The 72,089-nt window shown below is 37.5% G+C and overlaps 1 protein-coding gene across 2 annotated transcripts; it reads right to left on the bottom strand.

Annotated features, from left to right (window-relative positions):
- Positions 1-24,792: 24,792 nt before the first annotated feature.
- LOC121388924 (kinesin-like protein KIFC3) lies at positions 24,793-52,891 on the bottom strand. Of its 2 annotated transcripts, none has more exons than XM_041520470.1 (14): positions 52,632-52,891; positions 50,300-50,461; positions 48,641-48,844; positions 47,609-47,752; positions 45,720-45,998; positions 44,036-44,147; positions 39,369-39,550; positions 38,544-38,648; positions 37,365-37,495; positions 35,039-35,156; positions 34,593-34,722; positions 33,410-33,607; positions 30,824-30,975; positions 24,793-25,559 (listed from the first exon to the last, which is right to left on the bottom strand). In XM_041520470.1, exons 1-14 carry the CDS (start codon positions 52,755-52,757, stop codon positions 25,371-25,373), a joined length of 2,232 nt encoding a protein of 743 aa, XP_041376404.1. In that variant the 5' UTR covers positions 52,758-52,891; the 3' UTR covers positions 24,793-25,370. The 2 variants fall into 2 exon arrangements, with proteins under 2 accessions (XP_041376404.1, XP_041376405.1); XM_041520471.1 differs by having other exon boundaries at positions 25,422-25,559; positions 30,795-30,975.
- Between the last annotated feature and the right edge of the window lie 19,198 nt (positions 52,892-72,089).

Genomic DNA, 72,089 nt, shown 5'->3' with positions numbered 1-72,089 from the left:
CTGGGTGATATTATAATTCTACAAACTGGAGTTAGCAGATTAACGTAGTCTTTAATGATAACCAACATTAGCAATTAATGTACATAAACCTGCCAAAGTGTGAATGTAATTTTATGGTTTTAAAAGAACTCAATTAGATTTTACTGTTATATAAATTTTGGTTGTTAATTAAAAGTGTATTTGCCTATCAGTTTATAAACCCTCCAAAGTTCCCTTGGCATTCCGCCAAATGGATTTTCTGGATCCGCCACTGGCAATAACAATAGGGTTTATGGGTTCTTGACATAAAGCCACTGGACTGAGTTTCTGAGGTACATGTATATGTGGCATTATGTTTGGTCTTTTACATCAATTTTGAGCTAGTACGAACACCAAAGCATCACCAGAAATGTTGGCTTTCAATCAATTAAAAATTAAAAGTAAATTAATGTGTAAATTAAATTGTGACATTGCCTCATAACTGTCCTTAGCAGTTCCAGTTATTCCTGGTTTCAGTATTTTGACTCAAGAGAAGATAACCCTGTCTAATCCATCTTCAAATCTGCTTTGTTTCTTCAGTTTTATTTGAATTACAACTAGGACCATGTTTCCTGGTTATTGGCATACATGGTCAAGTGACCGGCCTCGGTGGCGTCGTGGCAGGCCATCGGTCTACAGGCTGGTAGGTACTGGGTTCGGATCCCAGTCGAGGCATGAGATTTTTAATCCAGATACCGACTCCAAACCCTGAGTGAGTGCTCCGCAAGGCTCAATGGGTAGGTGTAAACCACTTGCACAGACCAGTGATCCATAACTGGTTCAACAAAGGCCATGGTTTGTGCTATCCTGCCTGTGGGAAGCGCAAATAAAAGATCCCTTGCTGCCTGTCGTAAAAAGAGTAGCCTATGTGGCGACAGCAGGTTTCCTCTAAAAACAGTGTCAGAATGACCATATGTTTGACGTCCAATAGCCGATGATAAGATAAAAAATCAATGTGCTCTAGCGGCGTCGTTAAATAAAACAAACTTTACTTTACTTTACATGGTCAAGTATCAAATTTAAACATTTTTAGATGGAGACCTGAATATTTTTAATGTGTCCTATAGGTTATTGACGTTATAGTTATAATAATTGCTCATTTTTAAGAAATTCAGTTCTACATCAATAAAGTATAAATGTACAGTTTAACCCCTCTAAACCGGACACCCTTGGGACCAAGACAAATGTCCAGTTTTAAGAGGAATCTGGTTTAGAGAGGTTAAGTTTTGTCTTGGTTTTTAAAAAGGGACTGTAAAACGTCCGGTTTTGAAGGAATTCCAGTTTACAGAGGGTCCGGTCTTGAGAGGTTTCACTGTATATTAAACAGCTTGCTGTATTTTATGCTGTTTAAACTGTCATGAAGAATGTAATTTGTGTAAGAATGTGTAATTTGGTTTTGATAAAAAAAAAAAAAAATTTTAATTATGAATTGTACTAATCAATGCTGTAATGGATGCTTTTGAGATATTTATTGTACACAGATCTAGAGTATATTTTACGATGTTTATAACTGAAATAAAACATATGTTTTTACAAATCATTTATACAGTCATATTTAAATGTCATAATTGCTAATTGCTTAGTTGGATCACTGAATTTAATCACAAGTATGTAAACATTTTGTATACTGTGAAACATAGATTTGACAAGTAATAATGTCATCTTTGTAGTTACTTTGAAGTACATACATAAAGATTAACCAGGGCCAGTACTTATAAAACGTAAAGAGTCCAGACTCAATCTCTAATGACGTCACACACATACAATTTGTATGGTGTTGTCATGACGTTAGAGTCTCGAGTCTAGTCTAAGTTTTACAAGAGCCAGGTCAGGTGTTTGTTTTCACTTGTTAACTGTAAAACAAAAATGTCTCGAAAGTAACTATGTATTTCATACATTTCTTTTTTATACCATAATAATCCATAAAAATGTATTAAACGCATGTACATTGTACTCTGACATTTACTTTTTAAGTCTACAAATGTTTTAAGCTTGAATTCTTACAGTCGTGTTCTCACCATTTCACCATTGTTGTTGAGTGTTCATGTGTGTAGTATGTTTACACATGTTTCTTCATCAGTTCACCATTGTGACTCATTCTTTGACAGAACTTACTGTTTTAATGGACCAGGACCCATATTCACAAAATATCGTAAGCCTAGTTTTACACGTAAACTAAATCTACGACTGAAGAGCTATTCACTAAGTTTGTAAGTTGGACGTAAATATAAGAGTGCCTCAGGTTGCAACTAACGCTGCACGTAAGTTCATATAATAAATCAAGCACGATCGCCGTTATTTACTATTATTTACGGAAACTAGCAGCATTTCCAATAAATGAAGCAGTTTGCTATGGCGAACGCCCACGGATTGAACATATTTTTGTTCGTGATCGAACGGATGTTTTCGTTTGGCCAATTTCTCCTGAGTTATCTTTTCCTTTTAAAGAAATGTCCTCAAGTTCGTACCAAAACGCGGATCCCCACCAATACCAAAATGCCATGGTTCACTGTTCGCAATGTTATTGTTACGACAAACAAAATGCGTTTTTGTTATTTACCTGGTAGCCATCGTTTCTAATGTGTTTTTATTAATTACTCATGAGAATGTTAAATCGTAGATTTACGACTAAGTTACACATTTACGACCATCTTGAGAATAAGGTGCTTCTTGCACGTAAACTAAATCTACTAAGTTTTAACGTAAATTTACACTTTTTTGGACCAGGAATCTCCCACCCCCACCACCCCCACCCCCACCCCCTCCAAAAAATAAAAAGTGGTGTTTTCGATAACATATATGTCAAAAACAAAAACCCTGCCAATTAACTATGGCAGTTGGCAATGCTGCAGAGATTGTGGCAGTGTTTTCAATTTGCTGCAGCATTTATTTTGTCATGGAACTTTCAGTTTTTAGTGTGTTTTTCTTAAGTCTTTATTTTTGTAATTCTGACAAATTAAACTCCTAGTTTTTAAACATTAAGGTATATTTTTTACTATTATAGCCGTTTTTGATAACTGAAATCATACTTTACTTAGATTTTTATGGTTTAGATTATCAATACATTCGAAGTGTTTTTGGTCATCCTGGTGGTTTTAATATCACAAAATGCATTTGTCATATTTTTAAAAAGGCACATGCGTCTGAGAGATAACAGTTATGAAATTGAGTTTTAGTATATTTTTAGAGGGTATTTCACCATTTCAGAGTCACAAACTCATGTTTCACTCAATTGTAACTTTATCCAAATGTGTTACATGTTTGTAGATTAATAAACCTAGTGTTAATTTTCACGTGTTGAAACTAGGATCTGTCCCTCTAACCACAAAGAAGACTTTTATCCACAGCAGGTTTTATTTTTGCCATGGCTATTTTCTTTGTCATGTACAGTTCTGTTGGTCATGTGTTTATCCATCAGGTTAACATTTGGTGTTCTGTTGGTCATGTGTTTATCCATCAGTTTAACATTTGGTGTTCTGTTGGTCATGTGTTTATCCATCAGTTTAACATTTGGTGTTCTGTTGGTCATGTGTTTATCCATCAGTTTAACATTTGGTGTTCTGTTGGTCAGGTGTATGAATAGCCATCTGGTTATTGTGCTGACTTATTGGTCATGAGTATATGTCCATCAGGTTAATAATGTGTGTCATATGACTGGTCCGTTTGTGCTCTTCTAGTACGTAGTCATGCATATTATTAATTATTTACATTTTTAATTTTGTACTTGCTTGTGTATAAACCAAGACACAGTCGTGTGCTGTTAAAATGTTCATGTGTATCCGCATCAATATGCAGCCATGATGGATTTGTTTTTGGTTTTTTTGTTAAATCATCTGACCTAAAAGTTTAAAGCTAGATGTAACAGATGGATGAGAAATTAAAATGCCATGGTGATATTAATTTACCAGATATTGTTTTATTACCATGTGTTGTATTGAATTCAGAGTTTCTCGTTCATCGGTTTTGCTTCATTTGAAGACCTTTTTCACTTCCCTCCCATAAAAATCATATACATCATCCCTTGTCTGAAAATACTATGGTCTGATGTATACATATTCATACAGTAGTATTCTGTTCCAATGTTCATACGTATACATCATTATACATTGTTGTGCTAAATAGCCTTTAACATCTCATTATGGGCTATTCTAATGTGCATGTATTTCAACATACTTTTATAATGTGCACCTTATTATTGGCTATTCTAATGTGCATATATTTCAACATAATTTTATAATGTGCACCTTATTATTTGGCTATTCTAATGTGCATATATTTCAACATACTTTTATAATGTGCACCTTATTATTTTAACTATTCTAATGTGCATATATTTCAATATACTTTTATAATGTGCACCTTATTATTGGCTGTTCTGATGTGCATATATTTCAACATAATTTTATAATGTGCACCTTATTATTGGCTATTCTAATGTGCATATATTTCAACATACTTTGCACCTTATTATGGCTGCTGACCTTGCATATATTTCAACATTGTGCTTATTCTAATGTGCATATATTTCAACATACTTTTATAATGTGCACCTTATTATTGGCTATTCTAATGTGCATATATTTCAACATAATTTTATAATGTGCACCTTATTATTTGGCTATTCTAATGTGCATATATTTCAACATACTTTTATAATGTGCACCTTATTATTGGCTATTCTAATGTGCATATATTTCAACATACTATTATAATGTGCACCTTATTATTGGCTGTTCTAAAGTGCATCTATTTCAATATACTTTTATAACATGTACATTTTATATTGACATTAATGATATAATGTATGTGTATACATTTTAACAGATATTTAACAATGAGCACATTATTGAATATTCTGATGTGCATTTGAAATGCTGTTTTTGACTGTGTGTATATATATTATTATATATCATGTTGATATGTGCAGTTCTAATGTTCATGTGTATACTTGCTGTCTAAATGGGACAATCAAGACTAATTGCTGTATAGTATTTATTGTTCTGTTGTATGTGTACAAAAAGCACATTCTAAATGTTAATAAACACGTATGAATTTTAATTTTACTTGTTATTAATTTGCATTTCTGCATGGGAAGTTAGTTTGTTTTGTTTAACAAGACCATGAGGCGGGATGTAGCCAAGTGATAGAGTGCTCGCCTGATGCACTGTCCGTCTAGGATCGATCCTTATCCATGAACCCTTGGGATTTTTCTGGGATTGATCCCCATCGGTGAGCCCATTGAACTATTTCTTCTTCCAGCCAGTGCACCACAACTGGTATATCAAAGGCCGTGGTATGTACTACCCTGTCTGTGGGATAATGCATATAAAAGATCCCTTGCTGCTAATCGAAAAGAGTAGCTCATGAAGTGGCGACGGCGGGTTTCCTTTCTCAATATCTGTGTGGTCCTTAACCATATGTCTGACGCCATATAACCGTAATTAAAATGTGTTGAGTGCGTCGTTAAATAAAACATTTCTTTATTTCTTTTCCATTGGAATTTTTATTGTTCCAGGCAATGCTGCACAACTGGTATATCAAAGGATGTGGTATGTGCTATCCTGTGTGAGGATGGTGCATATAAAAGATCCCTTGCTACTAATGGAAAAATCTAAGACTGTCAGAATTACCAAATGTTTGACATCCAGAAGCCAATGATTAATAAATCATGTGCTCTAGTGGTGTTGTTAAACAAAACAAACATTAACTTTTCACCAACAAAAGAAAATAAAGATCAGGGACACACTGTTCAATAGAACTAAATTTGAGACCTACATACCACTGATTTCCTACAATACTGCAGTAGTTGTGTGGTCCATTAATAAATACATTGTACGAAGCATTTGATTACATTACAGAAACAATCTTGTAATAATCTTGGGAAACGTATCCAAAGGGAAAACAATTTTTAAAACCCAACTGACAGCACATCTGTGGCTTACAGTTGTTGTTTGTTCTTTGAAGACGTAATTTGGAAATACCGATCAGTAATCACCTCTTGGTGTTCCACACTACACAGAAAACTCTCAACATGTTTACTGGGTAGAGGTGATCTCATCGTTTACCACAGAACCAGGTAACTTGATCTACCTTGCAGTTCGGGTGAAGAATTCTGTCCGCTTTTCACAAGATATTCACATTAAAATGGAAGACCTAATGAAATGTTGATTTAACCTTTCTGCGATATGAGTGAAAACATGCATTTATTTTGACAATGCAATAATTTGGCAAAAACTCTATTGGTTTTTAGTATGTTACAACCAATTAGGAAAACCTCGGGGTCTTATGTGAACACAAGAACTATACTCCGGATATGGTTAGAATATAACGGGGAGGATTTCATCTCTTCCATGGGCGGGATCTATAGCTCAAATAGTAGAGTGTTTGATGGAGGATCAAACCCCGTCAGCGGAACCATTGTTGGACTTTTAAAATTTCTGGCTCCCATTCCAAAACTTATATTTATTTTTTTAATAAACAGTCCAATGCACTTTATTTTTGACGGCTCATCTGGATTGCTCAAATCACCAGAAACTTTTTTTTAAATAAACAGTCCAGTCTTAAGTTTATTTTTGGAACAAATTTTTTTCCAGACGTTCAGATTTATTCTCAGTTTTTGGTTTAGGTCTCTGACCTTCTAAAATCTATTGCAAATTTCGCCCAGCCCACCTCAAACTTACCTCCTCCTCCTGTCCCAGACTTGGTCACTTGCGATATCAGAGGCTAAGCCCGAGATAGGCGTGCTTAAAACCTTCATGGTAAATAAACCAGGTATATATAAGCACGTAAAATTGGTTTCAGATTCAGCAGACCCATTCCTTGAGGTTTTCCCATTCCAACCAGTGCTCCAGGTCTGGCATACCAAACGTCTGGTACATGTATGTACTGTCACATCTGGGAAAGTGCATATAAAAGACATGGACAATTTTTTGTTTGTTTAACAATACCACTAGAGCACACTGATTAATCAATCATCGGCTTTTGGATGTTAAACATTTGGTAATTCTGACTTGTAGTCATCAGAGGAAACCTGCTACATCTTTCCTAATGCAGCAAGGGATCTTTTATTTGCACTTTCCCCACAGCACATACCACAGCCTCTGATATACCAGTCGTGGTGCACTGGCTGGAATGACATGGACAAATGCATGGATAAGACCCACACAGATAATGATTAAGGGGACTTCTTCTGTCACCACTCCATGGGTTACTTATTTTTTTCAATTAGCTACAAGGGATTTTTAATATGCACCATCCCATAGACAGGATGGTATAAACCACAGCCTCTATTATACCAGTTGTGGAGCACTTTACCACTGGATAATGTTCCGCCCACCATGTTTTACGTAATTACAAATAACAGTTAAAAGTTTATTTTGTTTAATGACACCACTAGAGCACATTGATTTATTAATCATCGGTTATTGGATGTCAGACATTTGGTAATTCTGACATACAGTCTAAGAAAGGAAACCCGTTACATTTTTATTTTCCCACCCATTGGGCTATTTCTCGTTCCAGTCAGTGCTTCACAACTGGTGTAACAAAGGCCGTGGTATGTACTATCCTGTCTGTGGAATGGTGCATGTAAAAGATCCCTTGCTTGAAATATTATTAAACTTTCTTCTTTTTCCCCTGGGGCAAGACGTAGCCCAGTGGTAGTGTCCACGTGATGCGCAGTCAGTCTGGGATCAATCCCCATTGGTGGGCCCATTCCTCATTCCAGCCAGCCAGTGCACCACGACTGGTATATCAAAGGCCGTGGTATGTACTACCCTGTCTGTGGGACGGGGTATATAAAAGATCCCTTGCTGCTAAATGAAAAAGTGGCGACAGCGGTTTTCCTCTCTCAATATCTGTGTGGTCCTTAACCATATGTCCGACAATAAAATGTGTTCAGTGCGTTGTTAAATAAAACATTTCCTTCCTTCCTTCCTTTTATATGCACTATCCCATAGACAGAACAGCACATACCATACCCTTTGATATAGAAGCACACTGATAATGATCAAGAGGACACGAATGGGCCCAACATGGATCAATCCTAGACCAATTGCACATTAGGTAAATGTTTTACCACTGGATTAAGTCCTGCCCCCTACATGTTCCAGTAATAACATACCTTACTGGAAATTCAGTTCTGGAATTACTCTTTTATTTTTCGCAGTAAATGCTGCAAATTTTGATGTAATTACTAAAATGACAAGAACTGGAGAGATTGACTAACCGTTGTACATGTAATGATAATCATGACCACCATCTAGCGCAAACACACACACACACACACACACACACTTGCACTGCATCTCAATCAGCCCACAGGCAATACATCCCCCCCCCCCCCTCCCATCCCCCCAACCATTAACTAATGTCCATGAAGAGCGCCAGAGATGTCTCGACCACATCAAACCCACATTCAAACATTTATGATTCACAATTGTACTGCAGTCGTGTCAGACTCCATCAATTTCAGTGTTTGTTCACGGAGTGAATTCATCAACCTAATAAAGATTTGACAAGATTTTGCTCGGGCTACTCAAGCACGGCAGAGACAAGAGGAAGTCTGCCGATCGGTCATGCATGGCAAACATGTGTACAATGGGCTGTGTAACAATGACACTTGTTTGGCTTTCCGAGGTGTTGCAGATGCCAAATTACCGAATTTTGTTTCATAAAAGATATGCAAATGAAGCCGTGAGTCAGAGGATTTCTGAGAATTATTGTCAGGGATGTCATCATCACTGTCACTGGTTATAGATAACAAAAGATTAAGAAGTTCAGGGGAAAAACAGTAAAAATTAAAAAAAAATTAATGTATTTTATATCCCTTGTCTTAATTTAAATAATAATCACAACTGCAATATATTTTCTTTATGTTTTAGCGAACAAACTAATGCGGGGAAAAAGAGGAAAGTTTAATGATATTTCAACACAAAGTGTAATTAGCAGTGCCTATATTCTTCACTGGTGAAAAATGCAAACGAATAAAGATCACAAAGCCTTAAAGGGACATTCCCGAGTTTGCTGCATTGTAAAATGTTTCCGACTAATAAAATATTTCTACGATTAAACTTCCATATTAAATATATGTTCTTGTAGGGGCGGGACGTAGCCCAGTGGTTAAGCGCTCGCTCGATGCGCGGTCGGTGTGAGATCAATCCCTGTTGGTGGGCCCATTGGGCTATTTCTCGTTCCAGCCAGTGCACCACGACTGGTATATCAAAGGCTGTGGTATGTACTACCCTGTCTGTGGGATGGTGCATATAAAAGATCCCTTGCTGTTAATAAAAAAGACCATGAAGTGGCAACAGCGGTTTTCTCTCATTATATGTGTGGTCCTTCACCATATGTTTGACGCCATATAACCGTAAATAAAATGTGTTGAATGCGTCGTTAAATAAAACATTTCTTTCTTATATTTTCTTGTTTAGAATATCAGTGTCTGTATATTCAATGTGTTTCTGGTTGTCTTAATATTTGTAAGAAGCCCAACTGGATTTTGTCTTCAAATAATTTTGTACATATGAAAAAATAATATTTTAGAAAATAAAATGAAATTTAACTTAGTACAAATATTAGAATGATCCGAAACATATTTAATATAGAGCCACTAATATTTTATGCAAAAAAATATATTTGATATGTAATTACAATCATTAAAAAGTCTCCGTTGGTCGATAACATCTTAAAAATTGCAGCGAAGACTGTTCCTATAAGTAATGACATGGTGAGTTTGCTAATAATAAAAGAACTCCTTCGCATATACAACCCCAATCAGCACCAACCAAACCCCCCCCCCCCACTCCCCCACCCCCCAAAACAACATCATTGCATCTTTATTAGGTCACCGGCCTCGGTGGCGTCGTGGCAGGCCATCGGTCTACAGGCTGGTAGGTACTTGGTTCGGATCCCAGTCGAGGCATGGGATTTTTAATCCAGATACCGACTCCAAACCCTGAGTGAGTGCTCCGCAAGGCTCAATGGGTAGGTGTAAACCACTTGCACCGACCAGTGATCCATAACTGGTTCAACAAAGGCCTTGGTTTGTGCTATCCTGCCTGTGGGAAGTGCAAATAAAAGATCCCTTGCTGCCAATCGGAAGAGTAGCCCATGTAATGGCGACAGCGGGTTTCCTCTCAAAATCTGTGTGGTCCTTAACCATATGTCTGACGCCATATAACCGTAAATAAAATGTGTTGAGTGCGTCGTTAAATAAAACATTTCTTTCTTTCTTTCTTTATTAGGTCATTCTGTCAACAGAAACCCACACAAAAACAATTTGAATTCATCATATTAAAGTTATTGCTTTGTGATAACTAGTCAGCTGTACTGTTCTGGGGGCTTAGATCAAATGTTCAGATCAAAGCAAGCAAAACAATTTACCAGCCATTCAGAACTATTCCTTTGTTTTTTGACAATTATTGTCCAATACAGGAAACAATCTACCAGACAGGAATGGGTTTGATTACACTGATTCTCAAGTCAACAAGACAGTTTTTAAATGTCAGCATACCACTGGGTAAACTTTCTCTGTGTTAGCTATCCCTATTAATTGAAACCACACAAGTTACACACAGCTTATAAGTGTTCAAATGGTCTCGGTAGCGCAGTGGTTAAGCCACTGGACTACAGGCTGGTAGGTACAGGGTTCATAGCCCGGTACCGGCTCCCACCCAGAGCGAGTTCTTAAGGGCTCAATGGGTAGGTGTAAGGCCACTACACCCTCTTCTCTCTCACTAACCAACTAACGACTAACCCACTGTCCTGGACAGACAGCCCAGATAGCTGAGGTGTGTGTCCAAGACAGCGTGCCTGAACCTTAATTGGATATAAGCACGAAAATAAGTTGAAATGAAATGAAATGTAAGTGTTCAGTTAAAAAAATGCCAAAGTTTGTTTTCTTTAATCACACAACTAGAGCACATTGATTTATTAATCATTTTGACATATGTTTTGTTTTTAAAGACACCACTAGAGCACACTGATATACTTTTTAATCATATGCTATTGTATGTCAAGCATTTGGTAATTTTGATATATAGTCTTAGAAGGGGAAACATGCTACATTTTTCATTTGCACAATCTCACAGGATAGCACATGGTTAAAAGTTAATGTTTGTTTTGTTTAACAACACCACTAAAGCACATGATTTATTAATCATTGGCTTCTGGATGTCAAACATTTGGTAATTTTGACAGTCTTAGATTTTTCCATTAGTAGCAAGGGATCTTTTATATGCACCATCCTCACACAGGATAGCACATACCACATCCTTTGATATACCAGTTATGCAGCATTGCCTGGAACAATAAAAATTCCAATGGAAAAGAAATAAAGAAATGTTTTATTTAACAATGCACTCAACACATTTTATTTACGGTTATATGGCATCAGACATATGGTTAAGGACCACACAGATATTGAGAAAGGAAACCCGCCATCGCCACTTCATGAGCTACTCTTTTGGATTAGCAGCAAGGGATCTTTTATATGCACTATCCCACAGACAGGGTAGTACATACCACGGCCATTGATATACCAGTAGTGGTGAACTGGCTGGAATGAAAAATAGCCCAATGGGCCCACTGATGGGGATCGATCCTAGAATGACCACGCATCAGGCAAGCTAGCACTTCACCACTGGGCTGTGTCCCACCCTCGAAATAAATGAAGGTGTTTAGAAATAAATGAAGGTGTTTAGAAATAAATGAAGGTGTTTAGAAATAATGAGACATTTAATGACAAGGTTTTAATGAAATACACTGTAAGTAAAGATTCAGCACAAATGAATATTGGTGTAAACTGTTTTGTAACATAGATTGAAGGGTTTGTTTTTGTTCTGTTTTATGACACCACTAGAACACATTGATTTATTAATCATCGGATATTGGATGTCAAACATTTGGTAATTTTAACAGTCTTCACAATAGAGGAAACCTGCTACATTTTTCCATTAGTAGCAAGGGATCTTTTATATGCACCATCCTACAGACAGGACAGCACATACCACAGCCTTTGATATACCAGTTGTGGTGCACTGGCTTTGAAAGTTACGTCCCACCCCTAGATTGAAGAGCTTGATATTACCATATATGGAAGGAATGTGGTTGATTGGGGTTTTTTGGTCCATATTTGGGATGTTTGTTTTTACTAATGATAGCATAATAAACTACCGGTACTATTTAATTTTTTTGCTACCGTGCAAGAAAACAGAGTGAAACCAGTCTTTGGTAACCATAGGAATCAAAATACTGTATATACACAATACATGTAAATTTGCATACAGAAGGGGTACATTTGAGGTGGTTGTTATAAACAAAATGCCTTTGGTAAATTACGACAGGAATCACTGAACCAAATTGAATTGAGAAACTTGACATTTGCATACAGAAGGGACACATTTGACATTACCATTATAAACAGGTGGTTGTTATAAACAAAATGCCTTTGGTAAATTACCACAGGAATGGGTGAAACAAAATCTCACCTTGTTCGGAATTGAGAAAACTGACATTTGCATACATACAGAAGGGGCACACTTGACATAACCATTATAAACCGGTCGTTGTTATATAAAAAAATGCATATGGTAAATTACCACAGGAATGACTGAACCAAACTCTCAGCCCTGTTTGGACTCAGTCAAATGAAATATCCAGGATGAATCAGCATTTGGCGTTGTGACATTTGACAGTAATAAATTAATGGGAGGACATCTTGCCCATTATGCCAGCCATGTTTGACAGATCAGGTCTGTTAGTACAGTGCTTAGAAACATCTGTCGCGGTGGACATCATATTGCAGCCAGGCTCATATTCTTCATTAGATATTCTCAAATGATTCATGTTATCACTTACTCATCATTAACTGGAGCTCATGCTAAATAGTGTACACAAGCCATCCACTGTTTTTCTTTTTAACTTTCATTCTTGAATCTAAGAGTGGTTAATAAAATCAGCAATGGCAGAGGTGGATCGGGGGGGGGGGGGGGGGGGGGGGGCTCAGGGGACCGTACATTTTGCGACAGTTACAATTTTATTATATATTAATTTTCATTTCTTTTACGATAATCCTCCAAACCTCCCTTGGCATTTCGCCTTGTCATTGGGGCACCGGCCCATTGGGCTATTTTTCATTCAAGCCAGTGTACCATGACACCATTGATTTCTTAATCATTGGCTATTGGATGTCAAACATTTAGAAATTCCGACATTGTCCGACAGAAGAAACCCACTACAATTTTGTTTCATTAGCAGCCAAGGTTCCTTTGTATGAATTTTCCCCACAGACAGGACATCACATACCACAGCCTTTAATATACCAGTTGTAGGGCACTGGTTGTGCCATAAAGACCTAAAAGGTCCACAATAAAGGTTTCATTCTATGACCCAAGTACCCAGGTCAGTGTTAACCTACATTTACTACGGTATTTGTTTACACTGACACTGGATGTCAAACATTTGGTAATTCTGACATAGCCTGAGAGCACATTGATTTATTAATCATCTGCACTTTACCACTAGGATGTCAAACATTTGGTAATTCTGACATAGCCTGAGAGCACATCGGCAACATTTTTCTATTATGATCTTTTATATGCACTTTACCACACACTAGGCAGTACATACCATGGTCGTGGAGCAATGGTTGGGATGGTGGGGACGTGGCCAAGTGATAAAGGGCTCGGTTGATGCATGGTCATTGAGTAATGGTTGAAATGGTGGGGGGGGGGGGGGAGGGGGGGGTGTGGACTTGGCCCGATGATAAAGGGCTCGGTTGATGCATGGTCGTGGAGCAATGGTTGGGATGGTGGGGGGGTGGGGGGGGGGGGACGTGGCCCGGTGATAAAGGGCTCGGTTGATGCATGGTCGTGGAGCAATGGTTGGGATGGGAGCAATGGTTGGGGGGGGGGGGGGACGTGGCCCGGTGATAAAGGGCTCGGTTGATGCATGGTTGATGGGCCCATTTCTCTCGTTCCAGCCAGTGCAATACGACTGGTATATTAAAGGCTGTGGTATGTGCTGTCCGGTCTGTGGGACAGTGCATAAAAAGATCCCTTGCTACTAATACAAAAATGTAGCAGGTTCCTATTGAGACTATGTCAAAATGACCAAATGTTGACATCCAATAGCTGATAATTAATAAATCAATGTGCTCTAGTGGTGTCATTAAACAAAACAAACTTTATACCTTTTGGATGGGACGCAAAGCATAAGGAATGAATAGAACTGACAGGAAACATGGAGAACAGTCCTGTCAACCAGTCCCAAACTGAAATGTGGAGAACAGTCCTGTCAACTAGTCCCAAAATGAAATGTGGAGAACAGTCCCGTCGACTAGTCCCACACCGAAACATGGAGAACAGTCCTGTCACTAGTCCCACACCAAAACATGGAGAACAGTCCTGTCACTAGTCCCACACCGAAACATGGAGAACAGTCTTGTCGACTAGTCCCACACCGAAAAATGGAGAACAGTCCTGTCAACTAGTTCCACACCGAAACATGGAGAACAGTCCTGTCAACTAGTCCCACACCAAAACATGGAGAACAGTCCTGTCAACTAGTCCCAAACCGAAATTTGGAGAAGTCCCGTCGACCAGTCCCAAACCGAAATGGAAAACCTGCAGTTTCACCATTCGTCTCAACGTACTCTATAGATATTATGCTATAATTTTAAAAACATTTTCCAGTCTGCATATGGTCAACATTTTGGTTCAAGTGTTATACATGTATAACCTGCTCAAAACCTGAAGTAAAGTATTAACTAGACTTCTTAATTGTAAACATTATAACATTAAGAAAGGCTATTTTTACAATTTTGTGATCAACGTCAGTGAAATATATTTTATTTGTTAATGTGACATATGTGCGACGCCCAAAACCCTTAGAAGCAGTAAATTTACTTTTTTTAAATGTATTTTCTCCCCGAGGAAGGAAATGGTTTATTTAACAATGCACTCAACACATTTTATTTATGGTTATATGGCGTCAGACACAGATATTGAGAGAGGAAACACGCTGTCGCCATTTCATGGGCTACTCCCCCTTCCCCAAGGAGTTCGTGAATTGACCCCACCTAGAAAATTTACGAATCACATAAAAACTTAATTCAATTCAAAGTGTAAATAAAAGCATTGTCATCATTATTTAATGCATTTGAGTCAAAAATGAACCAACGAACTTGCATCTATCTTAATAGTGAATACTACTTAAATTAATTGTTACTAGTAATCGATATTCAGTATATCGCAAAATGTGATAAACGCCACTATACACACCCAATCCTAACAACGTTTTATTCCAAACCACCATAAACACTATGCCAGTTTCTCTGCAATCTGCGATATATCCTCAGACAATCGTATCGCGTTTTGCTTAAAACTGAATTTGAACTTATTTGTCTACGTGTGAAGAGTGTCTGAGTGGTGTTCACACAATGGTTTTTAATATGGCGTTTATTGCATTTTGCGATGAAACTCTTCATATGCAACCGGCCTCGGTGGCGTTGTGGTTAGGCCATCGGTCAACAGGCGGTAGGTACTGGGTTCGGATCCCAGTCGAGGCATTTTTAATCCAAATACCGACTTCAAACCCTGAGTGAGTGCTTCGCAAGGCTCAATGGGTAGGTGTAAAATACTTGCACCGACCAGTGATCCATAACTGGTTCAACAAAGGCCATGGTTTGTGCTATCCTGCCTGTGGGAAGCGCAAATAAAAGATCCCTTGCTGCTAATCAGAAAGAATAGCACATGAAGTAGTGACAGCGGGTTTCCTCTCAAAATCTGTGTGGTCCTCAACCATATAACCGTAAATAAAATGTGTTGAGTGCGTCGTTAAATAAAACATTTCTTTCTTCATATGCAGTTATTTTACCTTGAATATAACAGCAATTGCTTTCATCCCTTTACCAAAAAGGAGATTTAATATATGAAATTTGATAGTATTAATACTTGAATTTGTTATCAAATTTTCAATTTAATTTTAAATATTTATTTATTTGAATTTAAATTAAAACAAAAATTAAGCAACATGGTAAAGTTATATGCCATTTCATGTTTCCTTTAACCACAAATGGACTACAAGATATCTGGTCCATAGCTAGTGGGGGTGGGAGACAAGAAATTACTGGTTATTGATACTGAAGTTTTAAGTACGGTAAGTAACCTTCTTAAAATGTCTGCAAAATGGTATTTCAGAGCCTCTACATTTCAAAATTTCCTGGGGGGCATTCCCCCAGTCCCCCTAATATATGCACCCTCCCCCCCAAAAAGTCATAGCAACATCCCTGGATATATTGGTAAATAACAGCACTATGGCTAATGTTTCACTCAGTCTGAATAGAACTTTGTGTAACAGAGACGATAAGCACAAGTTTTAAAAATTCTATATTCTAAGACAGAATTCAACTCAAAGGCATGACTTATATTTAGGAAAGGCATTTACTACACACCTATTCAATCTTACTATAGTGATAAAGACATTTTCAAACAGTGTGATAAATTTATCTTGTATCACACACATATGCGATCTGGACCTGCACTTTTAAATTAGGAATTCCCTTTTTAATTTTTACTCGAGTTAGCACCGTTTTGTTACGATTTACAAATTACTTCACATTGTATTTGAAATATTACACAAGATTGCCGTAGAGCATAATAATTAACGTTAAGTAAATCCATGAAAGGAGGATTAATCATAGATTTAAGAAAGTGTATTTATGACGTTAAATTAAAATCCGATTTTGTAAAACATAAAAGAAGGTATGTAATAAATACAGAACTTCACATATGTTGTTTTCGCTTCCTATTTATTGCACTCGTTTATTTGCGCAAGAACATACCACTTGACCGCTACATGGTATCGTGGTACATGTGTATGTATATATTCTTGAGCAAAATAAACTTGTGCAAAAAAATAGGAAGTAAAAACAACGTATGTAAAGTTCTGTATATATATATATATATATATATATATATATATATATATATATATATATATATATATATATATATATATATTGCACCTGTGCATTGTTTATAGACCACGATGAATAGTGTATGAAACTGATAAAAAAAACCCAACACATCTCATAAACAACATCATTTTTAATGTACAATGTTAGTCTATAAAACACACATCTTGTATGGAAGTTTACAATATCTATATTATTGTTTGATATACACATGTACGTTATACCTGATAATGTATACAGTTATTCCAATAGTACAATAAATATTCGAAGCACGTATAAAATACAACTAATTCACATGAACACAACATTCAAATACAAAATTTATAAAAGAAACTGACCAAAGGGAAACAACTCTAAATAAGAGTGTTTTATAATCTAAATTACTGTTCTTGCATATATGTGGAAAAGAAAGAAGTGTTTTATTTAACGACGCACTCAACACATTTTATTTACGGTTATATGGCGTCAGACATATGGTTGCATATATGTGGAAGTGATATCACTGAGACATTTGGTTTGAGATTAAAATATAAATACAATTATTATGTCGAGACAGATACTGACAAAATGAGAATATTTTTTACACAGACAGGTAATGTATTATGAATAAACATAATTACAGTAATAAAACAATACTTACTTGAACTTCAAAAACAAAAGGTCATAAACTTTTACAGCTGATACATATAAATTTACCAAAAAATATATTATCAGTGAAAATCAGTTGACCAAACTCATAAAATGGTAAATGGAATATATTTGTAGTAAAGATTTGATATGCATTAAAGGCATATTGTCACAGTCCACTGACCTATTTAATGGTCTAACAAAGTATTACCTGAACAAAAATAATTTGATTTGTCCCTAAATGTACTTTATTCAACCACCTACATAATCACCATACTCCATTTATTAATGACCTTTTGTAAAAATAATTGAATTATGGCAATGGTCCATAAATTCAAAAACTAAAATTGCCTAGAGGGATGACATGGATTTCACTCCACCATGGTTCAGTTAAAGTGATGCGATAGCTAGATTTGATTTCCAACAATTAATGTAATTTTTATTTATTATCCATTTTTAGAGAAATAAGGTCTTTAAATCCGTGACAGTATGCCTTTAAAGTCACTTTGATTGAGTTTCAGTAAAAACAATTAAGAATCACAGATACGGTTTTTCATTTTGAACTGATTTAATAAAAAATTAATATTTTAAATTTATGTACATATATAATTTATCTAAAACCTCATTTGTATATCATGCTTTAGAATCACAGCCAAGAGGTTTCACAAAACTGAAACAAAAGATTCACATGAATGACCAGAATATGAAGATAACATGGAATGTAATCAAAATTAGATTCTAAAACTGAAATAATGAACTCATGGAAAGGACTGATAGACTAGTCTGCTTCATTTTCATCAGGGCTTCTAGATTATGGTACCCCACTCCCGTGGCTAGTGATATTCAATGTTGGCCTAGTAAAAAAAAGTTTTCAAATGCTGCATTTTAGTTTATTTTGTAAATATGAATATTATGAATATCCTCCTCCCCCCCCCCCCCCCCCCAATTTTAGTATTTCCTTCTTTAGGATATATATCTGATTATTACTATTAGTAAAACTGTATGTACTTTGAAGTAAAGTAGGGCTAGTGAATTTTTAATCGTGGCTAGTCAATTTGTTTAAATTACTAATTCCATGGCTAGTGAATTTTATAAAAAAAATTAGAAGCCCTGTTTTCATTCTGTCTTAATGGTTAACATTTTTGAAAAATATCTGCTTTTGTTTATGTGTACTGAAATATGTAATTTAACATATAAAAGACCAATCCGAGTTCATTTATCGTATCTTCATTCATTTCAACTTATTTTCGTGCTTATATCCAATTAAGGTCCAAGCATGCTGTCCTGGGCACACACCTCAGCTATCTGGGCTGTCTGTCCAGAACAGTGGGTTAGTTGTTAGTTGGTTAGTGGTTAGTCAGATGCCTGTGATTACAGATGATTAAATATTTAAACGTGCATTGTCTGGAATATTTTTATTATTTAAGCATTTAGAACAGAAAATGCCATTACGTTTGGTGCATATAAGACGCCGCACTCCGAATTGGTTTCACTACACTGGCTTTTCTAAGTTAAAAATAAACCCACTATTTTGAAAGTGGGACACTTTTGCCGGGCTCCCTCTGGGCTAAAAATAGTACGGTTCGGCTATTGTTGCATTACAAAAACCGAGCGGATTCTAGCAGCCAATTCCTAGCAGCCAATTACGCTAGCAGCCAATTTCAACAGACCCTCATGGCGACGTTCTAAACACCGGACTCATACGCCTTTCGATTGTTACCTGTATTTCACACACTATTAAACAAACTGTTATGCTAATTTTTATTATTCACTACAACTTAAGAATTTTAGAGTTTTAAAGAGTATCTTTATATAATAACAACACAAAAACAAAATAACAACCAAGACTCATTTTCACAGTCTTATTGTTACTAATATCCGTATAAATACAACTTAACCATTTTATTAAGCACTTTTATAATATCTGAAGTATCACTTTAGAAATCAGTCTGTACTACGGTAATGTAGGATGTCCAACTAGTTTCGTATAGCCCACACCACAACACACATTATAAAAGGCGTATGCGTCCGGTGTTTAGAACGTCGCCATGCGTGTCTGCTGAAATTGGCTGCTAGCGTAATTGGCTGCTAGGAAGTGGCTGCTAGAATCCGCTCGGTATTACAAAATGGCGAGAATTGTTCTAACTGGCTAGTAAGCATTTGACGATATGCGTTAATGACGACAACTCGCAAGTGAATTAAAAGTGCAGTTATGCTTGTATTTGAACTTAGAACTTGATTATATACGATTGAAACCAGACATTGCAGCTTTAATAAGAATTTCAAAGATCTCATGGCAAGTTTAAATAGTAATCTTCTATCAATAAAACACTTAGGATAAAATTTCTGAAAAATATTTATCCCTTAGTCACATGTAACTTTCCTAAACAGTCTTGTATGTTTAACATTTTTACATAAACACAGATGTTTAGTCATGTGTACATATGTCTTCTTTTGTCCATGTTTAAAACTTACACACTTCTATAAGGAACAAGTGATAATCACCTTTTATAAAATGGGCTTTGACACTATGTGAAAGACAAACGGCATACAAGAAAGAAAGAAATGTTTTATTTAACGACGCACTCAACACATTTTATTTACGGTTATATGGCGTCAGACATATGGTTAAGGACCACACAGATTTTTGAGAGGAAACCCGCTGTCGCCACTACATGGGCTACTCTTCCGATTAGCAGCAAGGGATCTTTTATTTGCGCTTCCCACAGACAGGATAGCACAAACCATGGCCTTTGTTGAACCAGTTATGGATCACTGGTCGGTGCAAGTGGTTTACACCTACCCATTGAGCCTTGCGGAGCACTCACTCAGGGTTTGGAGTCGGTATCTGGATTAAAAATCCCATGCCTCGACTGGGATCCGAACCCAGTACCTACCAGCCTGTAGACCGATGGCCTGCCACGACGCCACCGAGGCTGGTCAAACGGCATACATGTTTATACTACCAACAAGGATTCTTTTGAATGAAGGTTTATGTGAATCTCCACACAAATCCATTTACACAGCAGATCAGAATTCCGTCTCTGCATCCCAGTGTTGGACACTTTTACACCCTTAACTTCAGTAGTAACACAAGCTAACCTACAGTCTTTCTGCCAACTCTACAAACGTAGCTGAAGCAGAATCTAGTGAAACTGAAACAGGGCTTCTAGATTATGGTAGCCCCACTCCCATGGCTAGTGATATTCAATGTTGGGCTAGTAAATAACTACTATTGTCATGCCCGACGGCTAGTGAATTTTTTGGGGGTCAAATATTGCAGTTTTGTCTATTTTGTAATATGAATATCCTGCCCCCACCCCAACCCCCCCAATATTAAATGATTTTAAGCTCTATCTCCCTCTTTAGGTGACATATCTGATTATTACTTTTCCTTAGTAAAATTTTATTAACTTAAAGGAAAGTAGGGCTAGTGAATTTTTAATCATGGCTAGTAAATTTGTTAAATCACTGATCCCATGGCTAGTGGATTTTATAAAATTTCTAGAAGCCCTGCTGAAAAACCAGTTCTTACTGTCCTATCTAATAACAATAAGCATCAGCTAATATTTTGTGAGATCTTGAAAATTTACATATTAATTATTGAAACAAAAAAATGTAATTCTAAAAACCTGATGTAATACAAGTATTTCTTAAATTGATTCATTTGTTAATTATTATTTTTTAATAATGGGGCAAACCACTAGAACAAAGCACCTACAATTACGGTAATGTTATCTTCCAAACAACTCAATGCACATTCACCTATTTGTCACAGAGGCAACAATTTATAGTCCTATTGCAAATATGACAGCTTTAACAGTGGAAGAATTTTTATGGAATCTAGTAAAATTCAACACCAAACCAGACCCCATGCTTATAAAACTGTGAAGTCTAGACCCTGTGCTTTCATAATATCTGGAGGTTTAAAGCAATCGAAACATGTACATGTGCGACCCCTGAAACCCCCTAGCTCAAACAAATTATATTTTTTTGTAAATGTATTTTTTGAGGGGTCTATGACTCGACCCCAACTAGGAAATGTACTCACCAGTCTAGACCCCACTGGTCTGGACTTCAAAAAAGTTTTATAAGCCTGGGTCCTGTTCTTGCCATGTACCAGTATTATCTTACAAGAATAAACATTCAATTTTAAAACTGAAAATAGTTTGTAGTCACAGTAAGGGCCATTTTCCACGTGTGGTTTTTGATGCAGAGGAGTTATCTGCACCATGGTGGGAATATAGGAATATTGCTAATAAAAAAACTAATAACATTTTTTAAATGCATGTTTTTCATACTCGTATGAATTTAATCACATGCAACTCATAACAAACAATTTTATAAATCAATTTACATCAGAAATTTACCCCTGCATACCTATGTTGGACATTTTTATATCCATAACATCAGTCAATTATAATGTAAGTCACAGAATCCTGTTACAAACTTTACAAGCTCAAACCGGGCAGAACGGTGTCAAAGCTGATTCCAATTCCATCTATTCTTGCAATTCTTATCTTATGAGAATAGACATTCAGTCTTAAAGGGACAGACCCTAGTTTCAACCTGTGAAAATGGACACTAAGTTTAGTTAAAGGGACAGACCCTAGTTTCAACCTGTGAAAATGGACACTAAGTTTAGTTAAAGGGACAGACCCTAGTTTCAACCTGTGAAAATGGACACTAAGTTTAGTTAAAGGGACAGACCCTAGTTTCAACCTGTGAAAATGGACACTAAGTTTAGTTAAAGGGACAGACCCTAGTTTCAACCTGTGAAAATGGACACTAAGTTTAGTTAAAGGGACAGACCCTAGTTTCAACCTGTGAAAATGGACACTAAGTTTAGTTAAAGGGACAGACCCTAGTTTCAACCTGTGAAAATGGACACTAAGTTTAGTTAAAGGGACAGACCCTAGTTTCAACCTGTGAAAATGGACACTAAGTTTAGTTAAAGGGACAGACCCTAGTTTCAACCTGTGAAAATGGACACTAAGTTTAGTTAAAGGGACAGACCCTAGTTTCAACCTGTGAAAATGGACACTAAGTTTAGTTAAAGGGACAGACCCTAGTTTCAACCTGTGAAAATGGACACTAAGTTTAGTTAAAGGGACAGACCCTAGTTTCAACCTGTGAAAATGGACACTAAGTTTAGTTAAAGGGACAGACCCTAGTTTCAACCTGTGAAAATGGACACTAAGTTTAGTTAAAGGGACAGACCCTAGTTTCAACCTGTGAAAATGGACACTAAGTTTAGTTAAAGGGACAGACCCTAGTTTCAACCTGTGAAAATGGACACTAAGTTTAGTTAAAGGGACAGACCCTAGTTTCAACCTGTGAAAATGGACACTAAGTTTAGTTAAAGGGACAGACCCTAGTTTCAACCTGTGAAAATGGACACTAAGTTTAGTTAAAGGGACAGACCCTAGTTTCAACCTGTGAAAATGGACACTAAGTTTAGTTAAAGGGACAGACCCTAGTTTCAACCTGTGAAAATGGACACTAAGTTTAGTTAAAGGGACAGACCCTAGTTTCAACCTGTGAAAATGGACACTAAGTTTAGTTAAAGGGACAGACCCTAGTTTCAACCTGTGAAAATGGACACTAAGTTTAGTTAATCTACAAACCTGCAACACATCTGGATACGGTTATAACAGAGAGAACCTAAAGTATGTGATGTTTAAACAGAAAAATACTGTCTAAAAATAACTAGAGCCCGTCTTGATAACCATTACTTCTCAGACGAACGTGAGTTTTTAGAATTATATAAACTGCATTTTGGAGTATTACAAAAAGCTGGTTGACCAGAACCACTGCAGGTGTACAAAAATTAATATTCTAAATAATAAAATGTACCGTATATCGCTGTGTATTAGCCGACTCCATGCATTAGCCGACCCCCTAGTTTCACCCTCCAAATCGGCTTTAAAATTATAGACCTTGTATATAAGCCGACCCCCCTATATAAAACTAACCAAGTCAGATGTCTGTGTGGTCTACAAAATGACAAAGTACATCTGGTTTCAAACATCATTTGTCACAGCAAACTTATCCGGAAGCAGTAGCCGATTTCTATTTATAGAAACGGTGTCCGGTTAATTTATTTCTCGTAAAATATAAGTACCAAGATAGCGAAATATACCTAAACATTCTTGATTGCAGCCACATGTTAAAAACACAGTGACTGTTTGCATTGTTGATTGTGCTAATCGGTCTTTTCATTACTAGTAGGCTATACCCTACCATACCCAACCACCCGTGTCGATTAATCCCAAGCCGACAAACAAAACAAATGTAGCTGGAACAATTAACGTGTTCACCGGTTTAGTAAGCAGTTTTGTAATGACACGTGACCTGCGAAGTTTTCCGAAATTGTTTTGATCGGTCACCATTGATTGTTGTTTAAACAGATAAATATTACTAAATAACTTTTAAACACCAACATTTATTAAAGATGAACATATATATACAATTTTAATATCTTTTATTTGTAATAGCTTGTGTTAAAATGCAATATTAAACCTTTATGAAAGCGGAAATGCAGAGCACAATAATGACAATAGATCGAGTCAAGCCGTGACGTCACTATTCTAACTTTACATTTCCAATAAAATGTTGACTCCTTAGATAAGCCGACCCCAGCCTTTGACTTGATAAATTTTGTATCAAAAAGTCGGCTAATACACAGCGATATACGGTAAGTACTTCTAATTTACATTATCAAAAAGAGCTTTAATAGTGAAACATGTCACAGTGTTTAAAAACTAGGATCTGCCACTTTAAACAGAATGAGTTTTGCAGTCCTATATTATAAACATACAACTGTTTATAGACTGGCTTATTTTTTTAATACAAATCAACGCTTGATTCTTTGTGAATGTGGCTATACGTGAATCTTTTCACACCATGCGATACACACCAGAATTCTGCTCCAGTTTAACGTGCTCAACACTCAAAGGTTTCTATTGCACAAAAAGAAAATTTTAGCATTTTAGGTCCTGTGCTTATAAAACTTTAGGCTAGACTGAAATATCTATGAAAGTTAAAGTTTGTTTTGTTTAACGACAACACTAGAACACAGTGATTTATTAATCATCGGCAGTTGGATGTCAAACATTTGGCAGTTCTGACATAGTATTGGATAGGAAACCCACAACACTTTTCCATTAGGTCAGGTCACAGGTTTTAACGTGCATATTCAGAACAAGCTGTTGTAGCACACACCCATTTTTCCATTTGTAGAAAGGGATCTTTTATATACGTTATCCTTTAGACAGGATAGCACATACCATGGCCCTTGATATACTAGGGTTGAGGGCCACTGGCTGGAATGAAAAATAGCCCAATGGGCCCACTGACGGGGATCGATCTTTGCCCGACTGTACATCAGGTGAGTGCTCTCCCACTGGGCTACGTTCTGCCCTTCAACTCTTTATTGATGACAATGTAATTTGCATGACGTTACCATGATGTTAATCTCAAAACATTATAATAGACTTGAGTCTAGACTCGAAAAGTTTTATAAAGCACAGGACCAGACATGTAGCACTAAACACACAACCCAGAACAATCGTATCATGACTAAAGTTTGTTTGCTTTTGTTTAACGACACCACTAGAGCACACTGATTTATTAATCACCGGCTATTGGATGTCAATATCGTATCAAGAAGATTTTGGGTTCTGCTAAACAATAAAGCTTTCAGTTGTGCCAAGTCAAAATGTCGGAATGTCTGATTCACCATTAACGTCTATTTTCTCCTGGATATGAGCTGCCGGGCATGCCGTGAAGACGGGGTCAGAGGTCGGGCCGAACCGGGGGTTGCTGGCTTCAGGGGGGTGCCTGACTTAATAGGGGTGTTAGTCTTGCCGGGGGTGTTGCCCTTTGGTGAGAGTGGCCCGTTGAAGGTCTGAGGACTCCCTGGAATCAACTGTCCGTTCTGTAATGGCAAATTGCAGATGGCAGTCAAATGATAATACAATATGTATCTAATAATATACATGTGTATATATATATATATAAATATATATATATATATAAATATAAATAAATAAATAAATATATATACGTATATATATATATATATATATATATATATATATATATATATATACACATACATACATACATACATACATACACATACATACATATACAGTCAAACCTGCCCAGAGGCAATTAGATGCTTTCCATAGTGATACTTTCTTAATTGATACACAGTAGAAATATCGGGACTGAATGGGTGCTAGTATTCCTGTAGGTGTGAAGATCGGTTATTTGCTGCACCTTGTCACTGTTGTTAAATATTACTTTTATATAATAGTAAACATTTACTGTGGCCGCTTAATACAGGTATTTTAGTGATTTAGGATCCGATTTGGGTGGCCGCTGGCCGGATTAGACAGGTGACCGCTTATTACAGGTACATTTACATTATAAATCGTTTGGTCGCTTAAGGCAGGTGACCGCTGTATACAGGTGGCTGCTAAGACAGGTTTGACTGTATATATACATACATATATATATATACTGAAGGAAAGAAATTAGAAATGACAAATACTTACAACAAATAGTTTGTTTTTGTTTTTGTTTAACGACACCACTGGAGCACATTGATTTTTAATTAATCATCGGCTATTGGATGTCAAACTTTTGTTAATTCTGAAACATAGTCATCAGAGGAAACCCGATACATTTTTACTAATGCAGCGAGGGATCTTTTATATGCACTTTCCCACAGACAGGGAAGCACATACCACGGCCTTTGTCCAGTTGCGGTGCACTGATTGGAACGTGAAAAAACCCAATCAGTTGAATGAATCCACCGAGGTGGTTCGATCCTGTGACACAAGCACCTCAAGCAAGCACTCAACCAACTGAGCCAACTCCCACCCCATACAACAAATAGTGACAGAAAACAAAATGCACATCCAGGAAATTAACCATGTTATTGGCATTCATTCCCTCACAACACCTTCATATTTAGATATTACTACAGTACACTAGCATTAAATTAAAATTTACTTTAAAATACCAAGTGTTCCTTTATTTCTTTCCATCAGTTAATGAAAAAAAAAGAGCAAGATACTGAATTATGAAAAATGTACATATATATATATATATATATTTGTACTCACATTTAATTAAAATTAAAACTGATGGCTTCTGAAAAATTACTGATAGTTTCCAAAGAGTACCGAGTCCTACTTATAACTTAAATCTATGCATAATACATTTTACAGTTGCTCACAGTTTAAGTCGCACACCCTAGTTTCAACCCGTGAAAATGGACACTAAGTTTGGTCAATCTACAAATCTGTAACAATTAAGATACAATAAGGTGAAACAATCGTCTTTGACATTGAAGCGGACAAACACCCTCTAAAAATAAGACAAGAGCTCACCTCAATAACTGTCATATCTCAGAGGTATTTAAATTTTAGAATAATAAAAAATACATTTTGTGGTATTACAAATGCAAAGATATCCAGAAACACTTCAGATGTAAGGAAATGGATAATCTAAACAATAACGTAAGTAATATCTGATTTCAAGTATCAACAAGAGACCTATCGGCCTATAGAAGTCTGCTATTTTAATTTTCAAGTTTGTTAGTAGTAGATAATTAATTTTGAAAAAAACCCCTAATTTTTAAAATTTTATAAAAATCCCCAAATTCCTAAATATCTCTCGTTAGTTTGTGAAACAAAATAATTCCTTACTTCCAACTTATTAATAGCGTTCTACTTACTATTGCAAATATAAGCAGTTAAAAAAACACAAAAAACAACAACCCCAAAACAACAACCCCAAAACAACCCAAACCAATTAAAAAAAAAACACCCTCATGTGTTACACAATCAAAAACCATTATGATAAACAATTTTAAGACCAGGGCCCAAGCTTATAAAATTTGTAACTAGAAACAATTCTTTAATAACATCACAAGCATGCAATTTGAATGTGTTGCCACAATAAGACATTATTCGAAATTCGAGTCAGACATCATATATTTGCAAAAACCTATACAAATCTATTAAAATCACTTTTACAAAAATCATACAGAATACTAACTGTATGAAAAAGAAAACATACTTAATCTACAAATCACAGTCAAAATATGTGCTTAGTACACAGACATGCATGCACACATACTAAAACTAAAGATGAAATTTACCTTTAGCACTTTGTGTTTTATTATACATTTTTGTTTTCAACTGCTGAGCATAATCTTCAAAGGACATGTCATATACAATATTTTTGAGATAGTTAAATTTCAGCAAAGCTTGGGTGTCATAATGTGTCTCATGACTACACTGGTACTACACCTTGCAAATATACTGAAGGAAAAAAATAAGGAAACCCATGACATCTTTGACCTAATTCAAGTCCACTGAGTAGTTATGCCTGTCAAAAACGTTAAAGTTTGTTTTATTTAACGACACCACTAGAGCACATTGATTTGTTAATCATTGGCTATTGGATGTCAAACATTTGGTAATTCTGACATAGTCTTAGAGAGGAAATCTGCTACATTTTTCCATTAGTAGCAAGGGATCTTTTATATGCACCATCCTATTGACAGGATAGCACATACCACAGCCTTTTTATATACCAGTTATGGTGCACTGGTTGGAATGAAAAATAGCCCAATGGGTCCACCGACAGGGATCGATGCAAGAGAGGAAATCTGCTACATTTTTCCATTCAGGTCAGGTCAGGTCATAGGGTTTTACTTGCACATTCAGAACAAGCTGTTGTAGCACATGCCTGTCGTGGGCACAAGAGCCGGGCTTGGCTGGCTCCTCCGTCCATGACAGGAAAGATGGAGGGGGAGGGGAGAGGAGGGACCGCCTGCACTGGCAGGTGCAAGGGAGCACCAGCAGCCCGATAGAATCCATTAGTAGCAAGGGATCTTTTATATGTACCATCCTATTGACAGGATAGCACATACCACAGCCTTTTTATATACCAGTTATGGTGCACTGGTTGGAATGAAAAATAGCCCAATGGGCCCACCCCGACAGGGATCGATGTGAGACCAACCACTCATCAAGCGAGTGCTTTACCACTGGGCTACATCCTGCCCCAGTGATGTGACTGTTCAGGCAAGGACTCTTGATACCGGATATGTCCAACTCAACGATCCATCGTATCCTCAAGATAGTGTTGAGAGATATATATCCGGCAGCCATCTACAGGAATATCAAGGTCTTGATTGAAGGACTCCCCAACTTCAGGCCTGGGCAGTCCATCACCTCGCCATGAGTCCTGTTATACCAACCTCCTACCAACCTCCTTTGCCTCCGTGAGTAACCTCTTTTTTTTGGGCTAGTTAGACTTTAAACGTTTTCGAAGCAGTTCAAAATTCTTATGTTTATTTTTTTATAAGTAGTCTAACGCACTTTATTTCGGTGCCCGTTCAATTGCTCAAAATCACCTTAAAAACTTTTTGGCCGAGCAGTCTTAACTATTTTTGGTTAAATTTTAGAGTCCGGACATGTTTTGGATGCAGTTACTCTTTGTAGACTTAGGTAAAATACAGGCTTCACCGAGGAATCGAAATTCAGCCAATCAGAGCATGGCTCCCACTCGGTGTACTTCAAGTTTACGAAGTGTCTGCTATTTGGTCCGCGCTCGCGTCGACCTTACTAAATGGCTTTATTCCAAATTCCGCCCACCTCAAACTTACCCCCCCCCCCCCTCCTGCTCCGGAGTTAGTCACTGGCGAAGTCAGAGGCTAAATCCGTGGTGGGCGTGCCTGAACCTCTGTGGATAGGGGCACGTAAAAAGAGTTTCCCAGTTTCCCAGAGATGTGATGTGGGACTGAGTATCTGTAGTATGAGACTGACTGCCAGTAACATGGTCAACTTCCTGATACTGTGGATATAGGTTTTGTCTGCAGTCAATATTTGTATTACTATTACTATTTATGCGTTTCGGGTGGAATGTAGCCTAGTGGTAACGTGCTTGCTTGATGTACAATCAGTTTGGGATCAATCTCTGTTGGTGGGCCCATTGAGCTATTTTTTGTTCCAGCTGGTATATCAAAGGCTGTGGTATGTGCAGTCCTGTCTGTGGGATGGTGCATATAAAAGATCCCTCGCTACTAATGGAAAAATGTAGCGAGCTTCCTCTCTAAGAATATATGTCAAAATTACCAAATGTTTGACATCCAATATCAATATGCTTAAGTGGCATTGTTAAACAAAACAAACCGTTTTATTTGTTTCCTTATTTATTTCCATCAGTAGCATTACCAAAGTGGAGTTTGTTTTGCCAGTGAGTCAACAAGCAAGGCCTCTTTCATTATATTTTGATATCATAACTGTTTAAAAACTCAATATTCTATCAGTCAACTACTGGAATTAACAGAAATACACCACTACACAAATATCAAAGCTCTTTGTACATTGAAAAAACCCAGCTAACATTATTGTTTTAATAACTAACTCACCCTGAGTGATTTTCGTTTTGGCAGCTTTAGCAAAATAAATATTTAAAACTTATAAAATCTTTATAAAATAGTTTATCTATATGAATAAGGAAATATAAATTTGGTCAAAACAATGATAATTTTTAATAATGATAATAAAAAAATTGTTAGGTTAAAACATTTTTTACAATCCAAACATAGGGGGAAAAAATGCATTAAAACAAATTGGATTAAATGCAAATTCTAAAGATATTTCATTCCACATTTCTGTATGTTTACTGAACTAAATATGCCTCACTCAAAAACAAAAGCGGCCATTATCGAGATTAATGTCAATCGGTGTTGTTCTAATATTATTTCGGTCAGTGAGGTGTGCAAAACATAAATGAATGAATGTACTGTATACAGTGTGTTGGCTTGGGTGAGATACATGTATCTCACCTACAGTAGTCAGAAGTTTAAGTACTTTAATTTGTCTCCCTACTCACGGCTCGACCGTAGCATTAGCCGTGGGTGTTTTGGCTACCAATTTCTCACTCAGGCTACCAGATGTCAAACCTGGTAGTCCGCGGGCTACTAGATTTTTTTAAGTTTATTAAAACTATGCGCTACCAGATTTCAACCTGAAACCCCGGTGGGCTACCACTGAAAATAGTTATGGTCAAAGCCTGCTACTGTCTGAGCTTTCTAGTAATGAAATGCTATCTATAAAAACTTGATTCTTCAGCTCAGTTTTACCACATTTTCCGCCCTTTAAATCTGTTCACCTCATTGAGATCCCCGTTCTCAATTCGTCTAGTAGCAGCACCAAGCTCAATGGTTCTCACACGCTGAGCAAACGCCAAACTGCAGACCGTCTCGCCGACATTAACAGCGACTGGCGCAACCTGCACTATCATCAGTGTCTTACTGTCGCCACCTACAATCAAAGAGAGAAAGAAAAAAATGTTTTATTTAACGACGCACTCAACACATTGAGAGTAAACCCGCTGTTGCCACTAAATGGGCTACTCTTTCCGATTAGCAGCAAGGGATCTTTTATTTGTGCTTCCCACAGGCAGGATAGCACAAACCATGGCCTTTGTTGAACCAGTTATGGATCACTGATCGGTGCATTGAGCCTTTCGGAGCACTCACTCAGGGTTTGGAGTCGGTATCTGGATTAAAAATCCCATGCCTCGACTGGGATCCGAACCCAGTGCCTACCAGCCTGTAGACCGATGGCCTAACCACGCGCACCACCGAGTCCGGTCACAATCAAAAAGAGGCACATGTAAGTACATCAATGGTAAAGGAAGAATTTGGTTTCTTTTAAACATTCTGAATAAGGAAGGAAGGAATGTTTTATTTAACGACGCACTCAACATATTTTATTTATGGCATCAGACATATGGTTAAGGACCACACAGATATATAGAGAGGAAACCCTCTGTCGCCACTTCATGGGCTACTCTTTTTGATTAGCAGCAAGGGATCTTTTATATGCACCATCCCAAAGACAGGATAGTGCATACCATGGCCTTTGTTAGACCAGTTGTGGAGCACTGGCTGGAACGAGAAATAGCCCAATGGGGCCACCAAAGGGGACTGATCCTAAACCGACCGCACATCAGGTGAACACTTTTACCACTGGGCTACGTCCCACCCCTTATTATAAATAAAGACAAAAATGTATGTGTTATCCCATAAAATGTGTGTGATAAAATGTGTGTGTTATCCCATAAAATGTGTGTGATAAAATGTGTGTGTTATCCCATAAAATGTGTGTGATAAAATGTGTGTGTTATCCCATAAAATGTGTGTGATAAAATGTGTGTGTTATCCCATAAAATGTGTGTGTTATCCCATAAAATGTGTGTGATAAAATGTGTGTGTTATCCCATAAAATGTGTGTGATAAAATGTGTGTGTTATCCCATAAAATGTGTGTGATAAAATGTGTGTGTTATCCCATAAAATGTGTGTGATAAAATGTGTGTGTTATCCCATAAAATGTGTGTGTTATCCCATAAAATGTATGTGTTATCCCATAAAATATGTGTTATTCCATAAAATGTGTGTGATAAAATGTGTGTGTTATCCCATAAAATGTGTGTGTTATCCCATAAAATATGTGTGTTATCCCATAAAATGTATGTGTTATCCCATAAAATGTGTGTGTTATCCCATAAAATATGTGTGTTATCCCATAAAATATGTGTTATCCCATAAAATGTGTTGACTGTTTTTTGAAACTTTTGTTTTAAACACACCTAACACAAATTGACCCTCCAGAGTTTCATATAAAATTGGGATTTTTAGTTCAACTTCAAAAACTTAAAAGTAGGCTACAAATGTACACTGGCTGATGAGTTTGGACTGAGTGTTAAGTACAGCAAAGTCTGATGAACAACTGTACGAATCAAGTACTTATCAGTACAAAAAGATTTGAAAACCACTCATGACACTTTCATGTTTGCATATATACTGTGATGAAATTGGGTATATTTATATATTTGTGTTGATATATAACAAAAGGTAAAAAGAGATAAATTTTACTTCAAAATGGGGAATATACAACATAACCTTTAGGGAATGGTGACAAATACTGAAGTGTGGTAAAGAAAAACAAAAATCATCAACAAGGAAGGAAGGAAATGTTTTATTTAACGACGCACTCAACACATTTTATTTATGGTTATATGGCGTTGGACATATGGTTAAGGACCACACAGATAATGAGAGAAGAAACCCGCTGTTGCCACTTCATGGCCTACTCTTTTAGATTAGCAGCAAGGGATCTTTTATATGCACCATCCCACAGACAGGATAGTACATACCACAACCTTTGTTACACCAGTTGTGAAGCACTGGTTTGAATGGAAAATAGTCCAATGAGTCCACCGACGGGAATCGATCCTACATCGATCGTGCATCAGGCGAGTGCTTTACCACTGATCCTACATCCCGCCCCTTTCATCTACAAATGCACAAAATGATCCACCCACACAATTAGCTTTATTTCAATATATTATCAACAATAAACTTTATTCAACTCAGATCACCAAACAGTGATGCATTGAGGTGGTTTACAAACATATTATACAGACGGCTGCAGTAAACACTTGACAAAAAAAATATATATACACACATATAATATACACATAATACACAATAGGAATAATAATATAACAGTGTTATAAGCAATAGTATAATTTATGTAATTATTACGTATTGTCTATAATTATGCCGTATAGATATTTTTGAGAACAGAGTTAATCACATTTAGGAACATACATAATTTCTTTGTCGTCGATAGCTTTATCGAATTAACATAGGATAGCAAGAATTTCTCCACCTTGTTAAACCACTTACCAAGGGAGTCCTGTAAGAGGAACGTGAGTTTGGAGTTACGGTAGGGTATGTGGTTCTGTCGACAGCGCAGAGCGTGGATGACGTCCCCGAGACACGACAGAGACTTGTTGATACTCTGAGCTTCCTTGAGTCGCGTCCCGTCTGCCCCCGACTTGCTCACCCGCTCAGAGCCAGCCAAGTCCACCAGGTTCAACTTACCTAGAGAAAATAGTCAAACAACAAAAGGAATCAATCAAGGAAGGGAAAAAAAAGGTTTCTTTTGTTTACCGACACCACTAGAGCACACTGATTTATTAAACATTGGCTATTGGATGTCAAACATTTGGTAATTTAGACACATAGTCTTAGAGAAGAACCCGCTACATTTTTCCATTAGTAGCAAGGAATCTTTTATACGCACAATCCCATAGACAAAATAGCACATACCACGGCCTTAGATGTCCCAGTCGTGGTGCACTGGCTGGAGCGAGAAATAACTGACGGAGATCAATCATAAACTGACCGCACATCAAGCGAGCGCCTTACCACTGGGCTACGTCTGGCCCCGGTTCACCGAGCATGATTCAATCCTATGATTATTACACCTGAGATGAGTACGCTACCACTGAGCTATATATCACCCCATTTACAAGGAGTAAACATGAAAAAAGTTATAAAGTGTTCCCCACATTGGACTGGATAACATATTAACGTGCCTCTTATTCAATTGAGGTTCAAGCACGTCTCTCCCAGGCTCAATCTCCGACTGTGACTGTGACTGTGACTGTGACTGTGACTGGGACTGTGACTGGGACAGAAGGGAAGAGTGGGAGGGGTTAGAGTTAAAAATGGGCAGAATTTTAAAAATAGCAATTAGTGAAAAAATGTATATATTTAAAAAAATAAAATAAAAAGTTAATAAGCCAAAAATAAAATAATTGACTGCTCGGCCAAATACTGATATAATTTGGAGCATTTTATAAGAACAGTCCAAAAATAAATACGAGAAAGAAAAGAGGATCGGACTATTTAATAATATTTAAAATATACAAATTTCGACATAAAATTTTGAACGAAGGTCTAAAGGTTTAACGTCCACAGGGTGCACAGCATGTAGGGACGAGATGGGTCACACCCCGTCAAGAAAACCCCATGACTGACAGTCATTAGATGTTGAAGGTGTTATGCTGTAAGCATGACCCACCTATGGACTTGGTGTTTGTTGTTTTGTTGATCCCAGTAACTGTGATACACAGTAGTGCGTGGGATCGCGACGAGTGTTCATTCATGTTGGTTGTGGCAGTCACACGGTTTTGCTGACCCACGGAAAATACCTAAAAAAACAAATACATTGTGTTCATTCACAATATTATTAAGCTCAGTTTTCTGCCTGAATATCATTCTGAAAGAATGACTGGTGAAATAAATTAAGGAAGGAAATGTTTTATTTAACGATGCACTCAACACATTTTATTTAGGGTTATATGGTGTCGGACATATGGTTATGGACCACACGGATATTAAAAGAGGAAGCAGCAAGGAATCTTTTACATGCACCATCCCAATGCTCAATGTTTATTTTGTCATTCAAATGTTTACATCTTCAGAAGAAAATTAATATATAAAAAGAGGAGAGCAGAATTTACAAACCTTATTGACATCCTCCACAGAATTCACCTGGACACAGACAAGGCCTGGGACGTGGTATCCTCCTTCTGGGTTCAACTTCACCTCCAGCTTGTAAGTGGAATCCTCACTCAGCAAATCTCTAACAAATAGACACACCATTATGATATTTCATTTCATTTCAACTTATTTTCGTGCTTATATCCAATTAAGGTTCAAGCACACTATCCTGGGCACACATCTCAGCTATCTGGGTTGTCTGTGCAGATCAGTAGGCAAGTTGTTAGTTGTTTAGTGGTTAGTGAGAGAGAAGAGGGTGTAGTGGCCTTACACCTACCCACTGAGTCCTTTAAATGTATCTTTTGATTATTATTATTTCAGTGGGCGAGTTGTTAGTTGTTAGTGAGAGAGAAAAGGGTGTAGTGGCCTTACACCTACCCATTGAGTCCTTAAGAACTCAATCTGGGTTGAAGCCGGTACCGGGCTGTAAACCCTGTACCTACCAGCCTGTAGTCCGATGGCTTAACCACTGTGCCACCAAGGTTATTATTATGATAAACAGAGTTATGTTAACAGAAATACATTATAAGATGGAACCACGTGGCTTGCTGGTTCAGACTGAATCAGCTTACAAAGCTGGGATCATAAGAATATCAGAGGCAGATCTAGGGACCCCAGGGGCATGCCCCCCCCCCCCTATATTTTGCCATATGCCATAGAGGCCCTCCATAATGGATTTTCTGGATCTACCACTGAATATATTATAACATACCTAATTAAGCTATTTAATCTTACTATAATGATAAAGACATTTTCAAACCGTGTGATAAAATTTATTTTGTATGACAATGGGGAATTCCTTTTTTATTTTACTTACGTCATATATGATTTACAAATCATGTCACATCGTATTAGAAACATTACACAAGATTGACGCAGAGTATGATTCTTATGTTAAGTAAATCCATGAAATGAGTATTTATCACAGCATTAAGAAAGTGTTGGTATGAAGTTAAATTAAAAAAATGTATGTAATAAATACAGAACTTCACATACATTGTTTTCGCTTCCTATTTATTGCACTAGTTTATTCTGCACAAGAACATACGACTCGTTAAATAGATTCTTGTGCAAAAGTGCAATAAATAGGAAACGAAAATGACGTATGTGAACATCTGTATATTTCTCCCATGAAATTGCTGCCTGGCAATTTTTATTTCATTTCAACTTATTTTCATGCTTATATCTAATTAAGGTTCAAGCACACTGTCCTGGGCACACACACCTCGGCTATCTGGATTGTCTGTCCAGGACAGTGGGTTAGTTGCTAGCTGTTTAGTGAGAGAGAAGAGGGTGTAGTGGTCTTACACCTACCCATTGAGTCATTAAAACTCACTCTGGGTGTGAGCCAGTACCAGGCTGCGAACCCTGTACCTACCAGCCTTATGTCCGATGACTTAACCACAACACCACCGAGGCCGGTGCCTGATGGCTTCATTGTAGATCTCTAAGACACCGACTGAAATGGAGTTAATGGTCACTACCTGATGGCTTCATTGTAGATCTCTAAGACACTGACTGAAATGGAGTTAATGATCACTACCTGATGGCTTCATTGTAGATCTCCAAGACACTGACTGAAATGGAGTTAATGATCGCTACCTGATGGCTTCATTGTAGATCTCCAAGACACTGACTGAAATGGAGTTAATTATCACTACCTGATGGCTTCATTGTAGATCTACACTGATGGCTTGATGGCATTGTAGATCTCCAAGACACTGACTGAAATGGAGTTAATGATCGCTACCTGATGAAATGAAGTTAATTATCATTGTATTGTAGATCTCCAAGACACTGACTGAAATGGAGTTAATGGTCCCTACCTGATGGCTTCATTGTAGATCTTCAAGACGCTGACTGAAATGGAGTTAATTATCAATGACACTGACTGACTGAAATGGAGTTAATGATCGCATTGTACCTGACTGAAATGGAGTTAATTATCACTACCTGATGGCTTCATTGTAGATCTCCAAGACACTGACTGAAATGGAGTTAATTATCACTACCTGATGGCTTCATTGTAGATCTCCACCTGAAATGGAGTTAATCATACCTGATGGCTAGAGATCTCCAAGACACTGACTGAAATGGAGTTAATTATCCCTACCTGATGGCTTCATTGTAGATCTCTAAGACACTGACTGAAATGGAGTTAATTATCCCTACCTGATGGCTTCATTGTAGATCTCTAAGACACTGACTGAAATGGAGTTAATGATCGCTACCTGGTGGCTTCATTGTAGATCTCCAAGACACTGACTGAAATGGAGTTAGTTATCCCTACCTGATGGCTTCATTGTAGATCTCCAAGACACTGACTGAAATGGAGTAATCCCAATCAGAACCCCGCTCCGAAATTTCTTTGAACAGCTCCTGTATTGCCCTCTGATTGATCCCTGCATCACCAGGCGGACCCTGAAATAAACAGTGGGTAGATATCGCATCGTTATCGACAGCTCAAAATGTTATCATCGTAAGGCAAGAGATTAATAAAATCAAATGAATAAAATTGGACCTATGACTGTTATAGATAAGAAGAAAGTTTCTAGGTGGGTTTTTTTTTTATCCATCACCCATGGAAGGAAGGAAATGTTTTATTTAACGACACCCTCAACACATTTTATTTACGATCGATCCCATCACCCATAGATAAAACAAATTGCTATTGCTTGTTATATTGATTTTAAAACAACTCGATAAATATATATAGTCTCTAATGGATACTCATGCCATATTGTTTTTACATAATAAAGCAAAGCAAAAATGTCCATTTTTGGGGGGTCAGTTATGATTTATGTTTCATCTAGTGAAACCATATCACAAGTGTTGCTCAAACAATAATTGATATGACGGAAAACTTCAATTAATGAGATATATATATCATAACTGACAAATCACACACATAAACTAGCCTCTATCACTTTGCCTATGTATGTATCAAAACAAATTCTAGTAGATCATTTTACAGGGTTCATTGCTTTAAAGACCAAACAAATTCAAAGACTTTCACCTGCCATTTTCAAAGACTTTCACACAGCCATTAAAGACAATAGAATGCGATAAAAACACCAAATCAGTTGTTTACATTGCTGTCCAAGGAATTTAAAGACCGCTACGAACCCTGTTTTATATTTAAATTTAATACCACTAGATTTTCGAGTAAATATTCAAAATTGCCCTTACAATTTCTGACCCGGAGCAGACTTCTAGCTATCCAGAGCTCGGCCCCGGGACAGGCATGCTTGAAGCTCTAGTGGCAATGAGCATGTAAATACTATACCCGAACCCGAACCCACTAGATTTTGATGCCTCTCTGGATCATTTTAGTATAATAATGTTTTATACTTTATACTAGCAGATTCTGGCTTTGATTGTTATTTTGGAGAGATGACAAGAAAAAGGACAGATTCAACTAATTTCTTACTTTAATGAAGTTTTTTAGTCAATTTTTTTTTATTCCTACCTCCATTGTATAGGTCTTGCCTGAACCGGTTTGTCCATATGCGAAAATACACACATTGAAGCCATCAATACAGGACGTGACAAGTGCCTTCACTTCATCAAACACCTGAAATCAGAAACATATCCTGTCAGTTATTAGCATTGAAAAGATAAAAGATACATGGAAGTTACCTAGGTAACGGACAGCACATCCAGGGAACTTAAGTGTTAATACAACAGAAAACGAAAACAAATATTTGTTTAATGACACCTGAACACACTGTAAACTACAGCTATCTGCTGTTGCATCTAACGTAGGATTATTTTGCAACTTGATCGAGACACACATAGACCACTCCTACCGAGCGATTTTGTAATGTAGCTATGTGTGTGAGGGTCAAAAGTCATAATCTGCTAATACACGTTTATGACTGCTTTAATTGGTCATCGTAACTGGCCAGTAGAAATAGTGGTTGAAGGATAAATATAGTTTATGAAGCATTGGTTTAATTTTTATGATCCAGTCTAGTTATAGACAACATTTCATTTTCATTTCAACTTATTTTCGTGCTTATATCCAATTAAGGTTCAAGCACGCTGTCCTGGGCACATACCTCATCTATCTGGGCTGTCTGTCCAGAACAGTGGGTTAGTTGTTAGTGGTTAGTGACAAAAAAGAAGAGGGAGTAGTGGTCTTACACCTACACACTGAGTCGTTAAAACTTGCTCTGGGTGGGAGTCGGTACCGGGCTGTGAACCCAGTACCTACCAGCCTTATGTCCGATGGCTTAACCAAGACACCACCGAGGTTTGTGATATAGACAACACATTTTACTTCGTATCTTACTTCTATCTGTGTGCTCTTGCTGGTGAAGACCCGGTCCACCTCGAAGGTCTGGATGCGGCCCTTGTTGGTGACGTAGATGAGACCGTCATCGTCAGGGTCAAATGAGATGGTCATTTCGGTCTGCTGGCTGACCCCGTCCTCCTTGATCCACGGCCGCACTCGGCAGAACACGCGGATGTTTCCTGTAACATACATAACATGTAATATACTGACACACAAAGAAAACACAAAACAGATATTTTTCAATATTTTGTTGTGATTAATGAAAAATATATTTATTGGACTTAAAATAACAATTTATGAGAGGAAGCCATTGAGTGGTACTTTTGTCTGGGTTTTAATCCTGGTTTTGTTCTCGTTACACATACAATAGCAGAAACACACAAAATGGTGTGAAATGCGTTCACTACATGCTTAATCATGCTGCATGCAATGCATGTGAAATGCCAGTATGTGGACACATAAAAGTCACGTAACAGTGTCATATTCCTCGTCACATTAAGAATGCCACGATTTCGGAGAAGAACAAAGGGAGTGAGCGTTGGGCATGGTTCAAGGGGGGACTTCGCAAAGCCAAGTTGCTAGGACCTTCAGAGTCCATCCATCAACTATTGGACGACTTGTTGAATGTCATCAACAGACCAGGAGTGTCTGTGATCGACCTCGACTTGGTCCCGTTACGACCCCACGCCAAGATCGGCAGATTTGACGACACCACCTCTATGACCGGTTCAGAACTGCGACGATGACAGCAAGCAACACAATAGGACGTCATGGAAGGCATATCCATCCGATGATGGTCATCCGTCGACTCAGAATGGCTGGACTCAGATGCAGGCGCCCGTACAACGGTAACATCATGACACCGCGACATCGTGCTGTGAGACTACAGTTTGCTCTCCAGAATGGTAATCATCTACCAGCCTTTTACCGGAGCATTGTTTTCTCAGATGAGTCCCGTTTCTCTGTCTCCTTTGCCAATGGAAGAGCACGTGTGTACAGGAGACTCCATGAATGGTATGCCGACGGATGTGTGAGGGAACGTGATCGGTTTGGTGGTGGTTGTCTGATGGTATGGGGGGCAATCAACTGTGATTTCAGGAGTGATCTCATCATTGTCCACGATGCCCTTACAGCCCAGCGTTATGTTGACGTTATTCTAAGACCAGTTCTCCAGCCACTTTTGCACCATCACCAAAGACCAGGAGGTCCCCTTCTGTTTTAACAAGACAATGCCTGTCCACATACTGCAAGAATTACCCAGGCATTCCTGCAACAAGCCGGTATCACCGTTATGAACTGGCCTGCCGTTTCACTGGATTTGAACCCAACTGAACACATATAGGATGAGTTAGAACGTTGTGTACGTCACCGCCAGCCACCACCGCATAATGTCGCTGAGCTTGCACAGGCATTGCAGGAGGAGTGGAGGAACATTCCTGTGGCTTATTTGAGATGTTTGTGCCAATCCTTTCCCCATCGTCTTCACGCATGCTCATGGGCCAATGGTGGACGCACCAGATACTAACCTTGATGTGGGGGGTTGAACTTTTCGATTACGAATGCAACTCGATTACTGATGATTGTAATAAGTAAATGTTCGTATCACTCGGCAGAACACGTGGATGTTTCATGTAACATACGTATCCATCAATGCATTATATAAGTTTGTTCGTATCACTCGGCAGATGACACGGATTTTTTGTAACATTTTAACATTGATATATTATATTAAGTAAATGTTTGTATCACTCAGTAGAAAATGCGGATGTTTCCTATAACATACATAACATATGATATATTGTATTAAGTAAATATTCTTATCACTCAGTAGAACATAATTGTGTTTCCTATAACATACATAACATATGATATATTGTATTAAGTAAATGTTCGTATCACTCTGCAGAACACACAGATGTTTCCTGTAACATATATAACATGATATATTGTATTAAGTAAATGTTTTTATCACTCAGCAGAACACACAGATGTTTCCTGTAACATACATAATATATGATATATTGTATTAAGTAAACTTTACAGTTTGTTTGTTTTGTTTAACGACACACCACTGGAGCACATTGATTAATTAATCATCGGCTATTGGATGTCAAACATTTGGTAATTCTGACTCGTATTCATCAGAGGAAACCCGCTACATTTTCCCTAATGAAGCAAGGGATCTTTATATGCACTTTCCCACAGACAGGAAAGCACATACCACTGCCTTTGTCCAGTTGTCGTAAACTGGTTGGAATGAGAAAAACCCCAATCAGCTGAATGGATCCACCGACAGGGTTCATACACTTAAAGGAAGTCAAAATTCCAGGGTTTTTCAAGCACTTTCCAGGTCAACTTTACCAAAATTCCAGGACCGTACCGAGTTTCCACAGGTCGTTAAACCATCTTTGTGGGTTTACAATAGATTCATTAACTTGACACGCTCCCTGAACTTGCTAAATACCCAGCGGCAAAAAGTGACAAACTTTCTTTTCCAATATAGCGACGCTGTCGCTTGATCTCGTGGCCGCGTGATTCTCGCATCGCGAGATAAAAAAAAAAAAAAAACATTCACACGTCAACTGAGCCGGTAAACATCGATTGGCCAGACGATTGGCATTTGATTATGCCGCGGAAATAAAACAAATCATTTAATTACATGTTAAATAAAGTAAATAAAGCCTCCGTTTTAGGCATTTATATTTTATTTGACATCAAATTATCATTTTCAAGGGTTTTCCAGACCGCAAGATGATTTTCAAGGGTATTCAAGCACTGGAATACATTAGTTTATTTTCAAGGGTTTTCAAGGGTTTTCCAGGCGCGTACGAACCCTGCACCGAGGTGGTTTGATACTGTGAAGCAAGCACCTCCTCAAGAGCACTCAATCGACTGAGCTAAATCCCGCCCCTTTTGAAGTAAATATTCATATCATAGTTGTAGACAGTGCAAGCCTGGAATACAAAAGGGTGAGTGCCAGAACTATTTTCTAGTTCACACTATCACACTTATAACTTTAGTATAATTAAATATTGAATTCACTGCATTTTATTTGTGTACCATGACGTCATGGGGCGAGATATATCCCAGTGGTATAGTGTTTGCTTGATGTGTGGACGGTCTGGGATCGATCCCCATCGGTGGGCCCATTGGGCTATTTCTCATTCCAGCCAGTGCACCACGACTGGTATATCAAAGGCTATGGTATGTACTACCCTGTCTGTGGGATGGTACATATAAAAGAACCCTTGCTGCTAATAAAAAAGAGTAGCCCATGAAGTGGCAACAGCAGGTTTCCTCTCTCCATCTGTATGGTCCGTAACCATGTCTGACGCCATATAAAATGTGTTGAGTGCGTCGTTAAATAAAACATTCCTTTCTTTCCATGACCCTGCTCACAGCTGATATTTATTACCCCAGCAGGCACTCACAACTGGGAAAATAAAAATCATAATTTCTCACTGAGAAATTATCATGCATTGGTCTAACGAACAATACTATTGGACAATTTGACGCTTACAAACCAATGACCTTGTCGGTACTAAATATAACGTCATCACGATTTGGCAAACGCACACAATGAGTTTGCATTTACGGCTGTCTGATTTTGGTGTTAAATTTATAACAAAATGTCATTTTAATGCAATTCATTATAGATTTTGTACCAGAATAAAGAGAACTTTTGTTTTTGAAAATTATCTATGAACGTGATTAAATTACAAAGTTATAGAAATACTCAGAACAGTGCGTAAAGTGGCATATATCGTTTCTATACACGTATGTGCATATGTGTGTCGAAAATAAAGGATTTTAGAGATAAAATTGCTCCGGTAATAAATAGAATAACAACCTCGGCACCAGTTATTATCAAATTTATGTCATTCATGAAATAATTTTAATTTGTCACTCGCTAAAGCTCGTGACAACTGAAAATTATTTCACTCGGGACATAAATTTGATAATAACTGGTAACTCGTTTATTATCCTCTATGTATTACGCCACTAGTTTTACATACTACATGACGTCACATACTACCTTTGGTTATGGACAGGTAGCAATGGCTGTCTACTTCCTAAAAAATTAGATCAATTAACCAATAAAAAGGGCGCATTACCATCTAGGCGACGTGTGCTGGACATTTTTTGTAACACAGCTTTCTGGCACCTTTCTACTGATTGACTGAACTAGAATGAAAATTCCTGGCCACTTATGACTTATGACATAAACCTCTCCATTGATCCTAATGTTGCACTCACTCGCTTTAGGTTGGAGCAGATACTGGAATAATAGTTTCTGGCATTCGTCCTTTTGTAGATGGTTTTTCTGACACTCGTCTGAAGAAAATCTGTCCATGGAGTTTGCTCAATCTTGCCTCAACGAATGATTTTCAAGTTTGCTCTAACGACTGATTTTCTTAAGACGAGTGTCAGAAAAACCATCTACAAAAGGACGAATGCCAGAAACTATTATTCCAGTATCTGCCCCAACCTAAAGCGAGTGAGTGCAACATTAGGATCAATGGAGAGGTTTAAAACCCCATATATCAAGTTTCACTCACTTCATGGGTGCGATACAAAAAGATAAATATCTTTGTCCTTGTTTATGGCTTCTTTAAAACAAAAAAAACAAAACCCCTATAAATATGCCAAATATGGAGAGATACCTTTAAGTTCGACCAATTCATTGTGGTACTTCTTGCGGAGATGCATCTCTCGGAGGTATTTCTTCACCAGTTCCTTGTTGTGTTGAGTCACGCCTTCTATAGCCTGCACTGCCTGATAATTATACAAAACAAATCAATCGATGAATGCATTAATGTGTAAGGATACTCCAGCCCAAAACCATAATATACATGTAAAAGAAGATGATTTCATTTTTACATCAGTGTCACTGTATAGAAGTACATGTAACACGCAATGAAGTTGAGTTTTCTTATTTCAGCTAATAATGTGGGAAGACTTGTACAGTGAAACATTGTAAAACTGGACACTTATTAAACTTAAATTCTCTCAAAACTGGAACCTTATTACATTGAAATTCCCTCAAAACTGGACCCTTATTAAACTTAAATTCCCTCAAAACTGGACCCTTATTACACTGAAATTCCCTCAAAACTGGACCCTTATTAAACTTAAATTCCCTCAAAACTGGACCCTTATTAAACTTAAATTCCCTCAAAACTGGACCCTTATTATATTGAAATTCCCTCAAAACTGGACCCTTATTAAACTGAAATTCCCTCAAAACTGGACACTTATTAAACTGAAATTCCCTCAAAACTGGACACTTATTAAACTGAAATTCCCTCAAAACTGGACCCTTATTAAACTGAAATTCCCTCAAAACTGGACCCTTATTAAACTTAAATTATCTCAAAACTGGACCCTTATTACACTGAAATTCCCTTGCCTTTTAAATATCAATACAGAACCTCTCTAAGCAAAGGCTTCTAGAATAAGAAAAAGATGGGAAAATATTGAGCAGGCTTTATTTTCATAAATGTATTAAGCAATATCTGTAAATCTGTATAATATTCATGGATATATATTTTGTTTTAATATGACAATCATAGTTTTGTGTAGATGTACTGTATGTATTTATATATGTGAATGCAAAATCGAATAAAAATGAAAATGAAAAAAAAAGAAAAAGAAAAGGAACTAAATCAGTTCAAATAATAATTGAAAACATAAATGTTCATAGTTGATTTAGAACAACCAAAGGTAGCCATACATAATCAAATCTAAAGTTTATTTTGTATTTGTGCAAAATTAATTAAAGGAAAATATTAAGACTAACCCTGGGTTAATTTAACTATGTTTTGAACAACTGGGCCCAGAAGTTTTATTTGGTCCCGTGAGCGTCTGGTTTAGAAGGGTTTTCCTGTATATTTAAAATGCCTAGATAGCGTCTGGTTTAGAAGGGTTTTCCTGTATATTTAAAATGCAATTTTAGTTGTTAAAAAAGGGTTCTTTTAGGTTGTAACATCTTAACAATATTAAACTCTAGATAGCGTCTGGTTTAGAAGGGTTTTCCTGTATATTTAAAATGCAATTTTAGTTGTTAAAAAAGGGTTCTTTTAGTTTGTAACATCTTAACAATATTAAACTCAAGATAGCGTCTGGTTTAGAAGGGTTTTTCTGTATATTTAAAATGCAATTTTAGTTGTTAAAAAAGGGTTCTTTTAGTTTGTAACATCTTAACAACATTAAACTCAAGATAGCATCTGGTTCAGACGGGATTTACTGTATATTTAAAGTGCAATTTTAGTTGTTTAAAAAAATGGGTCGTTTAATTTGTACCATATCTTAACAACAGCATTAAAAACTTTTAAAGCACAAGCGTACCTCTGATCTGAGGATGTTGATGGTTTTGGAAATGACGTTGGGGAACTGTTTCACTTGCTTCACGAGATGGACGTATGACGTCTTGAGTTCGTCAAACTGTGTCTTCAGCGTGACGACGGAGCGACACATCTGGGAATGACTCGTTTGTAGGTGCGTCATCTCAGCCTCCTTCTGCCGCCTCATGTCGTCGACGGCCGACTCCCTGCTGTGTTCTAGAGCCTCAATCTCCTCAAGAAACGACTGCTGCAGGTCCATCTTCTCGGCAATAAACAGCTCAATCTGGAGTTGTTTTGAGTGGAAATAAAGAGAACGTTATAATATTTTGGACTATCTAAAATACAATGATAAAAAGATGTAAGAGTACATATGACATTTTTGATAAAAAAATTTTTTATTTAGCATAGTTATGTCTATATAAAATACAAAGATATAATGGGGGATTGAATGGCACTAATAGAGCTTCCTGAACTATTTTGACACTTGTTTGAGAGAGAGAGAGAGAGAGAGAGAGAGAGAGAGAGAGAGAGAGAGAGAGAGAGAGAGAGAGAGAGAGAGAGAGAGAGAGAGAGAGTGAGTTAGAGAGTTGTTTTGAGTGGAAATAAAGAGAACATTATAACAGTTTGGACTATCTAAAAAAACACTGATAGAAAGATATAAGGGAACAATAAATAGCTTAATCTGGATCTGTTTTTGAGCGCTTTCTGAACTAACTGGGTGAGCAGAACATTTTGATAAGTTATCTATTAAATTAAACAAATTGCAGAAACTTTTTTTTTATTTTATTTTTTTTTATCCCAGTGCCCCCCTTTCCTTTCTCTCCTTTGAATTCCATCTGATTTCTTCCCGATCTGGCAACTCCTCCTATCTTTCAACTTCTTTCGCTGTCCACCTCCACATCCCAGTCCTTGTCTCTCCAACCGCGACAGGTGCTTGTCTCTTGTGGCTATCTGTGCCACACACCTGTTCCCCATCAGCTTTTTAGCTGTGGGCTTAGTCTGACCACTTCGGGGAGTGTTCAGTAGTTACTTCTGGCATTGTTAAGAGGCACTTGTAACCATCTACTATGCACCCCTACTACCGGCGGTCGTTAGTTAGTGCCGTGGGTCAGACCAGCTTTATTAGCGGCAGAGGACGAGGATGCCAGGTGGGTGCAGGGATATACACAGAGACTGCACCCGTGGAGGAAGTTGAGACAGGTAGGCGATGGTGTGGACAGCTCAGAAGACAAGAGTCGGAGGAAATTGACAGAAAGGGTCGAAACAGATTGAAATCGTGGGAGAAATTGGAAAGTTTTTTATATTAAGATAATGAGAATGATAGGCAGAGGGTGATAGATGAGAAAGATGAATGAATGTGTGAGCCAGCTTTGACGGGATTTGAACCACTGTCGTCAGCTTGATTGTCCAGCAGAAACTTGATTACTTTTTAACAAATGATCAATTATTACATGAAATTATTTTGCCAAATTACAATCAGATTAGCCATTCCTTTTAAAAATTCGCAATTGGCGAATTTGGCGTGTGCCAGAGCTACCCTGGCCTTACTACCGATTATCATTTCTTTTCAACTTATTTTCATGCTTATATCCAATTAAGATTCAAGCACGCTGTCCTGGGCAGACACCTCAGCTATCTGGGCTGTCTGTCTAGGACAGTGGTTAGTTGTTAATTGTTAGTGGTTAGTGAGAGAAAAGAGGGTGTAGTGGCCTTACACCTACCCATCGAGTTGTTAAAACTCGCTCTGGGTTGGAGCCGGTACCGGGCTGCGGACCCTGTACCTACCAGAGTTATGTCCGATGGATTAACCACGACACCACCGAGGCGTGTATTGATTATCATATTGTATTGTCTTCTGTAACTCTGGAATAACTCTGGATGAGTATCTCAAACCTTGCTTTCGAGTGCAGCCTTTTCCTGTCTCAGTTGGTCCAGCTGTTCATCTTTCCTTGCACTCTCATGTTTAAACACTGTGATGTCATTCTTCAACTCCTCAGACTCAACTTCCACCTTAACTCGTTCAATTCGGTGCATCACCTAGCAAAAAAAAGAGAGAAGAAAATCATTAATTTATTATGTGAAAATAAAATCAAGACTGAGATGAGACCTTGAAGCTTTCAGTATTAAACATCAATTTTAACTTCTTAAAAATTAACACCAATTCTAAAATTAAAAAATCTTATGTAGAGACTATCCCAGACAATCACTGTACTAAGTTTCCAAAAAAGAAAAAAAAAAAAAAAAAAAAAAAAAAAGTGTCAGAAAAATCCAAACAAAACTCTAGGTGGAGTCAGACTTTAAAATTTCAATGTTAAACATAATTTTTTTAATTTATTTTATTTAAAAAAAAATTATTATTCACCTTTCCCTGTTACAAAAAAAGCCGACCCTCTATCCAGGGTGGTAACAGAGGACAGGTGGTTAACAAAACGAAACAGAATATTATAGGATGGTGAATACATTTTTTTTTTAAAAACATTCATTCACACCTAATTTACTTGATACACACCCACACACCGACACATACAACATTCATACTGGTATATTCCCTCAGCCTCCCAGTCACAGAAAAAGTAATGCCATCAAAAAACAACCTATTCAATTAATATGTATATAAAAAAGTCCTAAAACAAGTATGAACTGTTGGGAGCAAAGCCACAAAGTCAAGATAAAAAAAAAAAAAAAAAATCCCCCCACATTAATTGGACATTTTATCAAAATATTTTTTAAAAACCTGAACAAGATAAGTTTTGACATTCATGCATGCATGTATGAACCACAGAATTGCTTTGCACAATGTATGACTGGTAGATTGAAGATATCTGCAACAAGGACATGCAAAATTAAAATTAAAAAATAAAATAAATTACAACTCCAACATTTTCTATATTTGGTGTTTGAATATAATTATTTGTGGAAACAAACCTCTGGTTCCTTGGCTTGCATGAGCACCACTTCAGCTTGTAGTTCCCGAATTTGTCGAGACAGTTTGTTGTTTTGGGTAGACAGAGAGTGTTTTTCATATCGACTTCGCACTTCCACCTCTTGAAGATCTTTCTCCTTTTGTTTAAGTGTTTTCTGTAGAGTTGACAGTGCCAAACTTAGTGTGTTGTTGTCTTCTTGCAAACCCTAAAAATAAAGCATTTTGATTTCTTTGAGCATTTGGTGAAAATTTCAGGGGACAGAATTTCAAAGAAGACTTAGAAAGTACATGTATCAGTTATGTCCCCTCTACTGATTTTTTTTTTTTTTAATACTGAAACTGAAAGTGTAAAAATGCATCTTTTAGTTCTGATATTCATCATTACTAAAAAAAGAGAGAAGATTTAACACTAAAATAATGCCATGACATTTCCTTCAGTTTGCCAAATTCTAGAAATTATGCTAATAACTTTCTGCCATAAACCTTAAAAAAAAATTTTTTAATGTTTTTTTTTTTTTTTTTTTTTACCGTTTTGTCAATCTAAAGACCACCTTATATTACTGTGGCCTAATTTTGTTTTATTGTTCCCAACCCCTCATTTCTAATTATTTTAGGAACAAGCCACTGGATTTCAGGGAAACTATTATTTCCAGAAACATGTTGGTAGTGTAATTAATAAAAATCACGAAACTAAAACTCCGATACCGATTATCATGAAACATAATCCACCATTCCCATGATGACTGTTTAAAAATATTTCCAATAGGTTCTGATAATTACAGAGCACGAAACCACAAATTTTTATTTATTTGAAATTTTAAAAAATCCTATAGTTTGAGATATCATTGTATTCAGGTACCTGTCCTATCAGACATTTGTACTTCTCCCTCTCTCGGTATCTACCATAATCAAAAGAAAAAAAAAAAGTTTTATTTTATGCTTGGCACACACCTACCGATTAACACTGACTTGACAGTCATGTCAGCATTAATTGGTAGACATGTGCAGGATAAAGATGCGACAGTCCAGTCTAATCTCCTGTTTTGCCTCAATTTGACTGTCCAGTCTAAGCTACTGTTTGCCCCAATTTGACTGTCGTGTCTAATCTCCTGTTTTCCCCTGATATGACTGTCACATTTAATCTCCTGTTTTCTCCCCCGATATGACTGTCCTATCTAATCACCTGTTTTCCCCCCGATATGACTGTTGCATCTAATCTCTTGTTTTCCCCCCCCGATATGACTGTCATATCTAATATCCTGTTTTTCCCTCGATGTGACTATCACATCTAATCTCCAGTTCCCCCCCCCCCCAATATGACTGTCACATCTAATCTCTTTTTTTTCCCCCGATATGACTGTCACATCTTATCTTGTTTTCCACAGATATGACTGTCGCATCTAATATCCTGTTCCCCCCCCAATATGACTGTCACATCTAATATCCTGTTTTCCACAGATATGTCTTTCGCATCTAATATCCTGTTTTCCCCCTGATATGACTGTCACATCTAATCTCCTGTTTTCCCCGATATGACTATCGCATCGGCTGATGTATGCAGGTGCACATTTTCAGACTACTGCCGACGCGACAGTCAAGTTAGCGTTAATTGGTAGGTGTGTGCCAAACATAACGACACCACTAGAGCACACTGACTGTACCGTAATGAGTTCATTTTCCGAGGGGAGCCCGATGGATGACCTCCGGTAGTCCATGTGTTTGAAGCCGACGATTTGCTGCAACAGTCTGACGTTCTCCACCTGCACCTTCTCCAGCTGCTTCTCAGTGTCGGTGCTACAGCCACCCGTACTGTCCAACAACGACTGCAAATACAAATCATACACCTGGTTGCACAGTGACAGAAAGAAACACATTTTATTTACGATTATAGGGCGTCAGACATATGCTTAACTCTTTCACCACGACAGGCCGGTATACCAGCTAGCGATACCAGTGCCTCTCACCACGACAGGCCGGTTTAGCGGCTTGTAACACCTGTTCATATTTGGCGCCGAGTGACGCGTCAATATTATAATTAGACAAAATCTCGCTCGACCATAGCTGCCATGTGACACACTGTAATGGCTGCGCCTATGTTCTAGCGAATTTTGAATGAGTTTTTCCAAGTTTATACTGATATTCTGACTGTAATTAAACATGAACCGAGGTGACGAAATTTCGTCTGTTGAAAACAATGGTTGCGATTCAGATGACAGGTTTTCCGATGATGAAATGTGGGATAATATAGACTTTGGTGCATTTGATTTAATCGAGATTGGCGATCGTGAACGAAATGTCATTCAACATGGCAATTTAGAAGAAAATGATACCGATGACGAGTTACAAGATGATTTGCCACTGTTTTACCATGCGCCTGAGTTTACCTGGACACATGAGCCATATTCGGTTACCTGCAGATCAACGTTTACTAAAAATCCGGGGCCCGTAAAAGTGTTTGACGTCAACACAAATACCATAGAGTACTTTTCGCTATTTTATTCCAATACAGTGTATGGAAAAATTGTGTAATTTACCAACATGAATGCCAAAAAAAAAGCGTGATACAGATCCTGCTAACAACAAAGGTGTGTGGTATGATATTTCTGTTGATGAAATGAAAGCTTAATTTTGCAAAAGCATTGTAAATATATATTTTAAAATTATAACTGGAATGTTAATTAATTAATTATCCAACAAGAAAAAGATTTGTACTGGGTTTTTTTTTTAAATTACCAGTCCTACCTACTCAAATAGGCGAGTAATATGCATAGTTTACCTGTAATTACCAGATTTATACCTGTTGAATCTAACATTTTTAAAGTATTATTTTTTTATCTAGACAGCTGTCCATTCACCTTTCTGGAAATGTATAGCCTATAACTAAAATTAATGATAAAACAAGTAGTTTTATCCTTTAACAAACATGATCATAAATCTGCTATTTAAACTCAGTGTGCAGGAAAGGTCAAGACTGTAAAACTTAGTGGTGAAAGAGTTAAAGACCATACAGATATTGATAGAGGAAACCCGCTGTCGCCACTTCATGGGCTACTCTTTTCAAATAGCAGCAAGGGATCGTTTATATGCATCATCCCACAGACAGGGTAGTACATACCACGACCTTTGATATACCAGTCGTGGTGCACTGGCTGGAATGAGAAATAGCCCAATGGGCCCAATGGGCCCACCGACGGGGATCGATCCCAGACCGACCGCGCATTGAGCGAACGCTTTATCAATGGGCTACATCCCGCCCCATGGTTACACAGTGACAGAAAGTAGCAAAATTGTTCACTAGTTCACCGGACAAGTACATCTAGAAATCTATTTGTCCGCCAATATTTCAATTTGTCTAAAAAAAATGGTTTGTTTCATTCAAGTGTAAGAAGGATGTTTTTTTACTGCTCAAAATGAAACTGCATTTCACAAAACACCGTAAGCCTAGTTTTGCATGTAAAAGTAAATCTACTACTAAACCACAATTCCTATTACTATTATAATGTAATTTTGTGCCAGCTGACATTTTGCCTTTTTATTCTCCAAGATATGACTCAATCCAACAACCTCATAACATGTTATGATATAAAACCAAATGTGATGACGTCATATTAATTTAAAAAAAAAAATTGTTTTGTTTAAAGACGCCACTAGAGCACACTGATTTCTTATTAATTATGTCACAGACTTCAGAGGCTTTCACTCCTCCTGAAGAGTATTTCATAAACAAACAAAATGGCAGACGGCAGAAAACTGCATGTATTTTTCCCTATGCGATCTCAGCGAAGTTGATACTGGTGACATTATTAAAGTCCCATTATGTTGAATTTGTGTCACTGTAACGTTTTTTTCACAACATGTGTCTGGACAAAGTTTTGGGGGTAATGTAACAGTAATTAAAGGTAGGAGAGTAATTTATTATAGCTGTTAACAATTTGGTTCGGACTTTAGGGTCAGTGACTTTAATTTCGAGCTCTGTCACTGTTGGCCACACACCTCCGGATTGGCTCCCAGCATCTTGAGTTTATCTATCTCCCGCTTGAGATTCTCGTTCTCGCTCTCCAGCTTCACGTTCATCTGCTGCAGGGCTTCCACGGCCTCCACATGCTCCAGTCGGCCCATCTCCGCGTCGGTCTGGGCCGCCTCCAGTTGGCAGGACAAGTCGGACTTCTCCGCCTGCAGATGGGTGATCTGCTCCACCAGTTTACTGCAGGTCGGGAAGGCACAGATGGTGTGGAGTCATCCCCCGACTCAGTCTTTCCTGAAAGATTTTATAGAGATTATTACACGAGTTTTGTGTTGTACTGATTTTACGAAACGAATGTCAGGATTTTTGTATTGTCCAAGTGAGAGTTAGGGTAATACATGAATCCTGACATGAGTTTCGTAAAATCAGTATGACTCACACGTGAGTGTAATAATTTCTTTATTATCCATATTATTATTGTTGCTTTCTTTATGAATAACAAGACCCGACTCAAAATGTTTCAGCCACAACTAGAAGGAGACGACGTCATAGTTCAAATGTACAGTCTGAGCTAGGACTAGAGAAGCAACGTCATGTTATGACTTCACTTCCCAAAATTACGTCATTACACTTGTTATTACACGAGTGCTTCATATGATTATTATTAACTCAGTTATGTTGAACCATATGGATCATAAACACTTATATTACAGAGAAACCCGTCTAAACCCGAATCAAAGAAGGTTTTGTTTAACGATACCACTAGAGCACATTGATTTATCAATCATCAGCTGTTAGATGTCAAACATTTGGAAATTATGACAATTAGTCTTAGAGAGGAAACCTGGATTTTGTGTCTGAAGTGTAAGATTATGTAATGGAATCTCAAAAGAACTGTGATATCCTGTCTGTGGGATGGTGTATATAAAAGATCCATTGCTGTTAATTGAAAAGAGTAGCCCATGAAGTGGCAACAGCGGGTTTCCTCCCTCAATATCTGTGTGGTCCTTAACCATATGCCTGACGCCATATAACCGTAAATAAAATGTGTTGAATGTGTCGTTAAATAAAACATTTCCTTCCTTCCTTCCCAAAAGATCTAAATTACATAATTTGTTATGATTACAGCAGAATCCTTTATAAAAAAAGCGCCCCAAATTCAATGCTGTTACGATATTATTTACAAATGAAAACTACAAACACAACTACAGGTTTAATATATAAACTTGTACATTATGGCTATAGAGTTATCGTCATGAGACATCTGCTTTCATACATGTGGCCATGTTTTTCTTGTTTTAAAAAAAATACTACATACCGTATATCTTTGCCTATAAGTCAAATTTTTTTCACCCAAAAATTATTTTATAACTTGGGGGGTCGACTTAAAAGAGAGAAAAAATTTCATAAAAATATTACTGTTTTGGGATTATTTTACAAGTTTTAGTGATATGCATGATTTATACTCAAATATGTTAATTTGACACATTTATTTTTTATAATTTTTTTTTTGGCATTAGTCCGGTTTTGGTTATTGCGAAAAGAGGTACGATCCAATCACATGCCAAGACAACAGTCCACTTAGTTAAATTAACAGTCATAACTAATAGTAAAAATGTAAACAATACTAACTACCTGTTGCCTGAGTTTATTTTGAAATCTGGTTACTGGCATTAATGGTTGTTCAAACAATGTTTTGGCAGTGATTAACTTCATGAATATTTTAAAATAGACTGATCTCTGCAAGTTCACTTATCTATAGCAATAGGGACACACGTCTTTGGTAAAAAAACCAGGTACTTTCCAGAGTTATCCTCCTTACATGTATTAATATGGCGGCATTGCTGATACTTTCAGTTTGTAGTGATCTGTTGTCAGTGTTTATAAATAAAGTTGTTGTCTGTGCACAAAACCATCTGTACAGTACATCAGTAACAGTCAAACAGCTTTCACTCTCTACTAAGGGAATATTTCGTTTTGATACTAAGTAAAATGATTTTGTTTAGTTTGATCATATTGCGATACAAACGTGATTGAATGTTTAACGACAAAACCGAAGTTTGAAAATAATTTTCTTTTGTTCAAATATTGGTTCTAATGGAAAATAAGTCAATATTTATAAGTAGTTTTTCATGGGTCGACTTATAAACGGGTCAATAAAAAAATACGTTTTCAGGGCTTGAAATTAGGGACTCGACTTATAGCCGAGATCGACTTACAGGCGAAGATATACGGTAATGTAAAACTGTGGTAAAGTGCCCCACTTGCGAGTGTTAAAATGGAGAATAATATATACCTATGTTACTTAAATTAGTGATCATGAACAAAGAATATCAAAGAATGGTGTCCATTGCCAAAGTAGCCAATTGCTTTTTTTTGTACAAAGTGGCTACAGCATTTAGTCTTTGGCTAATAAAATATTTCTGAAATTAACAACATTTAATAATTTTCAAGAAAATATTATACTTATCTGAAAATTGGCTGAACCAAAATTGCTTCCAGTGTGAGCACTGGTAATGTTGAAAAAATCCCATTAGCATCTTTTTATCCTTCACATGATGATACAAAGTTAAAGTTTGTTTTGTTTAATGATACCACTAGAGCACACTGATTTATTAATCATTGGTTACTGGATGTCAAACATTTGGTAATTTTGACATATAATCCAAGAGAGGAAACCCACTACATGTTTCCATTAGTAGCAAGGGGTCTTTTATATGCACCATCCCACAGACAGGATAACATATACCACAGCCTTTCATATACCAGTCGTGGTGCACTGGCTGGAACGAGAAATAGCCCAATGGGCCCACTGGCGGGAATCGATCCTAAACTGATTGCGCATCAAGTGAGTGCTTTACCACTGGGGTACACCCCGCCCTCGACACACACATGTACATACATGTATGTGCCATTTCCCTATTTTTGCTTTCCCTTGAATTGTTTAACAGTTCTGTTTTACAGTTCTGTTTTACAGCTCTGTGTTACAGTTCTGTGTTACAGTTCTGTGTTACAGCTCTGTTACAGCTCTGTGTTACAGCTTACCCTGCAGCTGGTACTCCAGATGATGTAACTTTGCCTCATGCTCAGCTAACAAGTTCTTTATGTTGTTGATAAGTTCGTCCTTCTCCGCTATCTGTTGCTGCTGCTTCCGGCTGGCCTCCCTTTTCTCAAGCTGCGATCGGTAGTGCTTGTTTTTCTCTGACAAGTTCTGAAACATCGGGTTTATAAGAATTGTTTGTCATTTTTGGTGAATTTATTGATGTACAACAGTCACAAATTGTATAAAATTGCACAGTGTAGCAAAGTGATTTTATAGTAAAATTGCGACTGTTGTACATCAATAAAACATTTTTAAACAGACAAACTATTCTTATAATTACTTAACAACACAATTTATTTAGGTCAAAATACACAAAACCCAGTTTTAAATTCCTTTCCGTGATCAGTTTTAAGTAATGACATTGCATTTGATGTAAATTGTAATGATGTAATTTTCCAAAGTTTATCAAAGGATAACATTTAGTTTTTAAGTGGTGTCATCCAATCAGAATAGAATAAATTGTATAATGGCTGGAAGTTTGTATTTATAATCAATTAATAATATTTGAACTTGGTACTTTAATACTTAATCCAAACATATATGTCCTTGTTGTGAAACACCACATTAATGACCCATTAAGAAAATGTCATAAAATTTTTTTTGTTATACAGAAAGTGACAAATTGTCGAAAACTTGCATCATTTCTTTTTTACATGAATACTTAGCCTGACCTCTAAACCTACAGCACCCCTACCCTACTCATGGGTATTGGACATCCATGAAGTAATTTTGTCAGTTTATTTGCTAAGCAATAATTGCCGAATGCATAAGACATGAGAGTTATCTCCCGTATTTTTGTGTGAAGGTCGTATGGCCTAGAATTTTTTTCATCGAACATCAAGTTCCATAAAAAGGTATTTGGTAGATATTTGATCCATTTTTAAACAAAAAGTTAGTATCCTTCTTAGAAAATGATCTAATCATCATTTGGCATCTACGTTAGTGGCGTACAATTGGCGTGTACCAATTGTACATTTTCACCATAATTTACGACGATGGTAAGCTACGCTGAGTCATGAAACGGACTGGCGATCATAGAAACAAATTAAGGTCGCGATGGTAGATAATTACGATGATAGTAGGGTTAAGATTGCTTGTCCCAGGACAAGTCCCAGGAAGAAATTGCCATAAGTTTAGAGGTCAGGCTACGTATAAAATTAAGATTAATAATTTTTTTAAATAATTTTGCAGCCAAAGGCCACTTAAATCTGATAGGTCAGGCACTGGTTCTGTCCATTACCAACATGATCTTGATCTACTCTGGTTGAATTATGAGTAAAATTCTTACCTTGAGCTGATGGACAAGGTCATCTCGCTGAGAGTCTCTCTGTTCTAGCTCCTTCTGAAGTGATGTGTACTCGGCCACTGAACACGGGCTGGACACTGAAATAAAGAGATGAAAGGAATGTTTCAATAGTTACAATGTGATTTCATTTCAACTTATTTCAGTGCTTATATCCAATTAAGGTTCAAGCACACTGTCCTGGGCACACACATCAGCTATCTGGGCTGTCTGTCCAGGACAGTAGGTTAGTTGTTAGTTGGTTAGTGGTTAGTGACCGAGAAGAGGGTGTAGTGGCCTTACACCTACCCACTGAGCCTTTAAGAACTCACTCTGGGTTGGAGCCGCTACCGGGCTGCGAATCCTGTACCTACCAGCCTGTAGTCCATTGGCTTAACCACTGCGCCACCGAGGCGGGTGTTACACCATCACATATTGTTGACTTCAGTTAAAGGGACATGCCTGAGTTTGTGGCAATTTTTTAACATGTTATCGACTGATAAAATCTTTCTACGATTAAACTTACATATTAAATATATTTTCTTGTTTAGAATATTAGTCGCTGTATATTACACGTGTTTTTGATCGTTCTAATACTTGTACTAGGTTAATATTCATTTTATTTCCTAAAAAATGTTTTTTCGTACGTACAAAATTATTTGAAGACAAAATCCAGTTTCAGCTTCTTACAAATATTAAGACGACCAGAAACACATTGAATATACAGACACTTGATATTCTGAACAAGAAAATATATTTAATATGTAAGTTTAATCGTAGAAATATTTTATTAGTCGGAAACATCTTACAATGCAGCAAACTCAGGGATGTCCCTTTAAACTGTTGTGTTAGGAATCGCTTGGAATTTCATCCTCAATCATCGGATACAATTGGTTTGCACCAACAGATGAAGTTTCAATTATAAAATGTTTTAGAATTATACTTGCATAAGAAAGACTTGAACTATTAGGATCATGACCTACATTTGTTTACCAGAATAGACCCTACAAACTAGAAAAAGTTAAAATTTGTTTTGTTTAACTACACCACTAAAGCACACTGATTTATTAATCATCGGCTATTGACGTCAAACATTTGGAAATTTTTACATATAGTCTTAGAGAGGAAACCTGCTACATTTTTCTTGTAGTAGCAAGGGATCTTTTATATGCACCATCCCATGGCCTTTGATATACCAGTCGTGGAACGAGAAATAGCTCAATGGGTCCACCAACGGGAATCGATCCCAAATCGGCCATGTATCAAGCGAGTGCTTTACCACTGGGCTACATTCTGCCCCCATCTCCCCCTACAAATTGCTAATTTTACCTTTATAATCTATTCAGTGTTTTCTTTTCTTTACATACACATTAAAAACCCAAACCCAAACCACAGCATAATTTCATCATTTCCATTATTTGAACAATAGGAACAGTTAGCTGGTTCCAAACCATCGATTATGATTTTTTATTCAGTAAAGTCCAACCAATTAATTTTCAGTTATAATCGGTTCTTGAAACATCACTATGAAATGAAAGAAAGAAAGAAATGATTTATTTAACGACGCACTCAACACATTTTATTTACGGTTATATGGCGTTGACACTACGGAACAGTCCAATCATAACTGACAGTCAAACTTGTGTTAAGCGGTCATCTCTACTAGTATTTGACATATATGTGTTACCAAATATAGAAATTAATATGTAGGCTCCATTCATCTCAATGTCAAACTTGTCATCTGTCTGTACAATATTTAGAACACAGTGAGTGACAGTATCTGCTACATTGACTGACAATGATGACAAACAATGCAACTGTCTATTAACTAAGTGGCGATTGAGTCATCTCTATGAAAATGAATGTAATAAAAGTCAATTTTACACACACATGTCCCTCTTATAACTATTAGAACATTTTATAGCATTCGAATCCAATATTTGACAATTTCTCACTATTTTGTTCTTCTACAAATGTTATGTTTGTATAATGTTTTTTTATTTCATTTTTTATTTTATTATTATTATTATTTTATTATTAATTTATTTAAAATGTATGATTAATTTATTTTATTTATTAATTTTATTTTAATTATTATTATTATTTTATTTTTTTCATTTCATTTCATTTCAATTTCATTTCAATTGCATTGCATTGCACCCATCCCATCCCATCCCATCCCATCCCATCTCATTTCATTTCATTTTATTATTTCAGTTTTTGATACATGGTCTACTGCTTACCGATAGTTATGGAATTTCATTATTCTGTTAATAACATTAACAATCAAGCAAAGTACATGCATATATATTACAAATGAAAAGAATAACAATTTTAAACTACTGGTACATCTATTTTGAGTCCAACACGGTTATTTTGGCACTTGGTTTACAGAGAGGAAACCCACTGCTAACATATAAGCTAAAATTCCCAAAGTCAAAACCAAATTTTAGAAATAAAACGCTGGCACTTTCCCACAGATAGAACAGCATGTACATTTCACAGCTTTATTTGTGCCAATCATGGAAAAAAAGAAATGTTTTATTTAACGATGCACTCAACACATTTTATTTATGGTTATATGGCATCAGACATATGATTAAGGACCATACAGATATTGAGAGAGGAAACCCACTGTTGCCACTTCATGTTGCCACTTCATGCTACTCAATTAGCAGCAAGGGATCTTTTATATGCACCATCCCACAGACAGGGTAGTACATACCACAACCTTTGATATACCAGTCGTGGTGCACTGGCTGGAACGAGAAATAGCCCAATGGGTCTACCGACGGGGATCGATCCCAGACCGACCGTGCATCAAGCGAGCCCTTTACCACTGGGCTATGTCCCACCCCGTGTCAATCATGGAGCATTGGTTTGGATGGGGGGGGGGGGACCTCGATCCACTAAGGTCAATCAACTCATTGCACTTCAAGAAAGCATTCAATTACTCAACTAGAATAAAGTACATATACTTGTCAATTAGATTTTAAAAACCCGAATTAATTTACAATTTGTCGGAACATCACTGAACGCCCACAGTCTCCAGAGTGTTACAACATTCTGAGCACCGGAGAGTTGCCTGGTTAATCAAATATTTAATCTTGATTAATGGCCTCCACTGTCACATCCATAATTTATGAAGTGTCATAGAAACAGCTGCTTCTTCTATACATGCATGTAACTACCAAAGACAAGCAGGGCTTTAAATTACACCAAAGCTGAGGCACTATAGGGTGTGTACAAATTAAGTGAGCCCAAAATAAGTACAAACATGTTAACCTCAAAATATTTCACCTCAAAATCCATGGAATGTTATACTGTAATTAGATTAAAATAACTTGAAATACATTTCTGAATGTGCTATCAGTGTTCAACAAATGTTTGAGAAAGTCACCAGCCTTCACAGCTTTGGCTAGTGCCCTATGTATTATAGCATTACAGCTGAGAATTTTCACTAGCCCACACCAAACATTCACTAGCCCGATCCAACACATTATCAGCTGTTATTAACATTACTGTACTAAAGACCTTGGTGTGTTTCAGAACAGACAAAAAGTCTGTTGTGTCCAAATTAGTGAGATCTAAAGCCCTGTGCTGGTTCCAGTGTACCAAATCAGTTCTGTCTTAAAGTTTTGTTTAACGACACCACTAGAGCACAATGATTAATTAATCATCGACTATTGGATGTCAAACATTTGGTAATTATGACACGTAGTCATCAGAGGAAATCCGCTACATTTTTCCTAATGCTGCAAGGGATCTTTTATATGCACTTTGATCTACACAGACAGAAAAGCACATACCACAGCCTTTATTCAGTTGTGGTGCACTGGTTGGAACAGGAAAAAAATCCAATCAGCTGAATGGATCCACCGAGGTGGTTCAATCCTGTGACGCAAGCATCTCAAGCGAGCACTCGACCAACTGAGCTAAATCCCGCCCCCTCCCAGTAACCCGTTGGTTACAACGTGAATCATCTGTCAGATATTCCAGGGCTATTTTAGAATTGGAGGTGGGGGTGTCAGGTACTGTAATTATTAGTTATGCCGTATGAATTTTCTGCATTTTGTCCTCATGGTTTAAATTACTTTTGTGTGGTGTGGTGAGTGAGTGAGTGAGTGAGTGAGTGAGTGAGTGAGTGAGTGAGTGAGTGAGTGAGTGAGTGAGTGAGTGAGTGAGTGAGTGAGTGAGTGAGTGAGTGAGTGTGTGTGTGTGTGTGTGTGTGTGTGTGTGTGTGTGTGAGAGTGTGTGAGTGAGTGAGTGAGTGAGTGTTAAATTATTTTAATATGGCTTTGGTCTTGTCCTTTCCCCATCAACCATTCTGTATTAAAATGCACCAGCTCTTCTTTAGTCTAAGCACAACCATATTGTTAACATATTACTTCACATACAATGAATAAATCAAACGCAAATCATTAAATTACTGTCCATGACAGAAAAGCATTAATGTTGATTAAGTCAATAATAACCATTTACCATCTCTCACAAAAACCATGAATGTCTGTGTAACATGCATCTTTCAAATAAAGACAATATTAGAATGACACAGTATACAACAAGTAATATATCTATCTATATATATATCTATATTTATCCAGCAATCACTGTATACATTGGCAAGATATGATGACTAGATAAATCTCTATATATTTTCAGTCACAATTGTCATAGTCACTGTTCATAGTGATACGGTTGGAGATGGCCAGCTGTCAAGGATGTTTCTGTTTTCATGCTTCACCAAGTATTGATTCTCGATCACAGTAGGCTATATATAGAGCGGAACACTTATCTCATTTAATTCAAAGTAGGACATGACAAACAATTACTCATAAAAGTCAATCCTCATCTTCATCTTCATTACTAATTTAGCAACAGTGAAACTGTGTCAAACGAACCCGGTACATATAAACCTAATGTTTTACAAAGCAGACAATTTATTTAAGTCTTCTTAAAAGTTCAATCTGTCTGCAAAAAATTTGTTTTGTTTAACGACACCACTAGGGCACACTGATTAATCATCGGCTGTCAAACATTTGGTAATTCTGACACTTAGTAGTCATCAGATCAAACCTGCTACATTTTTTTTTAATGCAGCAAGGGATCTTTTATATGCACTTTCCCACAGATCGGAAAGCACATGACAGCCTTTGACCAGTTATGGTATGTGTTATCCTGTCTGTGAGATGTTGCATATAAAATATCCCTTGCTGCTAATCGAAAAGAGTAGTCCATGAAGTGGCGACAGCAGGTTTCCTCTCTCAATATCTGTGTGGGGCCATATAACCGTAAATAAAATGTGTTGAGTGTATCATTAAATAAAACATTTCCTCCCTTCCTTGACCAGTAGTGGTGCACTGGTTGGAATGAGAACAAACGCAATCAGCTGAATGGATCCACCGAGGTGGTTTGATCCTGCAACGTAAGCATGTGAAGCGAGCACTCCTCCAATGGGACAATGAGAAAGTGGTCTGCATGTTTGTTTCAATTTGTTTTATTTAAAGGAACTGTCGTTCAAGTGTTTGAAGCCATTTTAAAAGGTTTTCGGCAATTTAGTTTTTTTTACATTATTAAACAACAATTTACTTGCATTTTCTTGCTTAGAATATAAATCTTTCTTTAACCAATGCATTTCTGGACATAATTTTTTTTTGCAGCATCTCAATATAGATTTTTGTCTAAAATAATTTTGTATAGTACAAGTTTATTATTTCTTCCAATGGCCAAACAAAATTTGAAATAATTTGGACGAAGAGTCATTCCAAATGTATATACAGTGAAAACTCTCAAAACCGGACCCTCTGTAAACTGGAATTTCCTAAAAAAAAAAAAAAAAAAAAAAGTTTTCATGGTCCCTTTTTAAAGATCTGTGCAGAAGAAAACCTTTATAATCCAAATACCTCTTAAAACCAGATTTTTTACTTCGTCCCGAGAGTATCTGGTTTAGACGAGTTTGACTATATATTTAAAACATGTAAGATAGTGTTTTAAAGCAGGATATATGTTTTATTTTGTTGGGGAGGACAAACATTAAGTCTTGCTAAGACTGAACAGTCCCGTTATGGTTCAAGCACACTGGCCTCGGCACACAGCTATAAGCAGTCTGGGCTGTTTGTCTGGGCAACAGTTAATGGTTTGTAAAAGAATTGGGTGTTGTGACCTTATACCTCCCTATGCTGAACCATTATTTTTTTTCATTTCAACTTATTTTCATGCTTATATCCAATTGAGGTTCAAGCTGTCCTGGGCACATACTTCGGCTATCTGGGCTGTCTGTCCAGGACAATGGGTTAGTTGTTAATTGTTAGTGGTTAGTGAGAGAGAAGAGGGTGTAGTGGCCTTACACCTACCCAGTGAGTGGATAAAACTCGCCCTGGGTGGGAGCCGGTACCGGGCTGCGAACCCTGTACCTACCAATCTTATGTCTGATGGCTTAACCAAGACACCACCGAGACTGGTGCTGGGTTAGAATTAGTACTGGGAAGTCAGTTTACCTATCCTAAAGCTGATGGTTTAACCACTATGAGAAATTATAGAGAAACCTTTAGAAAACCTGCTCAGATATATACATGCAGTCTTAGAGAGGAAACCTAGTACATTTTCCCATTAGTAGCAAGGGATCTTTTATATGTACGTTCCCACAGACAGGATAGCACATACCATGGCCTTTGACATATCAGTTGTGGTTCACTGGTTGAAACAAGAACTATTTTAAAGAGACGAGTTTGTTGCTAGTACAGTCTCTTTAATGGTATAAAACAATTGCATCATCCTGTCCACAAGGATGTCAAGCTTGTGAAGGTGTCACACCACAGTTTGTATCAGTTATTAATTAGGGGAACATTTACATATCTGTATAATAATAAGCTTGTTAGACCATCAATCTGGAGGCTTCCTCCTGTATGAAACAGGTACAGTTATATTAGGTATTACAGCAACAGGTGACACATGGACACACATGAACTCACATTTGTCAGGTTACGGCCCTTCAGTCTGAATTTTAATTTGTGACACCCCGTTAAATATGCAGGTGACACCCGTGCATGTAACGGCTGGGACCAACCATGCGGCAAAATAAAGTAAAAAAAAAAGAAAGAAAAAGGTAGAATATTTTGTGTGCAGGATTTGTACTGACCTTTCTCCAGCAAGATGGGCACTGTAAATGCAGGTGTCTAGTATATACCATTCTCCAAGTAAATGTAGGGGTCTTGCATTGACCTTTCTCCAGCAAGATGGACACTGTAAATGCAGGTGTCTAGTATATACCATTCTCCAAGTAAATGTAGGGGTCTTGCATTTGACCTTTCTCCAGCAAGATGGGCACTGTAAATGCAGGTGTCTAGTATTAACCATTCTCCAAGTAAATGTAGGGGTCTTGCATTGACCTTTCTCCAGCAAGATGGGCACTGTAAATGCAGGTATCTAGTATATACCATTCTCCAAGTAAATGTAGGGGTCTTGCATTGACCTTTCTCCAGCAAGATGGACACTGTAAATGCAGGTGTCTAGTATTAACCATTCTCCAAGTAAATGTAGGGGTCTTGCATTGACCTTTCTCCAGCAAGATGGGCACTGTAAATGCAGGTGTCTAGTATATACCATTCTCCAAGTAAATGTAGGGGTCTTGCATTGACCTTTCTCCAGCAAGATGGACACTGTAAATGCAGGTGTCTAGTATTAACCATTCTCCAAGTAAATGTAGGGGTCTTGCATTGACCTTTCTCCAGCAAGATGGGCACTGTAAATGCAGGTGTCTAGTATTAACCATTTTCCAAGTAAATGTAGGGGTCTTGCATTGACCTTTCTCCAGCAAGATGGGCATTGTAAATGCAGGGGTCTAACATTAACTGTTCTCCAACAAGATGGACATTGTAAATGCAGGGGTCTACCATTTACTGTTCTCCAACAAGATGGACATTGTAAATGCAGGGGTCTACCATTAACCATTCTCCAAGTAAATGTAGGGGTCTTGCATTGACCTTTCTCCAGCAAGATAACCATTGTAAATGCAGGTGTCTAGCATTAACCAATCTCAAAGTAAATGTAGGGGTCTAGCACTGACCTTTCTCCAGCAAGATGGACATTGTAAATGCAGGGGTCTACCATTAACCGTTTTCCAACAAGATGGACATTGTAAATGCAGGGGTCTACCATTAACATTTCTCCAGTAAGATTGACATTGTAAATGCAGGGGTCTACCATTAACCGTTCTCCAGTAAGATGGACATTGTAAATGCAGGGGTCTACCATTAACCGTTCTCCAGTAAGATGGACATTGTAAATGCAGGGGTCTACCATTAACCGTTCTCCAGTAAGATGGACATTGTAAATGCAGGGGTCTACCATTAACCGTTCTCCAGTAAGATGGACATTGTAAATGCAGGGGTCTACCATTAACCGTTCTCCAGTAAGATGGGACATTGTAAATGCAGGGGTCTACCATTAACCGTTCTCCAGTAAGATGGACATTGTAAATGCAGGGGTCTACCATTAACCGTTCTCCAGTAAGATGGACATTGTAAATGCAGGGGTCTACCATTAACCGTTCTCCAGTAAGATGGACATTGTAAATGCAGGGGTCTACCATTAACCTTTCTCCAGTAAGATGGACATTATAAATGCAGGGATCTACCATTAACCGTTCTCCAGTAAGATGGACATTGTAAATGCAGGGGTCTACCATTAACCTTTCTCCAGTAAGATGGACATTATAAATGCAGGGGTCTAGCTCAACCGACTGAGCTAAATCCCACCCCTCTCAAAGAAAATGCAGGGTTCTAGCATTGACCTTTCTCCAGCAAGATGGCTATTGTAAGTATAGGGCTCTAGCATTAATCATTCTCGAAGTAAATGCAGGGGTCTACTGATATTACTCCAGCAAGACAGATAATGTAAATGCATGACAGCATACCACTTACAGCGACCTTTGATGTTGTAAACGTGGATTTATACTTGGTAAATGGGAAAATAATCAAATCAATCACCCAGGCAGAACTTCAGAAAAACAATTCTAACCATACAGCTACACATACCTCTCGCTCAGACAATACTGGATCATCAATCTTAACTCAGTACATGTAGATTGGTTCTCTAATCTAACATGAATCGGACCCTGTGCTTATTACAGTTTAACAGTTGACTCAGGGCTTCAATAAAAGTTAAAGTTTGTTTTGTTTAACTACACCACTAAAGCACATTGATTTGTTAATCATCGGCTATTGGATGTGTCAAACATGTTTCCATTAATAGCAAGGGATCTTTTATATGCACCATCCCAGAGACAGAACAGCACATACCATATCCTTCGATATACCAGTTGTGGTGCATTGGCTGGAATGAGAAATAGTCCAATGGGCCCACCAACAGGGATTGATCCTAGACCAACCAGGCATAAAGCAAGCACTTTACCATTAGCTGGGCTATGTCCTGCGATCAAGACTTCAATAAAGTCTTGACCATGCAAAATAGAATGTAGCTAATTTAAAGTATGGAGAATTTGCTAAAGTTTTAAATCTGGACTTAAATGTTTTATAAGCATGGGTTTAGCCCTTAAATACTGTAGTAGATCTATGAGCCATCGCCATTTTGTGTCCATGTGTTACCATTTGTCATCTGGATATAACTCAATAATATAAGACAATGTTGGAGTTCTTAATTTAAGTAAAGGAAAGGAATATTCGTTTATTATTTTTCCCTTGCTGCATTAGGAAAATTGTTGTGGGTTTCCTCTGATGACTACATGTCAGAATTACCAAATGTTTGACATCCAATAGTCGATGATTAATTAATCAATGCGCTCCAGTGGTGTCGTTAAACAAAACAAACTTCTGGTGAAAAACCTCATACCAAGTCCACTGACGGCACTTGATCCTGTAACCCTTTGCACCTCAAGCAACAGGTTGAATTAGACATAAAACATCCACGGGACATCTTATGCACTTTATATGCTGCTTTACAAGTCTACAAACCTTTTTAAAGTTTTGTAATAGCATTTTTATTCAGGTAGCATATTCCTTTTCTTGTAGATGTCAAGATTAGTTTCAATTACTTGTATAAATCACCTATCAACAAAAGAAGGCAGGTGCATAAACATCTTGATCTCTGAGACCTTGTCCTACTTTCTTCAATAAATACCTTGTGTGTGTGTATAAATCTTAGGCAATATAATGAATGTCTACATTTTGCACACCTACACACATTTTTTCTTTTAAACATTACAGTACTAAAGTTAATACAGTGAAATGCCTCTAAACTGGACACCCTATGGACCAAGTAAAAAGTCCGGTTTTAAGAGGTATCCAGTTTAGAGAGGTACTTTTCTGCCAGTTTTGAGAGAATCCCAGTTTATACAGGGTCCAGTTTTGAGAGGTTTTACTGTACATGAATATAGGCTTCAACATACTTTACATATTAAAAGGAAAAAAAAAAAAAAAAAATGTTTAAAATATTGAAACATACATGCACAATTGCAGCAGAAAAATATAAAATTAAACAAATATAATAAATAATAAACATTTTGTTTTTTTAAATGCAGGACTCACATTGGAAATGATTCATCTCCAATAGCCAATTTAGAATTTTTTTTGTTTTATGCTATAATGTACCAGTATTGAAAAACATTTCAGAAGCCAAACACAACTTAATCTGTATTTTCTTGAGAAACAAAATGAATAAAAAAGTCAACATTTTCTTGAAAACTTATAGAAAAACCTATATTTTGCTAAATATATAAATTAATTAAAGTTTAACAACACCTCAAAGCAGGGATAAACTGTCTATTGGGCGTCAATATTTTATTGAAAAATTATCGAAATGAAGTAAATTTCATCAGCTGCCAAATCAGATTTGCAGCTGACTATTTTGCTCCTGGCAGAATGAACCCAGGTGCTTGACACATCAAGCATCATCACATAGCACAAACCTACTACCATGACCATCACAACCATTTTCCACACTCCAGTGCTTGACCATCCATCAACACCCGACAACATCATAACACAACAATGACGAAGACACACCCGATGACACAGCTGATTGTAAAATGAATCTGAGGACCTGTCATCTTTACGATGGGCATCAACAGGATCGGGCCCATCTAAAACACATCAGACGGGATTGACACAATGTTGAACTCTGTCAATCGCCAATTTGTCCACATAAGTGTTCTCTCGAAATCCGCCCATTGAATGTTTATTTTAGCTCTTGGCCATTCAGCCACGGAGCCAGTTAATCTGTTTGCCGATGAAATCTATATCGGCTTTGATTTGATGGGTGCTTAATTCCAGGAAATACAGACCCAATGGCTACTTGGATTTATAAGACTTAGCAGATTACAAGATATCGATCAATATCTGATGCCATCAGTGCTGGGCCAATGTGACATCCATATAATAAAGCATCAACATTTAAATAGTAATTAAAAATAAATAAAAATAAAAATGTTTTTTTTTAATTTCTAGCCTTGATGGACCAGCAGTTAAGCCATAAGTTTAAGGCTAATATATGTATAGTTTGTCCACTCCTAAAAAAAAAGTAGGGTTTTTTTGTAAATAATTTCAGTTTGCTTTGACATACATGTAAGAAGAAAAGTAAAAGTGTTTTAGAAATAACCCCAAAAATAATATTTTTGTGTGCAATTTAGAAAACAATTGGTTCAGAAATAAATAACTTGTAGTAAATTCCATAGTATGAAACAAAAGTGTTTCCTGTGGGACTGACTATAGGTATATCGACAAGGGACAGTATTTTAAAATCGTAGGTAACCTGAAGTCGGAACACCTGATTTTTTTTCTACCTAACTGACTGTTTGGTTACATAATTTACATTTGCATAAGTTAAGCTAATCAATTGTCTCAAAATTACAATGAAATTAGGTATCTTTTGAAATTTGCAACTTTTATTTTCAGAATGTTTTATATTTCAAAATGTAACGAATTGCACTAGCATAACCAATTACACCTGGAGTTTTCCCCACCACCTTTTATATTTACCTGTCGCCCCATAACACAACTCACAGTGTGGTTGTCCCCTCCTACAATATGAAGGAAATGGTTTATTTAATGATGCACTCAACACATTTCATTTACGGTTTGGAGTGAGGAATAGCCCAATGGGCCACTGACGGGGATCAATCCCAAACTGACCACGCATCAAGCGAGCGCTTTACCACTGGGCTGTCTCGTCCCCGCTAACATGAAGGAAGGAAATGTTTTATTTAACGACGCACTCAACACATTTTATTTATGGTTATATAGCGTCAGACATATGGTTAAGGACCACACAGATATTGAAGGAGAAAACCCAATGTCACCACTTCATGGGCTCTCTTTTTGATTGGTAGCAAGGGATCTTTTATATGCACCATCCCATAGACAGGATAGCACATGCCACAGCCTTTGATATACCAGTCGTGGTGCACTGGCTGGAGCGAGAAAAAGCCCAATGGGCTCACTGACGGGGATCGACCCAAAAGCGACCGTGCATCAAGCGAGAGCTTTATCATTGGACCCCCCAATATGAGTGCCGCTCATATAAAAACCTGGCTGTGCCAATGGCCGATTGGCATATGTACCTTCTACAACATGAAACTTTTAATTTCAGAATATGTACCGGTAATGGTTCCCCACCAAGTAACCAATTGGCAATTAGTATGAAATACTGTGCCCTCTATGGAGTTTGTTTTGTTTAATGATACCACTAAAGCACACTAATTTGTTATTGCTAGACAAGGTTTTCTTTTCATATATATCCAGACACCTAAATTTATGGCACCCCCCCCCCGGTCCTATGGACTGGCCTGGTATCCCAACAGCCAAGTGTAGAAAGTTAAAGTTTGTTTTGTTTAATGACACCATTAGAGCACATTGATTTATTAATCATCGGCTATTGGATGTCAAACATTTGGTAATTTTGACATATAATTTTAGAAAGGAAACCCGCTACATTTCGTCCCATTAGAAACAAGGGATCTTTTATATGCACCATCCCACAGACAGGATAGCACATACCACAGCCTTTGATATACCAGTTGTGGTACACTGGTTGGAATGAGAAATAGCCTGATGGGCCCACTGATGGGGATTGATCCTAGAGCGACTGCGCATCAGACAAGTGTTTACCAATGGGCTATATCCCAGACATTGTAGCCAAAAAAACTGTTCCAGAATTTGACCACAAGTGATTTTTTTTTTTAACCTGGTTGTTTTCCCAAATATTTTCCGTACACATAGCACACATACTGTGACACAAAAAATATGTATGGCATCATGGTTGTGACATTGAGAAAGTTTGTTCTATTTGGTTCCCATGCAGAAACAATCAATGTTTGGATGTGTAAATAAATAAATAAATATATACATGTACATGTACATGTACTAGTGACAGGGAATGAAATAATTATCGTGTAAAAATGAAATAATTGCATGGGAAACATTATGGCATGAGAATAAACCAGAAGTACATGTAATCACAAGAGAATGAAATCTTTGTGCAAGAATATTTTTTTAATTTACCAGATCACCTCCATGGCTCCATAATGAAAAGTCTGTTTTGTTTAACAACACCACTAGAGCACATTAATTTATTAATTATCGGCTATTGAATGTCAAACATTTGGTAAATTTGACATAGTCTTAGAAAGAAAACCTGCTACATTTTCCCTTTAGTAGCAAGCTATCTTTTATATACTACTCAAAAGAATTTAAGGGTCAGACGATATTTTCGACATTATTTTCTGAATGTCAATTATATTAGCTAGACCATAATGTCACGCATGGTATTGTTCCATTTTGACGAAAGTGGGTCTAAGCAACCCATAAATGAATTAAAATCCACTGTCATTGACACTGTCGACTAGTTCTAATGGCGAAAACATGCTTACATTTGCACGTAAATTAGGGCGAAAGCGAAAGGTCTGCTAAGTGCCCATAACTTGCTTTTTCACAAAGCGCTTCATTTGCACGCTTTGCACGTGTATTCCATGTTCCCAATGCTGAATTTCCGTATAATTGGAGCTTGTGTTCGTGTACAGTGCACACTCCAAATTCGATAATGGTACGACGTCAACTGACTATCGAAGATCGAGGAAGGGCTATTGCTTGGCTTCAGGATGGCAATACGCAAAGAAATGTTGCTCTGAGACTTGGTGTCAGTCAGAGTGTCGTTGGCCGACTGTGGCAACGGTACCAAGCAACGAATTCTGTTCGAAATCGTCCACGTTCGGGAAGACCCCGAAGCACTACAAATAGAGAGGACCGCTACATCACCAATATGGCTCTACGTCAACGCACAACCACTGCACGCCGATTACGTGACAATCTGCGGACTGCGACTGGAAGTCGAGTGTCTGATCAAACCATACGCAATCGTCTGAGAGCCAATAATCTATGCTGCCGTCGCCAGGCTGTTCGACCACCACTCCTACCACATCACAGAACGGCCAGACGTCACTGGTGCACGCTTCATCTGCGGTGGCAACGTGTTCAGTGGGGTCGAGTGATGTTCACTGATGAGTCCAGGTTTAGTCTCCAGTTCAACGACGGTCGGGTTCGTGTCTACAGACGTCCTGGGGAGCGCTTCGCTGACGTTAACGTTAGACAACGTCACCGGTTCGGTGGTGGCAGCGTCATGGTGTGGGGCGGCATCTCTATCCACCACAGGACCCCCTCTATGTGGTGGATGGCAATCTGAATGGAATCCGCTATCTGAATGAGATTATTCGGCCGGTGATTCTCCCAGGCCTTTAGCAGATTGGCGGCGGGGCAGTTCTGCAGGATGACAATGCCGGAACCCACCGCGCCAGGGTGGTAACGGACTTTCTCAGACAACAAGGTATCGCCAGGATGGATTGGCCAGCATATTCGCCTGACTTGGCCCCAATAGAGCACGCCTGGGACGAATTAGGCAGGAGAGTTCGGGATAACCATGCCCCTCCGGCCAACCTTCATGATCTGGGTCAACTTCTTATGGCAGAGTGGTAGGCCATTCCCCAAGAGTTCTTCAGACGTCTGATCAACAGCATGAGGCAACGATGTGTCGAGTGTATTCGCGCCAGGGGTGGATTCACACACTATTAAACCAATGTTCTAATGTGTAAAATCC

The sequence above is a fragment of the Gigantopelta aegis genome, chromosome 14 (assembly GCF_016097555.1).
Source record: "Gigantopelta aegis isolate Gae_Host chromosome 14, Gae_host_genome, whole genome shotgun sequence".
Taxonomy (NCBI): domain Eukaryota; kingdom Metazoa; phylum Mollusca; class Gastropoda; order Neomphalida; family Peltospiridae; genus Gigantopelta; species Gigantopelta aegis.
The sequence above is the reverse complement of the archived record's forward strand: the minus strand, read 5'-3'. Positions and strand labels throughout refer to the sequence as shown.

Coding starts and splice junctions, on each gene's coding strand:
- LOC121388924 (XM_041520470.1), bottom strand. CDS start 52,757: ATGGGCCGACTGGAGCATGTGGAGGCCGTGGAAGCCCTGCAGCAGATG. Junction 34,723..35,038: donor CTGTGGAGGATGTCAATAAG/GTTTGTAAATTC, acceptor TTGTTTTTTTAG/GTATTTTCCGTGGGTCAGCA. Junction 33,608..34,592: donor AACAAACACCAAGTCCATAG/GTGGGTCATGCT, acceptor TATTTTCTCTAG/GTAAGTTGAACCTGGTGGAC.